The sequence below is a fragment of the Dama dama genome, chromosome 18 (assembly GCF_033118175.1).
Source record: "Dama dama isolate Ldn47 chromosome 18, ASM3311817v1, whole genome shotgun sequence".
Taxonomy (NCBI): domain Eukaryota; kingdom Metazoa; phylum Chordata; class Mammalia; order Artiodactyla; family Cervidae; genus Dama; species Dama dama.
In genome coordinates this window covers 19,157,291-19,218,238 of record NC_083698.1, presented here as the reverse complement: position 1 = coordinate 19,218,238, position 60,948 = coordinate 19,157,291, and the positions used below count along the sequence as shown (strand labels likewise).

General features: G+C 36.6%; 1 protein-coding gene across 1 annotated transcript; it reads right to left on the bottom strand.

The window, feature by feature from the left end:
* Positions 1–1,404: 1,404 nt before the first annotated feature.
* Positions 1,405–27,134, bottom strand: TMEM106B (transmembrane protein 106B). The gene is made up of 8 exons (XM_061164990.1): positions 26,977–27,134; positions 24,470–24,691; positions 21,293–21,356; positions 16,916–17,075; positions 9,591–9,731; positions 9,298–9,347; positions 8,175–8,228; positions 1,405–7,461 (listed from the first exon to the last, which is right to left on the bottom strand). Exons 2-8 carry the CDS (start codon positions 24,687–24,689, stop codon positions 7,323–7,325), a joined length of 828 nt encoding a protein of 275 aa, XP_061020973.1. The 5' UTR covers positions 24,690–24,691; positions 26,977–27,134; the 3' UTR covers positions 1,405–7,322.
* Positions 27,135–60,948: the final 33,814 nt, after the last annotated feature.

Genomic DNA, 60,948 nt, shown 5'->3' with positions numbered 1-60,948 from the left:
TTTTATTCTGAAGTTATTGACAAATTATGAAGACAAAAAGGTCAGTTTTATTTAGAGAGTGTACCATTTAATATTTAAGAATTAAATATCTGAAACAGATTTGGTATTAGAATTCTGGGTAGTTCTAATCTCTTTGTGGAAATTAAAAAAAATGTTATTATAAAATATTCTGTTAGGATCTGAAACTCATTAAATGAAAATAAACGTTCAACTGTTCATTACAAAATCACTTTAAGATACATTTCCCAAACTTTTAAAAAGTTTCCTTTGAAGACTAACCATTTGAAATATATTTTCCCTTGTCATTTTCAAAGCTATTTTTAAAATATAAACATAAATTTAAGGTTTTACTTGCCCAGTTATGAAATATATTTCAGTCATTAGCCAGAGCAGCTTTAAACTGCACTGTTATCATTAAAGAAGTGACTGGACATCACACTCTAGACCAATGGTTTCAGGGTCCATTGTGGAAGATGGATAGTGATGGATTGTGGGTTTTCCCCCAATAACATCAAAGTGGCTGTGTTTTGCCACTTATTGGGGTTCTACATAAGACTTTGTATAAAAAAATAGGTTTTGTAACTTAAAAAAAATTCTGAAAGTCACTGAACAAAAAACAGACATCTATCAGGGGTAAAAAAAAAAAAAAAAAAGAAAAACACCTCATGAATTTGTTCTTCTTTCTTGAGAAATTGGCTAGGAAATGCACATGCACATAATAAATCTTTTTTTCACCAAGATACTACAGATCACATTTCATCTAACTTCAGATCATGCGACTTGATAAAAGATTTTTAAAACCTTTAAAAACACTACTTCTAAGCTAGCAAAATGCATTTGAATAATGATTAAAAGTTTAAAACAAGTTTTAAGTTCAGTTCAAAACAAACAGAGTTCAAAAACAAAATAAAAAATATTCTTTGTGATTAAATTCTTTTAAAAGTACACAAGTGGAAAAATGTCACCAAATATTTCATTAAGTTCCGATGAAAAGAAGGAGAGGAGGGTAGGACATCTGAGCAGGGTGTTGGAAAAGAAGTTTGGGAGACTAAAGAAATGGTTAAATAATGTTCTAGAAAAAAAGAATGAGCAAAGTGTGGACAAAGGAAAGGAATGTTTCCAAGGAATGGGAAACATCTCAGTTTTCCATTGCCTAGGACATAAGGGAGGGGCAATGACAGGAAATAAAGACTGTGAATTGTAGGTTGTGGCCAGATTCTGAAGAAAGATTCCCAACATCACAGTTGGGACTAGGGCTTTATTCAGTAAAAAAAATTAGGGACTAATAGCAACAGAGATTTCAACTACAAGACAGATTTCAGAGATATTAGTAGACTAGACAGTATTAGGCAACAAATTAGAAGCGAAGCAGATGAAAAAAATCAATTTCAAAAGCATAGCCAAGACACTTGACTGATACAAATTTTATTTTTCATGCTAAAATTTTTACAAATTTGATTTTGTCATACACAATTACAAGAGGAACAGTTACAAGTGAATTAAAAAATGGTATTTGGGGGCACTTCTATTCATTTTACTGTCTAAGTATGTTTTGTTACAGGTACAGCAACAATAGTTAAAACTACAGAACTGCTCAACTTGGAAATTTAGTATGTTATAATGGAGGCTAATACCTAATATAAACAAATAGTAAGTGCCCAAACATAGTCTCACACTCTATTATTATTTATTGCACAATTAAAATCACTGGTTAGAACCTACCCACCAATGCCAACAATTTCTGACCAAGCATGTCAAGTCAGAAAGCATTTTAAAATCATTTCCCAAAATCTTACTTAATTTAGTTCTATGAGGAAATATAAGACAAAACACACAAGACAAGCTTGCTGATATTATATGCCTAAATCATTATACAATGAAATTATGCATCTTGTGCAATGTGGCATTTCCCCCATCTCACACAGTAACAAAAGATGAATACAGCTTACAGCATTCAGTCAACCGCCGACAGCTGACATAGCATCTCCCAGACTTCTAGGTTCTAAAATTCTGGGGGGAGTGGGACAATTTGAACTGTAACAGTCTACAAGGTAGAAACATTACCTCTTGGCCATTGGCCCAATACTAACCCCTTTTGTTTTTTAGTATACAAAATATGCTGAAAACATTTCTCTTAAACACATTTCAATTAATGTAATTAAATAGAAGGCAATAACTTCCTTCTAGAAGAATTAGATTCAGCTATGAAAAACTTGCCATATATTTGTTTAATTCATGGAATACTTTTTGGGTCAATACAGACCACAGTGTATTTTTTAACTTAAAAGTCTATGCTAAACATGAGTAAAAGGAACTAAAAACATAATCACACTGGTAGTTTTTTAAAAGTGAAAATTACCATTTTTATCCCTATAGTATATAAATATATCACTTGCTTTCATCCTAATTAAAGGTCAATTTCAAGAAAAAAAAAAAATCCACTGTGAAATTTAAATTCTGACTAAGCACAAAAATATACAAATATTGGTTCTAATCAGAAATTTCAGCTGACAAGTGAACATTTTTACTTTGAAATATGTAGATCTGGGATACAGTAGTGAATTTTTTGATTGAACACATCACAAATATATCTAGTTTTCATGTAAAAATAATTTTTTTAAAGAAATAATGTTTAATAGTCTTTTTATCCCACCTCAAACATATTTTTTCCTTAAAATAGTTCAACATCTTATTTAAAATCTGATATTACAAAAAAAGAGAAAGAAATAAAATTAATTCTTAGATGTATCTGAGCCAAGTAGTTACTGTTTTCAGATATTATGAGCTAAAAAATCATAAAATGGTGAGTAACCTTTGGTTTACAATCTCACTAATGCCAACTGGGAAGCCCAATCAAGGAAGACATATGTACCTGTAAATTTAAAATTTTATCTCTTTTAGAAAGAAACCCTAACAGATAAGCATTACTAATTAAAGATAAACATTTTATACTGAAGATTTAGAAAATAATAAAGTATCTTAATGGTATTCTTAAAAATACTATCAAAAGCCTCAGTCCTACATATTAAGTGCAATATCCAATACATTTTTATGAATAAAACATTTTTAGAGGCTAGAAAGAAAATATGCTTACTGTAAGAACAATGATGCTTGAGTAAAACAGACCTGTTGTGAATCTCTAATCTGCCACTTTAAAACTTATATATATTTCTCAATCTTTCTAAAACCCAAATTTCCTCAGAGATAAAATGGGGGAGGGGTAATGACAGTAACTACCTTAAAGGACTCTTCTGATGGATAATAAGAAAAGTTAGTACAGTACAGTACGTGACACAGAAAGTAATCAATAAACATTAGCTATACTGAAAAGTGACTTACTCTGGGGTCGAGTATCTAACAAATCATTTTCTTAAATAAGACATAGCAATATACAAAACATTATTTTAAAACTCAAAAAAAAAGTCAGATGGCATGAGAGAAAGTTGGGGACACGTACTCCAATTAAGCATCCAGAATTATATTGCAATAATGATAAGACTAAGAACCACAAAGATTCATCAGGCTGACGTCTGAAGTCTTTAAGTTACTTTCATTTTATTTTGGCGATCACTTCCTATCTATTTGAACACCACACTGTGTTGTTCCCAAACTATGATTCAGAAGATCTAAAGTGAATTTTATTTTCTTGTCATGAATTCTTCGAGAAAATAATTATGTCATTTGCCTAAACAAACAAAAAAGCATGGAAAAAATGCACACAAATAAAACCATGGTCATTTACATGTTACATGGTACAGTAAAGATGGCTATTTAGAAACTGCAAGCAGTTTACCTGGGTCTAATATTTTCAAACTTATTTCAAATCTTAAATCCATTAATCTCTTCTTTATAATTAGTCTCTCTATTATCTTTACTGGAATAATCACAGATTTAACAGAAAATTAAGCTACTTAAAAAATTAAGTTCTAGATTATGCTCCAAAATATCTTACAACTGTTCATTTCCCATTGAAAATATTTAAGGTACTAATTTCAAGATATCCAAAATCTTAGTTCATTAGTATTAATTGGACTGTCACTATGTTACCTATGTACCTATTTTCTCTGATTTTTACTTATACTAACCTGAGTCAACAGGGCTTTCCAATGGGTGATTTAATTGACCAAGCACAGATATGGCAGACAGAAAAATTCGGTCTGGCATCAGTTAAAGTATTTATTAAATATTCAGCAAGTCCCTCAACTTCTCCATGCCTCTTTTTCCTTTTCTAAAAGATGGGGCTCCTACCACCCTCCTTTTCTGACTCACAATCTGGCAAATGATATGACAAAACAAGAGTTCTGCAAAAGGCATGGTGCTATATAAATGTAATATCGAAACATGTAGGCTTGGTTAGAATGACCAGTCTATTAAAGGTGCAAGGAAGTTATTCTTGGAAGTATCAGAAGAAAAAAAAAAATTAACATTTTTACCATGTTTGTTGAATAAGGTCTGAGAATAGTTTTTAAAAAATCTTATTACCATGTAAGAGACTGAATTGGACAATGACCTAAGAAATGACCTCATCTGTTCTTTTCAGATTTTTTTTTAATGGCTATAAGTCTGCATTACTAGAATGTGCTTTTGTAATTGTATTAATTGACAGCCTACTTTGCTCTAGGGTTCTCTGGCAGTTACTTAACCCTCTGTGAAAATAGTCACAAGTGATCTTTATTTCTCTATTTTTTTTTAACTTATTTTAAATTTCAGTTTCTTTCTGATTTGAATGCCAGAGAAAGCAGGAATAAAGAATTTTTAATTCAAAGAAGGAATAAATATTTAGAACTAAGTCAGTAAAAGCAAATGTTCTCTAACTTTCCTGACTTTTCAGCAGATGCTCTGCATCCACTCTACAAGTATATTAGTGCTACATTATCAAAACAAAAGTCCACTAGTTTACACTATATAGTTTTCCAAGGTTAAAAGATACAAAGTAGCAAAATAATTTAGGACTGATTTTTGAAGAAGACATACCTGAAAGGATGATTTTGAACAAATGAGACAAAACAAAATATGGTTTTTTGTTTTTTTTAACATTTTTTGCTTTTACACAGTCACTGAAATACTATTTTCTCTAAAAGCTGTCAGTCATTCAGTCGTGTCCAACTCTTTACCACCCCATGGACTACAGCCCGCCAGGTTCCTCTGTGCATGGAATTTTCCAGGCAAAAATACTGGAGTGTGTTGCCATTCCCTTCTCCAGGGGATCCTCCCAACACAGGGATCAAACCTGGGTCTCCTGCACTGCAGGCAGCTTCTTTAATATCTGAGCTACTGGGGAAGTCTAACTCATTAGCTAAATGAGAAACTAGATAGGTTACTGGTCAGGGATGTAGAAACGGATCTGGATGTACTAACGGAGGTGATTGTTTAAGACACAGAAGTAGAAATTTTGAGGCAGAAGAGGGTCTGGATACCACTTATAATAACATCAGAAGATAGGAGAGTGAGAAAAATGAAATGAGAACAATAAGAAAAACACAAATAGAACCCATACGGGAGTGAAGTGTGCAATTTCAAGGAGACAGGGGTGGTCAAAAAACATGGCAGAAAAAATATTAAAGATTGGGTTGGACCACAAAATCCATAATTAATTTAAAGGGGTGATTTTAGTTTAATAGTAAAAAGGATGGATGAGTTAGCAATGGATTAAGGGGAGACTAAGTAGTTAAAAACAAAAAAAGAAGTTAGTACATTTCATCCATTAAAATGGTTCATTGAGGAAAACTTAGAAAAAAGGATATGAAAGCTAAGGGGAAACCTGAGTAGGTTTAAAGGCAGAAAGGAGGGCTTCATTAGCTCTAATTACTTATAATTAAATAAAGCTCATGTTTTATAGTTGAGAGAGTCAGACTTATAAATAAGAATGTTTCAGACCTAAGTTAGGCACTTTTCGGGTAGAGACAGGGGTAACCTGATTTGTCACTAAGGAACTGAAGGAAATTAATCTCAAGCCAACAACTGTTTTTGGTATCAATAGTTAGCCCCTATGCTCAGTAGGATGTATTTAAAAGGTACTCTGAACTTGGCAAGTGAAAAGGCCAAAAGCCCAAATGCAAAATGGTAGTAAAAATATAAAATAGTAAAGTAAGTCAATAATTTACACTTGAGAACAACTTTAAACAAAATCTAAACCAAAAGTAGAAAACTTAAAAAATGTAACTCCTAGAGGTCTGATATCCATGATGTGCAAAGTAATTAAATTTTAAAAAGCAGAGTGTAGGTTTTATTTTGCTATAGCCACCATAATTTGTAACAGGATTTCCTGGATAATTTTACCAAAATAATAATTTCACCTCTAAAACATTCACAAAATTGATGATCTGAGTACCTAACAGCTGTGAAAAGTGTCTTCATAATTCTTTAGTATGAAAAGCAACATTAAAAAAAAGTGGATCACCAAAATATTTTATTTCAAATCTATGTTATACCTGATCAAATATGTATTTGGAAACATATTCACATTCTAGAGGTTTCTGAATTTCATTTTCCTGTTTTTTTTTTTTTAATTTTTATGAGCAACTTACTAGATTTTAAATCTGTACCACTTTAACATTTATTACAACTATTTAGAATCCATGCATAATTTATTTACAATACTGTACATAAAATGGTTATACTTGTATATTACACAAAAGTTTCACACAACTATAACATGGAAAGACATGTGAAACACATTATATAAGGGTTTTTAAAATTTTTCAGGTACAGAAATTTTGCAAAAATTATTTTGGTTTATAAGTGTTATGCAAACACTACCTTGAAATAACACTGACAAAACCATGCAAATGAGTGGGATTTCAAAATGAAAAAGTAAAAATATTTAGCTAAAAGCTAAAATAGCACATAGTTTAAATACTACCAAGTAGCAATGGGAGTTTATAAAACAGGAAAAAAGAAAAGGTATTCTTTAAATGTCTTCATCAGTAATAGGCCCTCTGTAATTTTCCATAAAAACATTCAGAAATAAAGTTTCTCAAATTATATTCATCACCAAAATTATGTTTTCAGTAGTGATTAGAGCTGTGAATTTTAAATAGTATCTATTATCCTGAAGGAGAAGTCTTAGTTTTCCCCTTTGGGAAAGGAGCGAAGAACATCAATCAGTAAATTTAGGTTCAAATAAAGGATGCTGGTACAAATATCACAAACACAGAGTGGAGAGTTGTAATAAACTACAAGTCCACATATTCTTAGATGTACTCTTAAAACAGAAGTGTAAACTTTAGGTTGTTCAATTTAAGGTCACGAAGTACCTCATCCTTCAGAGTTTGGAAAATATCAATAGGTATTTTTTTTTCTCCAGGTGCATCTCTGAGTCTTCACTGTTGTGGCTGAAGTACATTTAGATATTCAGATTGCCCCAAATGATACGTGGTGTTTCTTCCACAATCAACATACTGGTACCTTTCCTGGGATATCTGTTCTGAATGTCCAAAGTAAGTTGTTGTTACAGTAACTCTAAAAATAAAATAAATGGAGAGAAGCACTGAATAGTTATATATAAAAAAATCTTTCTAAAGTGGGAATACTTTATATATCAAAATTCTTTTCAGGGAGAGGTCATTTGATTAATGATAACTTAATGTTGCAGACATGGGTCTCTTAGGGAGTACTTCCCCAGTAGACAACAGGAATGCTGACTGAGCAAGCCCTATCCAAATAATTATATACAAAAAAATGTAATTTTTTTCAAAACACCTATCTTTGGCTAAAAATATATTTAGTTCATTGCACTCTTAAAAAAATTCACACAGTTCTCTCATCAGAGGAAAAGGGTTAATCAGGTGTTAGCTAACAGCCTAAAGACCCAATCTATAACTTACAATGTTTTCATGGCTTAGGAAAACACCCAACTTGCAAACCAATAACTACTGTTAGTGAAGGAATTGGCTGTTGAGCTCATCCTTCTCTCTGTATCAATTTCTAGCATTTTCCCGAGTTCTTGGAAGGTCCAGATTCACTCCTTAGCAGCCATGTGGTTCTTCACTACTTCTCTGAGCTCCCATTTCCTCATGTGTAAAGTGGGAAACTGTTTACTTCACCTCACTGCACTCATGTAAGGCTTAAAATACAAATGAGACAGCATTTATAAAGATGTGTATACTCTAAGCTAACGTTATACATCTGAAGTTGAAACAAAGAAATTCTTTCCAAAAACAATTCACACTTACTGCATCATGAGCACTATGTTATGTACTTTGATGGTTGCCAGTGTACAGAAATCACTGTTAAAGAAAAAAGCAATGTAAATACACACAAACTATGACATTATAAATTTATTAATAAACTAGTTAATTACAATTCCTCTCCCTATGTTAAAGCCAGTAGAAATACTATTAAGGTATAATAAATAGCCATTAAATGGTTAAGCATTTTCTGTATTGCAAATGATTAATATTTTCATGGCTTCTTATTCTACGCTTTCATACTACAGCAGATGTAGAGTTGTCTACTAACTACTTCTATTTTTTTTTACCTTTTGAAATTTTAGTAACCAGATTATTACCTACTCAGAAATTCTGTATCAGGCTGATATCAAAAGAGGATAAAAAAATTATCACAATTTTTTACTTAACAAGAGTTAATAATCATTTAGACCTAATTTAAAAGTTTCACAACTTCAAACCAGAATAGACTATTAAACATCATTAGCATTTGTAGTCCTCCTATACAAAAACAAAAAAATTACAGAATATGAGAATATGATTTTTATAACATAGTAAATAAAAAGTGACATGATATGCATGATCCTAATTGTGAAAAAAACTATGTTTACAGGTATATGTACATTAATGTTACACATTTTGAAAAGAGAGAACAGAGATGATCAAAGGCCAGAAGGAATATTCTAAAAATGTGGTCTTGTCTCTGCTAAAATGATGGAAAATTAAACACACATTTTCATTAAATATATATATTCACACATATATGTCAGACTCTTTGTGACCCCATGACCCCATGGACTGCATATGGAATTCTCAAGGCCAGAAACTGGAGTGGGTAGCCTTTCCCTTCTGCGGGGGATCTTCCCAACCCAAGGATTGAACCCAGGTCTCCCGCACTGCAGGCAGATTTTTTACCAGCTGTGTCACAAGGAAAGCCCAAGAATACTGGCGTGGGTAGCCTATCCCTTCTTCAGTGAATCTTCTCAACCCAGGAATTGAATTGGGGCCTTCTGCATTGCGGGCGGATTCTTTACCAACTGAGCTATCAGGAAAGCCCTATATACTCACACATACACACACTTATTCTTTATAATTTAATGAGAGAAAATAATTAAAAATCAGAACTTACAACATATAACTCATTTCCTCTGCTATGATAGTAGGTACCGTATAATCAATCTGAAAGGCAAAAAATGAAAATAAACCAACAGAGAATAGTATCAAAATATCAAATATTTCAGACACATTTGAGAGTTTGGAAATCTCTCTTTTTATGGGTTTGGTTCTATGACTTTTACATATGTATGGGATACATTTCAAAGTCTAATTTTTTAGGAAAACCCCCATCTCCTGAAAGTTAATATTATATACAAAGTTGAGATGCATTTAACTCCTCCAAAGTATTTTCTGAATGAAGCTTACTTGTTTCATATCCAGTGGACCAATACTGGTTATGTTGTTTAAGCGTGCCTTTCCAATAACTGTTTTTGAAAACTGAACTTGTGCAGTGATGTTTTCAACTTCAACAGAATAATAGTTATTGTTCGTTATATTTAGTGTATTCTGAAAAAGAAAGGAGGTAGAAAATGTGCAAGTTGTCTGAGAATAGGCATAATAAAGAAGTATTCAAAATTAATAGAGAAATGACTCCAGCTGTGGCTATGCTTCATTTACCAGGAGGAAGTAAACTGTCCCCCAAAACATCAAAGAACATTCAATGAACCAATTATTTGGATTTTGCATGAGTGCTATGTATATAAAATGCCTACAATGAACATACACTTTTAAAGAGTAGGCCCAGGAAATGTATAGTACCAGAACATAGAAAAATCAACGTTATAAAATGTATTTGTGGCCTTAGCAAAAATTCAATAAAAGTTGTTGTTCAGTCGCTAAGTTCTGTCCAACTCTTTGCAACCCCATAGACTGCAGCACGCCAGGTTTCCCTGTCCTTCACTATCTTCTAGAGTTTGCTCAAACTCATGTCTATTGAGTCAGTGATGCCATTTACCATCTCATCCTCTGTGGCCCTTTCTCCTCTCGCCATCAACCTTTGCCAGAATCAGGGTCTTTTCCAATGAGTCAGCTCTTGGCATCAGGTGACCAAAGTATTGGAGCTTCAGCATCACTCCTTTCAATGAATATTCTCAGTTGATTCCCTTTAGGATTGATTGGTTTGATCTCTTTGCTGTTCAAGGGACTCTCAACAGTCTTCTATAGCACCACAACTTGAAAGCATTAATTCTTCAGCACTCAGCCTTCTTTATGGTCCAACCTTCACATCCATACATGACTACTGGAAAAACCATAGCTTTGAGTCTACGGACTTTTGTTGGCAAAGTGATGTGCCTGCTTTTTAATATGCTATCTAGGTCTGTCATAGCTTTTCTTCCAAGGAAAAAGTGTCTTTTAATTTCACGGCTGCAGTCACTGTCTGCAGTGATTTTGGAGCCCAGGAAAATAAAATCTGCCATCTTTTCCATTTATTCTCCCATCTATTTGCCAGGAAGTGATGGGACCAGATGCCATGATCTTAGTTTTCTGAATGTTGAGTTTTAAGTGAGCTTTTTCACTCTCCTCTTTCACCTTTATCAAGAAGTTCTTTAAGTCCTCTGCTTTCTGCCATAAGTCTGGTAACATCTGAGGTTTTTCATATTTCTCTGGGCAACCTTGATTCCAGCTTAGAATTCATTCAGCTCAGCATTTCATATGCTGTACTCTATATGTAAGTTAAATAAGCAGGGTGACAATATACAGCCTTGAGGTACTCCTTCCCCCATTTTGAACCAGTCCATTGTTCCATGTCCAGTTCTAACTGTTGCTTCTTCACCTTCATACAGGTTTCTCAGCAGGCAGGTAAAGTGGTCTGGTATTCCCGTTTCTTTAAGAATTCCCCACAGTCTGTTGTGATCCACACAAAGGCTTTCGAGTGGTCAATAAAGCAGAGTAGATGTTTTTCTGGAATACCCTCACTTTTTCTATGATCCAACTGATGTCTGCAATTTGACCTCTGGTTCCTCTGCCTTTTCTAAATCCAGATTGTACATTTGGATAACCACAACATATTGGTTATCCAGTTTATTAAGAACTTTTTGTAGAGTTCTTCTATGTATTCTTCTACCTCTTAATCTCTTCTGCCATTTCTGTCCTTTATTGTGCCCATATTTGTATGAAATGTTTCCTTGGTATCTTCAATTTTCTTGAAGAAATCTCTAGTCTTTCCATGTTTTATTCTATTTCTTTGCATTGTTCACTCAAGAAGGTTTTCTTATCTCTCCGTGCTATTCTCTGGAACTCAGTCTTCAGTTGGGCATATCCTTCCCTTTCTCCTTTGCCTCCTGCTTCTCTTGTTGTCTCACCTATTTGTAAGACCCCCTCAGACAGCCATTTTGCCTTCTTTCATCTTTTTGGGGAATAGTTTTGGTCACTGCCTCCTATACAGTGTTATGAACCTCTGTTCATAGTTCTTCAGGTACTCTATCAGATCTAATCCCTTGAATCTATTTGTAACTTTCACTGTATAAACGTAAGGAATTTGATTTAGGTCATATCTAAATGGCCTAGTGGTTTTCCCTCCTTTCCTGAGTCTGAATTTTACAATAAGGAGCTCATGATCCCAGCTACAGTCACTTCCAGGTCTTGTTTTTGCTGATGGAATAGAGCTTCCCCATCTTTGGCTGCAAAGAATATAATCAATCTGATTTTCATACTGACCATCTGGTGATGCCCATGTGGAGTCATCTCTTGCATTGTTGGAAGAGGTATTTGCTATGACCAGTGCATTCTCTTGGCAAAACTCGGTTAGCTTTTGCCCTGCTTCATTTTGTACTCCAAGGCCAAACTTGCCTGTTATTCCAGGTATCTCTTGACTTTCTACTTTTGCATTCCAATCCCCTATGATGAAAAGGACATCTGGTTTTGGTGTGTGTTCTAGGTCTTATAGGTCTTAACAGAACCGTTCAACTTCAGCTTCTTCGGCATTAGTGTTTGGGGACACAGACTTGAATTACTATGATTCTGAATGGTTGGCCTTGGAAACCAACAGAGACCATTCTGTGGTTTTTGAGACTGCACCCAAGTATGGCATTTCAGACTCTTTTGTTGACTATGATGGCTACTCCATTTCTCCTAAGGGATTCTTGTCCACAGTAGTAGATATAATGGTCATCTGAATTAAATTTGCCCATTTCCATTTTTGTTCACTGATTCCTAAAATATCGATGTTCACTCTCGCCATCTACTGCCTGACCACTTCCAATTTACCTTGATTTATGGACCTAACATTGCAGGTTCCTGTGCAATACTGATCTTTACAGCACTGGACTTTACTTTCACCAGCAGACACATCCACAACTGGGTATTATTTCTGCTTTGGCTCAGCCTCCTCATTCTTTCTGGAACTATTTCTCTACTCTTCCCCAGTAGCATACTGGACACATCAACCTGGGAAGCTCATCTTCTGGTGTCATATCTTTTTGTCTTTTCATACTCTTCATGGGTTCTCAAGGCAAGAATACTGAAGTGGTTTGCCATTCCCTTCTCCAGTGGACCACATTTTATCAGAGCTTTCCACCATGACCCATTCACCTTGGGTGGCCCTGCATGGCACAGCTCATAGCTTCACTGATTTACACAACAGTATGATCCATGTGATCATTTTGGTTAGTTTTCTGTGATTCTGGTTTTCTTTCTGGAGGCCATGGGGCTGTAGTTCTTGCTGCTTCTTTCTGCTCTCTGATGGATGAGAATAAGAGCATTGTGCAAGCATCCTGATGGGAAGGACTGGCTATGGGCAAAGCTAGGTCTTGCTCAGGTGGGCAGGGCTCACTAAATATTTAATCTAATTTTCTGCTGATGGGTGGGGCTGTGTTCCCTCCCTGTTAGCTGTTTGATCTGAGCAGGCCAGTTCTGGAGTCTGCAGGCTCTGTGGTAGGGCTGGTGGCTCAGATGGTAAAGAATCTGCCTGCAATGCAGGAGACCCAAATTTAATCCCAGAGTGGGGAAGAACCCCTGGTGAAGGGACTGGCAACCCACTCCAGTATTCTTGCCTGGGAAATCCCATGAACAGAGAAGCCTGGTAGTCTACAGTCCGTGGGGTCACAAAGAGTCAGACACAACTGACTGACTACACGCACAGGCTCTATGGTGGGGCTAATAGCTACCTCCTCCAAGAGGACTTACGCCAACACGCTGTATGTCCCCGAGGAAAATTACTTTTTTATTTTTCAATAAAAGTAATTCTTAAGTTCCATCCAAATTTTTCTAAATGTTAATATGTACATGTCTTCACAGGCTAAGTTATTTCTGATTCTACTGAATACAAAGACAACATTTTAAAATGTTAAGCAAAACTTTGAATAAACTATTTAAAAAAAACTATTTTAAAAAAACTAAATAAAAAATTTTTAACTTATACATGAGTAGAGGTTTCCAACAGGTCACTTTTAAGAGGAACTGGGACAGATTCAAGACTTGATAAAAAGAAATACAGTTGCATCATTTCCACACTTAATTAACAGCTGGGCCAAACTTCTGCAATGCTAACTTAAACAACTGTTTGAAATTACTTTAGAAACAGTCAATGAAAAGAAAAATTGTTAAATCAGGAGATAACCAAACATCTAAAATAGTGCTAACAAAAGAAATAATAAACAAAATCACGAAACATTAAATAATAAATCTTGAAGAAGTATTTGGAAGAGATAGTAATGGTTATCACCTATACTATGAGGCCTTACAAACTGGAAAAGACATAAAGACTCCTATTAAAAAAAAATAAGAGCAAAGGATATGAGTAAAGAAATCAGAAGAGTACAAATATAAATGGCCAAGAAACACTATTTGTCAAATTAATTTACGGTCAGAGAAAAGTTGATTTAAATAAAAGTCGAATATTGTTTTATATCCATTAAACTAAAAGTTATAGAAAATGACGGATTCTATTTCTGGCAGGGATATGGGCAAAAGGGTGTATTTTTGCATTCCTGGAAAATATATGAAGGATTACAGCAATATTCATTGAAATTTAAATTATGTATTATCCTTTGACCTAGCAATTCTACTTCTGAGCAATTATTCCACAGAAATAAAAACATTAGGATATTAATGACAATGTTATTTGTAGTGGCAAAAAAACAAAAAACACAAATCTTGAAAATAAAGTGAATGTTCAACATAAAGTAGAATGCTTGAAAAATAATATTATGTCATTACATGCAATAATATGCAGCCATTAAAAAGAATGAATGAACAGAAAATAAGCAGAAAATCAGGAGTGATTCCTGCAAAGTATTAACAACTGAGAAAACCAAGATGCATAAAAGTATATACAAAATATTATTTTTAAAACTAAATAATGATTTAAGAAAAGCTGAACATGTGAGTTTGTAAATTAATATGAATATGGAGAAAGATATGGAATGAGGCAACATGGGATAAGTGAAAAGAAGATAGAAAATGGTCTTAGTATAAAAATGATTTAAAAAAAAATGTGCTAGCAACCAGCAATTTTATGATCACATTTATGCATTCATTTTGCTAAATGTAGAGAAATGTTTTAAAATTCCATAAAATAGTAGAAATAACCTGTCTCTAAATATATGAACATTTTCACCTACTTGGCTCTTAATACCAGTATCATTTTATTTCTAGCTGCTGCTGCTGCTAAGTCGCCTCAGTCGTGTCCGACTCTGTGCGACCCCATAGACGGCAGCCCACCAGGCTCCTCTGTCCCTTGGATTCTCCAGGCAAGAATACTGGAGTGGGTTGCCATGTCCTTCTCCATTTATTTCTAGACACTACAGTAAAAAATTGCAAATTTAAGGTCAATGGACCCTCTGATAAAGACCAAGGAATAGGATCCAGGAAAATTTTAGAGTCCTATTTAATACTGGTACACATTTTTTCTGATGAGGTATCCATACTTTTCATTAGAATATTAAAGGGGTCAAAGATGCAAAACAGGCTGGAAACAGAAATACTTGTAAGAATTACAGAAAGATAAATTGGTAGTTAAAAAGATAACACAAAGATAAACATCAAGAGAGACAACAAAAAATAAGACAGGACAAAAAAGTTTAGTACAAAAAATAAAAAATTTTACTGCTGAAAACAGTGAGAATCCATTTAATTTATAAGGCAAGGAACTGCAGTCATAGGCTTTTAAATAATGATGATTTATTATCAAAGGCCTTAAACTATCTATGATCTTTAACTGCAAATTTACTTTCAGGAATTTATCCTTAAAAAATAACCTGAAATGGAAGCACAAAGTTTAATCACAAAGATGTTTTTGGAATAAATATTTGTAATATCAAAACTAAGCAACTATTAAGAAGGTTGAGTAAAAATTGTAATATGGCCATGTAAAACGCTACATGCAATCACATAATATGGGAAAATGCAGTGAGATAAATTAAGTGAAAACGTGCATGTATATACACTCACATATATGTGTGTACCCTTTATATATAATTCCATTTTAAAATGTGTAAATATATGCATGGAAATGCTTATATACAGAGTTAGCACATGTATGTTTAGTCATCTCTTGGTATCCATGGGGGATTGGTTTCAGGACCAACTATCCCATATACTCAAGCTTCCATCATACCAAAACCTGCAGATGCTCAAGTCCCTGATATAAAATGGTGTATATTTGCATATAACCTACGCACATCCTCCACATAACATCTCTAAATTACTTCTAACATCTAATACAGTGTAAATGCTACATACATAGCTGTGAATACAACGTAAATGGTATGGAAATAGTTGACAGAGTATAGCTAATTCAAGTTTCTTCTTTAAAAAGAAGGATAAATGAATCCATGTGAATTCTTTTTTTCCAGTAATTAAGTAGTAATTCTACCCAACACACATTTCCCTTTCAGTCCCTATCTCTCTCAACCCCCCTCCTCCCAACCAGCACCACAGGCACATCTACCTCAACCTCTAGCACAACAAACAACTCTTCAAGGAAAACTAATGAAGTCCAATATCACCCTTCCAAACAAATCACTGCCACACACATGTACCTTAAAGCCAGAAGCAATGTATCTTCCTTATTAATAATACAGAGATTTGCAAACCATGCTTACATAAATGTAGAACAGGAACAAGACCTTCTCTGAGGTTTTTGTTTGCTTGTTTTCAGGTGTGGGAAGGCTGCAGAATCCTAAAAACTACTGTCCTGAGAAACAAAGATTTTTCACACATACTAATTTACAAGAGAAGTCAATCACTTGTTCACTACCTTTGAAAACAAACAAATGGTCTTGACAGCAAAAATTGTGTTTCACAACACACAGGACATGAAAATGTCACATGTGTAACGTCTATTCAATCAACTATATTAACATCTTGCTAGGAGCAACTGAGAGTCTAATGTTGAAAAGTACACAGATTGTAAAAATTTTTCTCCCAGTTAATTATTTTATTTTACCCTCCCAAAGGCATCTTCAAATGCTAAGGATTCTGAATACACAGAATCTGCCATTTTCAGCAGAATCAAAGATGATAGAAAAGGTCAATACATCAGACATAAAGAAAGAAAACTAAGTATTAATGTGTTACCTTTCATGTTCTCTCAATAAGGACAAAGATGTTGCTTAACATGATAAAGGAATGACGTCTTCATGTTGATGTATGGCAGAAACAAGCACAATACTCTAAAGCAAATACCTCGCAATAAAAAATTTTTAAAAATAAAGGAATGAAGTCAAATATTAATATAAACATGTTCTTACCGTGATATTTAAATATATTGTGCGTTTTTGAACATCGTAACTAACATATGCTGATTTGACGCCAATGTATTTCACGTCAATAGAACGAGGGAAAAGGAAAAACACAGCCAGTCCAGAAAGGAGCAGACAGACAAACACAGAAGCCATCACATACAGTTTTCTGGAAAAAAAAAAGGAAAGTGAAATATTTAAACATACATGCATCAAAAATTACATAATGAAACATTCAGAGAAGACATTTTCATTTTCAATTTTTCCTCTATTACACCAGCAGGAAAAGATGTATAATTTTTTTTTTACCATCTTTTTACATTATAAAAGTATTGAACAGAGTAGGTTTGAATCTATTAAGCATTAAAATGTTCTTCTTAAAAGACATATTTATCTTTTTGGAGACTAAAATTTCAGGCTTATTATAGATAGAACAATTACTGTGGTAATTCCCAAAGCAGGCTGCTCATTAGAATCAAGCTGCGGAGTTTTATAAAAGTATAGATTTCAAGACTCCCTGATGAATCTACTGAAATGGAATTTTCACTTGTGTGTGAAAATCTGTGGTTATTTTATCAACTGGATATACAGTTAGAATCAATTGTTTCAGTTTGTTTCAATTTTTAGGAACTGCTTTTTTTTACTTTTGATACAATCTTTTAAGTGATATTAAAAAAAGGACATGATCTAAAGTCTAAACAACAGAAATATATACATGTACACACAGATATCTAAATTGCTTACCTGCTTCCTCTTCAAAGTTCTGTCCCAAACTCTGAAGGTAATCAATTTTGTTAGTCTATAGTTTATCATTCTATTGTCTCTCTCTCCGTGTGCATGCCTGTGTGTGTTTTCAAAAAAAATGTTCTTTGGATATCATGCTATAATAAAATACAGTTCTTCCTCATTCCATTTTATCATATAGATCTAGTGTAACTTCTTCTACTAGTCCCTTACTAGTAGCCATTTACATTATTTATAGTTTTTGGTAAAATAAATACTGCCACAGTGAATAACGTGTGCAAATGCTATTCACTGTATTTGACAGTAATCCTTAGAATAAATTTTTCAAAGTACCATTCCTGAGCCAAAAGGTAAACGTGTATAACTTTGACAGATAAGGCCAAATTTCGCCTTCAGCAGTAAGGCACAAGTGTGCTTGTTTTCACACAGTATTGCCAACAAAATAACACTGTCAAAATTTGGGACTTCTGCTCATCTAATACACAAGAAATGGTACCTCAGTACTGTTCTAATTTGCATTTCTCCTATGAGTGAGATTCACCATCTTTTCATGTTTAAAAGATACCTGCTTTTCTTCCTTGTGAACTGGCTGTTCACAGATCTTACTTTTTGTATGGTTAGCCTTTTTCTTCTCAAACTGTGAAACTCTAGAGTAAGGATATTGGACTTCTACTAATAATTTGCAAATACCACTTCTTAGTTTGCTATTTGTATCCCGACTTGATCTGCATCTGGTTTTTGCTTTCATCTTTTAAGAGTTAACCTACACTTTTATTAACTTTTTTTATTTTATCCAAATTTATTAATCTATTCTTCTATTGCTGGATTCTAAACCACAGTTGGGAAAGCAGCTCCACTCTGAGGTTATTAAGAAATTAACTCTAAATTTCTTGGACATTCTTAATTATCTGCAAATTATATAATAAAGGGTCAGACTGACTGTGTATAAATCCTAGTTGCATTTTTCTTTCCATGAAGACTTGGTGTGCTGTTTTACTGCTTATGTGTTTAAAGCATTGTGGTCAAGAAGGAACATGCCAATCTGATTTTCTATCCCTTTTTTAAATTAATCAGTCCTTTGCTTGGGCATTCAAAGGGGCTATTCAGTTTTTTGTTGTTACCTTTGAAGTCCAGCAATTTCACTCAGATGGGTTATTTCCAAAATTATGGTATGTCTTTGCAGTGTGTAGATTCATGTCTTGTTTCATTTCAAGGAAGCGATCTTGAGTTAAACGTTTTCTCTTTCTTCAGCTTGCCTCCTTTGATTTTCTTCAAGGGCTCCAGTTACATCTACGCTTGATCTCCTTGGCTTGTGTTCTGCACCACTTTCTCTCAAGTACTTTTCATTAATTTTTGTTCGTGTGTGTGCACGCACGGGTGAATGTTTTGACTTCGTCCTTTGTATCCACTCTGTCTTCTAAGCGCACTTTCCAAGGTATCTCTTTGTACTGTGTTCTTTCTGTTTGTCTTCATCTCCAAAATTATTTTTCTCTAAATCTTTCCAGGGCCCTGCAGACTCTCTTTTCATATCCTTCTATGGTTTAGTCACTGTATTTCTGAGTTCCTCAATTTTTGACTTTTTTGTTTTACTGTCATAGCCTCCATAGTTTCCTTAATCTCTTTCAGAACACGGAAGCATTAAGTTAAAGTTCTCATCTGCTTTTCTGATAATGCTTTATCATCTGTTAGTATTGTGATCAGTTCTTCTTTTATAAGTTTTACTACCTGTATGCAGGTCAGGAAACAACAGTTAGAACTGGACATGGAACAACAGACTGATTCCAAATAGGAAAAGGAGTACATCAAGGCTGTATACTGTCAACCTGCTTATGTAACTTATATTCAGAGTACATCATGAGAAACTCAGGGCTGGAAGAAGCACAAGCTGGAATCAAGATTGTCGGGAGAAATATCAATAACCTCAGATATGGAGATGACACCACCCTTATGGCAGAAAGTGAAGAACTAAAGAGCCTCTTGATGAAAGTGAAAGAGGAGAGTGAAAAAGTTGGCTTAAAGCTCAACATTCAGAAAACTAAGATCATAGGCTCCGGTCCCATCACTTCATGGCAAATAGATGGGGAAACAGTGGCTGACTTTATTTTTTTGGGCTCCAAAATCACTGCAGATAGTGATTGCAGTCATGAAATTAAAAGATGCTTACTCCTTGGAAGGAAAATTCTGATCAACCTAGACAGCATATTAAAAAGCAGAGACATTATTTCGTCAACAAGGGTCTGTCTAGTCAAGGCTATGGTTTTTCCAGTGGTCATGTATGGATGTGAGAGTTGGACTATAAAGAGGGGTGAGTGCAGAAGAATTGATGCTTTTGAACTGTGGTGTTGAGGACTCTTGAGAGTCTCTCGGACTGCAAGGAGATCCAACCAGTCCATCCTAAGGGAAATCGGTCCTGGGTGTTCATTGGAAGGACTGATGTTGAAGCTGAAACTCCAGTATTTTGGCCACCTGATGCGAAGAGCTGACTCGTTTGAAAAGACCCTGATGCTGGGAGGGATTGGGGGGTGTGAGGAGAAGGGGATGACAGAGGATGAGGTGGTGGATGGCATAACCGACTCGATGGACGTGGGTCTGGGTAAATTCTGGGAGTTGGTGATGGACAGGGAGGCCTGGCGTGCTGCAGTTCATGGGGTCGCAAAGAGTCAGACACGACTGAGTGACTGAACTGAACTTCTGTATGATGTTTGATTGTGATTTTCTTTTTTTAATGCTCATATTTAAATTAGATACATTTTTGTACTTTTAAGAGAAGTTGCCATTTTGTGTGGTGAGGATGGGCCAGGATTGCTTTCATAGCTTCACTGTTCAAGGACTCCATGCTCTGTTGTTACACAAAGTATTAGATGGTCTCTACATATATCCACTTCTATAGTTTTAGGACTAACTGTATAGTTTCTGAACCTCTTCTCTCTTTTATCCCTACTCTTGTTCTATACAACCTGGATTCTACTGTCAGTAATTTTTTCCCTTAGGTTGTATCTTCCTTTTTGTAGGAATTTCTGTTGAGTTTCCTTAAGGTCTTTGAGGACTTAGGATGGCCCAGTTCCTTTAGATTTTCTCAAGGCCCCTCTGTGTATCTCTGTGGACTTTTGTGCACTCTCTCCAAGTTAAAGAATTTTTTAGATTTTCTATGTTAACAGGATATTCTCAGAGGAAATTCACTGGAAGTCTTCTGAGTGGGGGCCTCTTCTTTGGGATAAAGTATTTACTTTTTCCAAGAGCTCTTAGGAACTCTCCTTTTGCGTTTCATCACAACTTCCACAAAGCTGCCAAGCACTTTTGGGTCCTTCTGTCATCATGGTATGAATAACAATATTTATTCTGAAGTTAGTGGGAATACCTTAACACCTATTTTTGATGAAAATGTTGTCTCTGTGTAACTGAGACCTAATTGCTCTTTTAGGTCTATCTGTTTTAACAGATTTAAGATTTAGATACTACACTGCTTTCAAGAACTTATACAATCAGGAATCTTTTTTATTTTCTAATGACATAATGGATATGATGGCATAACTTAACCTGATTCTATTTTTCCTTTTAATAGTTTTAACTAAAATACTTATTTATACATACTTGAAAAGCAAATTTTTTTTAAAAAATTGCCATTTTCTAATGATTACTTACGTTCTTCTTGGCCTTAATCTCTGATCACTGTATGGAATCAATGCCACCAGTTGGTTTTCTTGTCCTAAAAGAATTAGATTTAGAAATGTATTAACATGATTAATTTAAAGTATAATGGCTCCTCATCAATGTCTGGTTTGGAAAGAACAGAAAACCATCTGGCTTTCATCTCATTCCTTTATTAAATTCTCTCAAGATCTTCAAAAATTATCCAGTAGCAGCTGAGCTCCAAAGCAGACACTGTTTTTTCATACCTGTATTTATAGCTAATCAAAATAGTATGAAGAACGAAAAGAGTTATTCTTTTTTCCAGTGGGGAAAAAAAAAGTCACAAAGTCCAGGCTTTCAGATCTGAATTTGCCAGGCCTTCCTTCACCCAATTTTCCATCAAGATTTCAACTGGGTTATCTGAATGAGCGCAGAAGCAGTATATTGTTACTGCTGTGTCTGAAAGCCCTGTAACTACAGAGGTTCTTAAACTATTCCCCCTGAAAACCAAAACTGACATGTATTAACTCTCAGGCTTCAAGAACCCAAACGTACACATAGCCTTCCCGGGGCTCTTTCAGTACTCTTTCAGGACAACTCTCTCTATATTAAGTTACTTCAAAATTCAATATTTCTTTCTTGGGTTGAGCATTATCCATTATCCACTCACTGGTGGACCAGACGATAAAGAATGTGCCTGCAATGCAGGAGACCTGGGTTCAATCCCTGATTTGGGATGATCCCCTGGAGAAGGGAATGGCTACCCACTCCAATATGCTTTCCTGGAGAATTCCATGAACAGAGGAGTCTGGCAGGCTACAGTCCATGGGGTCACCAAAGTGTCAAACACGACTGAGAGGCTAGCACTTTCACTTAATGAATAAATGGACCTCTAAATGCCAATTTTCCAATCTTATGAAAACTTGATTCTTCATATTAACTATCAAAGGCCCACAGTCAAATTCTCTTTTAAAGCTTTCCATCATACTTTTGTTATACCTCCCTGCCCCCTCCACAAGTCTCCGCTCATTCATACTTCCCCTACCGTATTCACATATAAATGTGTATCTATGTATGTGTGTGTGTGCATATCCTATCTGGTGCTATTCATCTGTTTAAATGGCTACTGATTAAAACTAACCCTTTAGCTACTATGCCTGTATCTACACAGCTAAAAGTAGATAGAGGAAAAACAGTCTCATTTTAGATCACTAATCTCAAGTGGCCTTTAATAATGCCAACACTTACACTATATTTCCCGAGGTCATACTCTCAACCTGACTCTCCCCAACTACAATTTCATAACTTCAACTTTCTCTTCAAACCTCCAATGTCTTCTCCCCTGTCCTTAGGCTCAGTTCACGACGCGGCAAAGACAGAAGATTTCCCACCAAGCTGCTACCAACACCACATCCACCCGCCCACCTGCTTGTGCACCGATGTCCTCTTCCGCCCCTCCTCTTGCTAGGAGTAAACTGGCCATGGGCCTCTGGAGGAGGAGCCCGTTGTGCCCGCGCACTGTAATACTCCGTCACCTGCCTTAGCAGTGTTCTCTCTATGGCTCAGTCTCATCAGCAGACAAACAGGTTATCCATTCCATCTTCAAAGAATTCTCCTGACCTCACAGTCCCCTCTAGCCATCACCTGTTTCCTCTCCTCTCTTGCACAGCAAAACTAAAAAAACAAAGCTCTTTTCTGACGATATAACTTTGCGCCTCCTATGCACTCCTGATCCCACTCTACACACGTTTATGCATTACTTTGCTGCCAAAACTGCTCTTTTAAAAGGTCTCTGGCCTCTAAATTACCAAATCCCCAGATCAGTGCTAAGTCCTCACATTATCTGATCAGGGGTATCTAACAGAGTTGACCAACTTCTCCCCTACCAAGGAGTACATTTTTTTCATTTATTGTCAAGGATACCGCAGACAAAGGGATTTCCTGTTTCTGCTCGAGCTGCTCTTTTTAGAGTCCTTATGCTAATTCTTTCTCAGGTCACCGACCTCAAAATGTTGCAATGCTCCGAGGTTCAGTGCTAAAGTCTCTTCTGTTTTCTATTCACACTGACAACCTTGGTGCTCTCATTCAATTCAGCTTTAGGTATCATCTCTACACCAACAGGACCCCAGCCTAGGCCTTGTATTTGAATTCCAGGCCGTTAGTATAACTAACTTCCTACTGAACAAATCTACTCAGATGTCAAAAGTGCATCTCCAGTTTTATATATCTAAAACTGAACTCCTGCTCTCTCCCCTGATACATATACTCAAACCTTTTCTCTATTTTTATAAGTGGCTACTCCATTCCTCCAGCTGCTCAGACAAACATATCTTCAAGATCATCCTTCACCTTACTATCCACAACGCACATCCAGGCAACCAAAAATGCCTACTGGCTATACTTCAAAAATATATCTAGATTGCAAAACTGAGACTCCAGCCCTCCCCAGGCCCCCAGTCTGGTGTGTTAATCCTTTAACTACAATAATCCTTTAATTCTCAAATAGCTACTACCTCTGCAAAGGTATTGTCATTCTGGCCTCCCCTCAGCATCTCTCCAGGGTCAAATACTGACTTCAGTCAAGCAGTAAATGAGAACAGTACAAGGTTTTTAAATTATTTCTCCTTACTTCCATTGCTACTAAAGTAACCTACAAACAGCACATGGGGATTACTCCCTACTGACTCCTCCTATGACAAGGCACAAACTGATTTTTTTCCTATATGGCTCATCTTCATGTATCATCCCTCTTCACGTAGTTCCTTTAAAAAAGAACTAATTAGCGCGTGACCAGCTTATTATTATTCTTTAAACAACAAATTAAAAATATTTGGTCACCACATTACTTATCCTAACACCCACTATAGCAAAGCAACTGTGACCTGATCTCTGTTGAAACCAAACGGGACTAAAACTTTACAGTCAAGACACGCTGCATATCTGCTATAATTTCAGGTGGGTAAGAAAAAAATATTGGAGGTAGAAGGGTGGTTTTCATTATTGCTTTAGGATCCCTAATTAAAATCTTTATGTTTGTGTCCTTTTGACAAAAGCTAACTGATAGGAAGTTTTAACTTTAATTCTGTCTTTTAAAACATAAACGGTTGTGCTTAGACCCATCAGTTTTAAAGTAATTGTGAAAATTCCTGGAATTATTCTTTAATGGAGAAACAGCGCAATAACACATACCCCTAGGAATTCTTCCTGTTCCTTGACAAGTGGGGCAAGTGACACTATCTCTTCCTGTAAATTCCACATATGGAAACTGAGAGACATCTCCACTTCTTCCATCTTCATTATGGACTTCACCATTAACCAATCCATTCCTCATATTTTCAGTCGATGTAATGCCATCATAACCATCTTCTTTATTTGAATGTAAAGGCAAATGAGAAAAAGACTTTCCCATGTCTAAGAAAAAGAAAAAATCTTACAGTAAACTTCAGTTTAAAAAGAAGTATACTTAAAAACATTACAGGATATTTATACTCATCAAATTAATTAAAATAATCTTTAAGGGAGTATTCAAACTACCATTTGGGTTGGAATTATATTCAATCAAAATAATGTCTGAAATAAAGGAGCCATTTACTAGAGTCCAAAAGTGCTTTTCTAACAAAATATTATGAAATGATATCATATCAAACTTGTGATGACAAAGGGCTTTCAAATAGCATTAAAATTTGACAGAAGCCTACACTTTCTTAAGAGTTCTCTGAAAAGAAACACATGGGCTTCACTTTTCTTAGAATAAAACAAAAACATGTTCTACCTTTAAAACAGCAGCAAAACAAAAGTTGCTTTGGGCAGATTAAAGCTAGGTATCACCAGGTAATGTCAAAGTAGTATTTTTCACCTTTTAAAATTCATGCCCTTATGTGATAGACAAATCCACAATCTTTCTCACACTCACATTTCTAGCTTTAAACATTTGCAACAACAAAAAAATACAAAAAAAAAAACCTTCAGATTTTTTCTTTCATTCAACAGTTAATGAAATTAATTAAGAAATTAATATTCCAAAATATTGACTATAATTCACCAATACAAAGCAGCAAAATTTTGAATATTAATTTCAAATTTTTAGGATAACAGTATCAAAAATGCAGGTGGGAAATTAAATATAAATTTAAAGACAAATAAAAATAGGAAGTGCTAGTGCCTATATCAAAAGAACATCCACAGGTAAGTAATGCAGTAAAACTGCCGCTGAAGTCACACAAGTTTTAGGATTAAAAAAAATTTTTTTTAAGCCATATATTTTAATCTGTTGATATTCTGGGCACAAATTAACAAAGGGCAAAAGCAGAATTTAAAAACAATCCACTTCTGTTTCTAAACGTGACCATAAATTTTTTATCACTTCCTAAAACAGATTACTAAAGGCATTCATATAAAAAGATGTGTCTTTAAAAATGCTCATTGCTTTGAATAAGAAAAAACTGACCCTCAAAATAATTCAACTTATCTTATTCTATGAAGAAAAGTCTACTTTTTAAAACTTGTATGTGATCCATGTGTTGGGGTCACTCAAACACAGGGTAAACAGCAGGATAAAAAATTATATAACTAGTAGACGAACTTAAAATTTCAGAGTGATGAATAAAATGCTTGTTTTCAGTATTAAAAAAAATCTAGGTACACACTGCCCATTAAGTTCAAAAACATAAATAACTTATGACTTCTAAAAATGCATATATTTCTCTGGATTTTGTCCAAAGACATTTAATGCAAGCCAAACCAATACTTGCCAGTCACAGGTAGTTCAGGGGTGAATTAACATCACTGACCGCACACACTTTGACCTTGGGCTTATGTGGAATACTAGATGACCTGGGATCAGGGCGCCAAACGCACCCTTTTAGGATCTGTTAACACACCAGAGGTACAGGGTGCCTCCCACTGTAATGACTTAAAGGGAAAAGACACAGAAGGCAAAAACAACAACAAGAGGCTCTGAGTCGGAGTCTGTTTTCTATCCTTATGTAACAGCTGCCTTAGAGTCGGCGTGGGACTGGTGTTTGTTTCATCAAGGTTAATGGACAAGTGCCAGGCTTTGTCAGGCACTGCCCATTCCTGCCCTCCCTACTGGATTTTCCTCAAAGCGCTGCTAAGTTTAACCACTTTTATTCCTGGAGACTTATAAAGAGGTACTAGGCCCCTGTGCTCAATATTTGTTTTTTGTTTTTTTTTAATCAAAATCCCTTCATTTACTTAAGAGCAACACGAATCTTAGGCTTATTATGGAAGGCGGGGGGGCGGGGGGGGGCGAAGTACAGGACTCCATCCAATTTAAATAGGTCGTGAGCTTCTAAACGAAAGAAGTCGGCGCCTTTCGTAAGCTACATCAAACCCAGGATGCAGCCTGCCGACTCTGGAAAGGTGAAAGATGAAACACAGGCAGTCGGACAAGAACACTGAAAAAGAGCAGAACTAAGGGCTACCGGCCGCTCAAGGCGTGGGGGCCTGGTATCTTCCCCGTGCGCCGGGCTTGCACCGCAGCGCGGAGCCCCCCTGGCAGAAGGCTGGGCCGGGGGAAGAGGAGCTGACACACCTCCATCGCCCGGCCCGCAGCGCCTCCCTGCCCCGCAGCCTCCCCTCCGCCACCTCCTACTCCGGCTCGGCTCTTCCCGGGGCGCCCGCTCGGCCCCCGCCGGTGAAGGGGACCTGGGGGCTGCGCGTCCCGGGTCGCTCACCGGCACGCGGGGTGCTGCGCAGTCCCGAGCTGCTCCGGCTCGGACAGGCCCGAGGGCAGGGTCACGGAGTCCGCAGTCCCGGGCGCTGGGGCGGGAGCGACGGGTCTGCAGCGCTGGGTCGCCGCGGGGTCGGGGTGGGGGTGGGGCACCACCACGGCATCAGCCGAGGCCCGGCGCGGTCGCTGCAACCTGCGCCCGCGCCTGCGCAGAGCGCTCCCGGTGGGGCCGCGGTGGGGGAGGGGCAGTGTGTGTGCGCCGGGGCCCGGAAGCGTGCGCCACGCCTGCGTCCTTCCTCCGCCTTCTTAAAGCTCTGAAGGGCTGCTGCGGTTCTTGTCTGCGGTCTCCGGGTTTCATTTCCTTGGTGTTCCAAGAACTAGCGGTAAAATGTGACCGCTCTGGCCCTGGAAGATTTGAAAATAATAGTAGTCCCTCCGTTTTCCCCGGTCAGGCTGTTTCCCTTTGCAAAGGGGAAAGACTCGCTGAGCTGAGCAGCCTCTCGTCCAAGCTCTTCAAGAGCTCCCTGACACTCGCCACGCTGGGAGTGACAGAAACTGGTTGGTAGACGCGTGTCTGGTAGCTGAGAAGTCACATCTGTTTTAATTTAGAACCTCTTAATTATAGAAAGGAATAGTAAGTGGGTGGGAACTGGATTTGGTTTTGTTGTTTTTGCACGTTTTGTCTCCCTCCTCCCCATAAGTGCTTAGTTACAAGAGGGTGAGATTCCCGCCCAAATACCCGTTTTTCAACTTATCCCTGTGACTTGGGGCTGTTCTCCCCAATATCTCAAAGGGTAGATTATCTCATGTGAAAAATGAGAATAACCATACAGAGTTGTTTTGAGAGTTAAATGAGGTATTGGCAATGCCTATCAACCACGGACTGGACTCATTGCCTGCAGAGAACTTCACGTTTAATGAATGAAAGCTACTTTTATAATCACGGTCACAAGGTACCTCATAACCAAGGAAGTAAGTGATAGTAATTTATTGTATTTTTGTGTCCTGACAGGCCAATAGAATATGAAGATATGTAAAAGTAAGAAATGCAAATAAAAAACATACAATTTAATATCTTAAATTCCTATTTACACGTGTAAGATAATGAGTCTGCTCACACAGTGTTGGTAAAGATATAAACTCATAAATATCCTGGCAAGCAGTTAGACAATATGTAGCAAGAGTATTAAAACTAAATTTTCACATCCTTTAGCCCCACAGACCCACCTTTTGGAATTTATCCTAAACCTAAGGGCTTCCTTTGTGGCTCAGCTGGTAAAGAATCCGCCTGCAATGCAGGAGACCTGGATTCGATCGCTGGGTTAGGAAGATCCCTGGAGAAGGAACAGCTACCCACTCCAGTATTCTGTCCTCAGTCCATGGGGTCGCAAAGAATCGGAAACGCCTGAGCAACTTTCACTTTCAAGGTGAACTCTAATAAGATTTCAGTACAAAGTGCATGGATGCTAAGTCGATTCAGTCCCGTCGGGCTTTTTGTGACCCCATGAACTGTAGTCTTCCAGGCTCCTCTGCCCATGGGATTCTCCAGGCAAAAATACTGGAGTGGGTTGCCATTTCCTTCTCCAGGGGCTCTTTCTAACCCAGTAATCGAACCCAGGTCTCCTGCATTGCAGGCAGATTCTTTACCGACTGTACTAGGAGGGAAGCCCTCAAAGTGGTAATTGTTCAGTTGTGTCCGATTCTGTGACTCTATGGACTATGCAATATGGAATTCTCCAGGCCGGTATACTGGAGTGGGTAGCCTTTCCCTTCCCCAGGGGATCTTCCCAACCCAGTGATAAAACCCAGGTTTCCCTCATTGCCAGCAGATTTTTTACCAGCTGAACTAGTAGGGAAGACCAAGAATGCTGGAGTGGGTTGTTATTCCCTTCTCCAGGGGATCTTAGCCACCCAGAGATCCAACCTAGTATTGGCAGATGGGTTCTTTACCACTAGCACCACCTGGGAAGCCCTCACTTAACCTAAATGTCCAACAATGTGAGGTTAGTTAAATCATTCCTCACCTCCCCTTTTAGCCCATATCTTCCCTTGGAAGCATTGATTAAATTGTTTAAGCCCTCATATTTAGCCCAGGCCTTCCAAAGGTGAGGAGAAGGGTGAGCATCTTTCACTAACATTGTTTGAAATTTCAAAATAAATATTATGGCTAAAAGAAATCAGAATCATGAAGGAAAAAAAATAACTTGCAAATCTATTGTAATGGCCTACCTGTATGACCCCATACTTATAGAATTAAAGGGTTACCTAAATATAGAATAGCCATGCAATTAGATCTTATAAAATTTGTAAAAATTATGTTGTAAATGTTTTATTACATGTGAAGTGATGATAATATACCACTATATAAAAGCAATATGCAATAGATAGTGTATGAAATATTATAAAGGCTGTAAAGTCTGTTCACGTTTAGAACATATGGGTATAAATGGAAGGAACTATACAAAGTAAGCAATCATTTGTAGTTTGAGGCTATGCTTTTTTTTTTAATTTTGGGAAGTGAGGCATCTGTTTATTTATTTTAATTTGATTGGCTGCATTGCATGGCCCATGGGATCTTAGTTTCCTGACCAGGGATCGAATGGACCCCTCTTGCATTGGAAGCAGAGTCTTAACCACTGGACCACCAGGGAATTCCCTCATTTTTGAATTAGCAAATGTTTCTTTAATTTAACATATACTGCTTTTCAGTTAAAAGGTATTATTTTTTTAATTCTCAAGGCAATACTTAGTCATTATTCTATCAACTGTTCATGGGAGTGTAACTTAGTTCAGCCACTGTGAAAAACATTATGGAGGTTCCTTCAAAAGTTAAAACTAGAATTACCATATGACCCAGCAATCGCACTTCCATAGTATATATCTGAAGGAGATGAACATAAGGTCTTGGGATATCTGCACTTCCATGTTCATTGTAGCATGGTTCACAGTAGCCAAAATGTTGAAACAAAGTAAGAGTCAGTTCAGTTCAGTTGCTCAGTCATGTCCGAGTCTTTGCGACCCCATGAACCACAGCACACCAGGCCTTCCTGTCCATCACCATCTCCCGGAGTCCACCCAAACCCATGTCCATCAAGTCAATGATGCCATCCAACCATCTCATCTTCTGTTGTCCCCTTCTCCTCCTGCTCTCAATCTTTCCCAGCATCAGGGTCTTTTCAAATGAGCCAGCTCTTTGCATCAGGTGGCCAAAGTATTGGAGCTTCAGCTTCAACATCAGTCCTTCCAATGAACACCCAGCACTGATCTCCTTTAGGATGAACTGGTTGGATCTCCTTGCAGTCCAGGGGATTCTCAAGAGTCTTCTCCAGCACCACAGTCAGTAGATGAATCAATAAACAAAATGTGCATATATATTGATATATATATGTATATATACATATATACATATGTATATACAGACACACATACACAAACACATAGGAATATTATTTGCCAGTGTGAAAGAAGGACATCCAGTTATTTGTGGCAACATAGATAGAATCTGAGGGCATTGTACTAAGTGAAGAAAGCCAAGCAGAGAAAGAAATACCATATGATACAGTTTATACATGGAATTTTACAAAGCTGACCTCATAAAAACAGAAGCTAGGATTGTGGTTATAAAAGGAGTGGGAGAAAAAGGAAATGTTGTACAAACTTCCAGTTACAAGATTAATAAGTTCTGGGGACTCTAATGTACAGCATAGAGACTATAACTAACAATACAGTATCATACACTTGCAAAACTAGATGGTAAATGTTCTAACTGCAAAAAGAAATGGTAATTATGTGACATGATGCAGGTCTTAGATAATGAATGCTATGGTGGCATCATTTTGCAATATATGAGTATCAAATCAACATGTTGTACTCCTTAAGCTTACACAATGTTATACGTCAATTATATGTCAGTAAAGCTGGAAAACAGTAAAAATAATGAAAACTAGTTTGTGACTTGAATTATCTGAAATTTTTTACAGGATCTTAATAATTTCTAATGAGAATAATTCTAAGAGTTTGAGAAAGCTGTGCTGAATGAATGAATTTATTGTACCAGGCATTCTTTATATCACCTCATTTAAATGTAATAGGTTCTGTTATTATCCCACATCTTTTTTTTTAAAATAGAAGAAGTAGAGAATTTGAGGTATTATGACTTATTCATAGCCACAGAACTAGCAAATAGCAGAACTGGAACTCAAATATTCTGGTTTCAAAGGCTAAAGTATTATCCGCCATAGCAGAGGTGTCTGTATTTAATTTTAAAGATGAATTTTTGCCTGAAAAAAAAAGGTTAAAATATTTGAAGACTGAAAAATATATGCTAATATAAAAAGTAATTCTTAAACTTCATAGCAGAGACTGTGAAGGGAATGAAACTGCTCTGGGTTTTCGTGGAAGAGAATGCTGAAAGCAGCAACAAGAATAATTTTTTTTTTTAGATTTGTTGGACTATAAAGAAAGCTGAGTGCTGAAGAATTGATGCTTTTGAGCTATGGTATTGGAGAAGACTCTTCAGAGGCCCTTGCACTGCAAGGAGATCCAACCAGTCCATCCTAAAGGAAATCAGTCCTGAATAGTCATTGGAAGGACTGATGTTGAAGCTAAAACTAAGTATTGGAGTTTCAGCTTCAACAATACTTTGGCCACCTGATGCAAAGAACTGACTCATTGGAAAAGACCCTGATGCTGGGAAAGATTGAAGGTGGAAGAAGAAGGGGACGACAGAGGATGAGATAGTTGGATGGCATCACTGACTCAATGGAAAGGAGTTTGAATAAACTCTGAGGGTTGTGATGGACAGGGAGGCCTTGCATGCTGCAGTTCATGGGGTCACAAAGAGTTGGACACGACTGAGCGACTTTACTGAACTGATAGAGGTAGGATCTTAAATATGCTTTTAAATTTTTTTCAGATATTCTTCCCCAATAGAGTTTTACTACTCTTTGCTACTCTTTGTGTTTTCAAATTTAGTCTAATACTTACATATGAGATGATAATTTTCTTCTGTTTTTGTTTCTTTGTTTGTTTTTGCCACACGTACAGCTTGTAAGATCTTAGTTTCCTGACCATGGATCGAACCAAGGGCCTCATGAAAATGCCAAGTGCTAATCACAATCCCCACAATAGGTTTTCTTTAAGAGATAACAGGATTCATCAAATCAAAGTTTATTTATTTATTTGACTTGCTGTGTCTTAGTTGTGGCACACAAGATCTTTGATCTTTGTTCCAGCATGTGGGATCATTTCATTGTGGCATGTGGGATCTAGTTCCCTGACCCGGGATTGAACCTGGGCCCCCTGCATTGGGAGTGTGGATTCTTAGTCACTGGACCACCAGGGAAATCACCTAGAGTTCACTTAAAAGACATTCCAAATCAGTACTTGTTAAATTATTTTCATAAATCTATTTAGTAATCTTAAATATGATATGAAACTACTCTCCCAAGGTGGGAGAAAAGAAACAAAAACATTTTGTGTACATTCTCAAGGGAGTCTCAGATTTCTCTGATGTCTGGCCATGTGGGCCAGATTAAAAACCGTTGCTGTAAAATCATTAAGGATTAATGTGGCAAGAAAATGGATTATAAAACCCAGTTAGATAAAGATGGCTCTATTTAGACCTCAGTCATTACAACAATGGTGCTATATTTGCTAGCCATTATTTGTTCTAATTTTCAAAAGGGGCTTTGGGAAATAATAATTATGAATTAGATACAGAGACAGGATTCCACCGTGGCATATCAGCACTAGGTGACCCCACATTTCTTTTCAAAATACCCTGAAAAGATTCATCTTTCTTCTTCTTTTTTTTCTTTACAGTTTTTCTACTTTCAGTATTGCCATACTTTAAATTGCAGTTTAACCTTAAAAAGGGGTAAGTTTTAGTTTTTATTTATAAGTGGGACATAGCTTGGACACCCTGGATTCTGGCTATGTGTTCTTCAAATTTGCCTTAGTGATCACTGTGGTGCTAATATCTAAGTAGACTCATTGTTTTATGGATTGTCATTTTAAAATAGCCTGGTCATATGGAAATGTTACATGTTCTGTGAATACCCTGATCATAGAAATACTATTCAAAAATATAATAAATTTAAATTAAGAGTGAATTAGTAAGAATCAAATTAATTAAAACTTTAAAGTCTTAAGGGAGCTTCTAAATATTAAGATCTTACCACTTTGACACCTAGTATCCCCCAAGCTCAAAGTGATGTTTAAAAAATCTAGTTAGAGCTTGTAATTAAATGAATTGTTCTTTCTCATTAAATATTAAATCTAAAATAGGAAGTGAAAGTAGATGAGAAACTGGAAATAACTGAATAGAGATTTCATATGTATAAACTATTCATTGTGTCTTCCTAGTTCTTCAGTCTTCCAGAGTCACCCTTTCCATTAGTAGGCAAATAAAACTCCATGAACCCTCTGTCCTAGAGGCATGTGTTGTTGTTGTAGTGTGTTGTTGTTGTTGTATTTGACTCTTTGCAACCCCATGGACTGCAGTACGTCAGGCTTCCCTGTCCTTCACCATCTCCTGGGGTTTACTCAAGCTCATGTCCATTGAGTCAGTGATGTCATCCAGCCATCTCGTCCTCTGGCCCCTTCTCCTCCTGCCTGGGGCATGTACTCCCCAGTTTTTCTAAAAATATCTGCGAAGGAAGGCTTAAAGCGTTTTGCTGAAAGTTGACTGTCTTTATTTTCCATGCTCTGCTCCTGGCTGGAGTCTTGATCACTTTATGGTGTCTTATCACTACTTCTGGATTCTTCATTGCACTCTCTGCATCCTTTTGCCGTGCATTTAAACATGGTTCCTTTCTGTCAGACCACAAGTCATCATGAACAGAAAGCTGTATGTATAACAGCTAAAGTGGTTTAAGCATACAAAAAGCAAACAACTTAAAACTGTATCAACACTGATTTTTATTAAAGTTCAAAGTTCATTTTCTGCCACGTGTCATATTGTACTGATCCTCCATGCGCCTGAGCCCAGTCCATCAGTTACCCAGGAGCCCATTCCGATTCTCCAGCAAGATTTTTCCCAAATGCTTTCCTGTCAGTCCGGGGGCCCAGACTCTCCTTTTCTCAAGATACTACAGTGAAAATAGAAAATTACTCTTATACACTTTGGCTGTACCTTTACCTTAATGTCTGTTTTAAGACTAGCCTTGAGACGTCTGTTCTTTTCTTATGACCAAAATGCCCCCTTATGTTTGTTTTCAAACACAGCAGTGTCCTCCCAGCTTCTTTAGAATGTAGTGACATTTATATTAAAATTTTGAAATCCTTTCTTCTTTTGTTCCTTTATTGAAATAGAATGACTACAATGTAAAAGGACTAACCTGTAGGTATGAAAATTCTTCCTCTGAAATGCCAGTTATCAGTTCAGGTGTTGGATGAAAGTGTTTATTCTCTATTAACAGTTCTGTTCAACAAAAGTACAATTGAGCAACAAATGCGAACCATGTATGTAATTTAAAATTTTCTAGTAGTCGTATTAGAAAAAGTAAAAAGAAATGGGTGAAATTAATCTTAATGATCAGTCAGTATGTCTAAGTCATTATTATTTCAACATAAATATAAAGTATAAAGATAAAAAATTAATGAGATATTTTAAATACTGTTTTTCATATGAAGTTAAAAATTTATGCATTTCAATTCAGAGTAGCCACATTTCAGGTGCTCAATAGCTATATGAGGCTATTAGTTTATTTATTTTATAAGTTTATAAATAAATTTATATTTATGTACATAATATATTTTATCTATTTGTAAGTAAATAAGCATGTTCTTTTATTTATTTCTTTATTTTTGGCTTTGCTGGGTCTTTGTTGTTGTGTGTGGGCTTCACTAGCTGCCGTGAGCAGCGCTTGTGGTGCTCGGGCTACTCATTGCAGTGGCTTCTCTTGTCGTGGAGCACGGGCTGTCAGGGCGCAGGCTCAGTCCTTGTGCCACGTGGGCCTAGTTGCTACAAGGCATGGGGATGAAGCATGTGGGGTCTTCCCGGACCAAGGATCAAATTCATGTCCCCTGCATTGGCAGGAAGATTCTTAACCACTGGACCACCAGGGAAGTCCAGGATGTATTCTTTTAGTAACAGAATTCCATGCAGTAACACAACATAACCAACAGAGTTCTTAGTTTTTGCTTTTATTTATTATTATATAACTAGAAAATTTTAGTTTAAGGGAGAGAAGAATACCACTTACCGCTCATCTCTTTTTTCTTTTTAAGTTAATTTTTGTTGGAGTGTAGTTGCTTTACATTGTTACGGTAGTTTCTGTTGTACAGCAGAGTAAACCAGCCGTAATATACAGGTATCCCCTCCCTTTTGGATGTCCTTCCCACTCGGGTCTCCACAGGGCATTAAGTAGAGTTCCCTGTGCTATACAGCATGTTTTCATTAGATATCTATTTTATATATAGTATCAATAGTATATATTTGTCTATCCCAATCTCCCAATTCATCCCACCCCCATTTACTTCTCATCTTATTGCCTGTTTAGACTTTTGTGCTAACCCCAAACTTTCCTTTAATTTTCATTATATTTGTTCTCTCTTCCTGTTGACTAGAAAATATATTCACAACCTAAAAGTTTAGAGTTAAGTTTTATTTAGCAGGAATTTTGAGGACTTCAAGCTCAGGAGTCAGCATCTCAAGTAACCCTGAGAGGATTGCTCCCAAGAGGTAGGCAGAGAGAGGCCAAGATACATAGGAGTTTTGTAACAAAGGGCAGGTAGCCTGAACTTCAAAAGATCATTGTTACTTAAAGAAAACTAGATATGTGAAGTTTAGACATTTAGTGCGTTTCTATGTATGGGAAGACACAAGAGTCTGGGCTCATTGAAATCATTCCTTTGACATGCACCTTAGCTATTTGGGGCCAGTATCCTGTGTTTTCATATTCAGGTGTTCTTTCTCTCCTGAGTTCCCTCAGAGCTCATCAGCTCACCACAGACTGTGGTGCAATCGTTGATGACTGTGACAATCTTTCTTTACTGATATGACAGGAAATATTCCACTTCTCATTCCTAAACACTGTTTGGCTTTCAAAAGTTCTTCCATACTCCAACTCCTAAATTATGGCAGTTGGATACAGCCTAGCCTATTAGCATTATTATCTTTTATGTTTCCCAACATGTAACCCCTAATGAAGTTTCCCCTGAGTGACAGATATGCATAGGAATATCAGGTAGTTTTATATTTAAAACAGAAGAGCCAAATGGAAGCTGGCATATCTGCATGGTGTGTGTTAAAGTATATGTATTAAACCTGATTTCAGCTTTTCAAAATTATTAAGTATCACTGTGAAGATGTTCAGTTCTTCTCAGATTAGTCTTCAAATTTCAGTCATTAATAATTTATAATGATGGTTTTTGACAACAAATATTAGTATATAGGCATAGACCTTTGGCATATGGACAAAAATTGTTGCCTGCCATTTTGGTAAACAGAATGTTGCCCCACCATCAAGCCATTAACCACTGTAGCTGCCTCTGAGGGGCATTCAGGATGGAGAAAAGCAGGGTATTGGCCCTAGGTAGTTAAGATGCATATCTAGGAAATAATTGCAGTGAGCCCAGACTCTTGGATCTTCTCATACAAGGGGAAGCACAAAAATCATTAACTTGAGATGTCTGTGTTTAGCAGACAATCAGATTGTCAGTAATCTTTATTAGCTAATCTAAGATTAGCAGTAATCTTTTGATGTATGACTACATTTTTTTTTTTTTCAGCAAAACTTCTGTATATCCTGGCTCCTGTTTTACCTCCTTGGAGCAGTTCCTCACAACTATCTTAATAGCTCAGAGCTATTTCTCAGAGCTATGGCTGTCTCCCAGGCAATAGGCCTCGGTAAGATCCCCAAGTAAAGCATAACTTGCAACTGTTAGGTTGTGCATTTTTCTTCGGTCAACAGGTATCAGTAGAGGGCAATGTCCATTCAAGTCACTATTCTACTTTGAACAGAACCAATGTGCATTTTCAGAGAGGGTGTGTCTTATCTCTAAGAAATCACTCTCAGAAATAATATCCCCCTTTATATTGCTTAAAATCTAGTGAAGTAGAAAGGTAAATCAAGGAAAACAATGAGATATGATAAGGTATATGAATGATAGAAGTAGGCATAAAAGAATGCTATCTACTAGTATCTGGAAATAAAGATTGAAGATGATTCCTTGGAGAATTGAGGAATGTGTAGATTTTTTTTTAATTTCATTAAAATTTTCCTGTGGTATAATTGGCATACCATTAGCTATACATGTTTAAAGTACACAATTTGAGAAATTTGGACATATGAATATACTCGTAAAACCAAAACTGTGATAGAAATAATGGACATATTCACACCCGCAAAAATTGCTTTGTGTCCCTTTGTAACCTCATTCTTGCTACTCTTCTGCTGATATACTTTGTCATTATAGATTAACTTGCATCTTCTAGAATTTTACATTAATGAAATCAAACATTATGTACTGTTCTTTGTCTGGCATTTTTCATTCAGTCTAGTTGATTCATCCATCTTGTAAGTATTCATAGTCCATCCCTTTTTACTGTTGAGGAGTTTTCTCATAAGGAAAGACCATATGGATGTGGGTCATGGTCCTGTAGCACAATCTATATTGTCTGTATGGTTTTACACCTAATCCTGAATATATAAATGGAACCACATGGGGGAAAAAACTTGATATGGTCATTCTTTTTAATTTTAGTCATTAAATAGATGAGTAGTGGCTTCCTCCTGTGGTTTTAATCAGCATCTCCCTAATAGTTACTGATGTTGAACGTTTATTCAAATCCGTATTTGCCATTCTCATAGACTATTTGGTGAAGTGTCTCTTTAAGATTTTGCCTAGTTTTTCTTATTATTTTGTTTTCTTTTTATTGAGTTTTGGGAGAGTTTTAAAAATATATTCTGGATACAAGCATTTATCAGATATATATGATGTGAAGAATTTTTTCTCTTTAATCTCATTCTTTTAACTTTGTCTTATGAAGAGCAGAAGTTCTTAATTTTGATAAATTTGAATTTATCAACATTACCTAAAGCCAAGTAGGTAAGAGAGTTAAGTAAATCAACAATTACAATATAATGTGATAAGTCATATGATAAGGATTTGCACAGGATGCATGAAGAGATGGTGTTTGACTCATACTTAAGATTAATAAAGACTTTGTGAAGGAGGAGATACCTGATGAGAAGCTAGTTGAGTAAAGCTGGAAATGGAGTTGCAGGCAAGATAAAAACGTGGGCACAGTCTGTGAAAGAGAATGATATTTTTAACTATGAAATCTGTATAAGTAGAGCATAGTATACGTATGAGGGCAAAATAGAAAATGAAATTAGGCTGAAAACTGAGAAAATAGTCATGAAGGATTCTGTGCATTAAGGGGTTATGACTTTATGCTAATAATTATGGTCATGAGTGCATTTTTAAACGATCTTTCAGTAGTTGTTGCCGAAAATGCACGGGGAATGGATGGGATGAATATTGGGGGCTGAGAGACCAAATAAGAAGTGTGAGAAGGACCCAGGACAAAAGTAATGATGCCTGGGGGACAGAGAAGCTTCAGTTCAGTCGTTCAGTCATGTCCAACTCTTTGTGAACCCATGGACTGCAGCACACCAGGCCTCCCTGTACATCACCAATTCCCGGAGTTTACTCAAACTCATGTCCATTGAGTCAGTGATGCCATCCAGCCATCTCATCCTCTGTTATCTCTTTCTCCTCCTGCCTTCAATCTTTCCCAGCATCAGGGTCTTTTCAAAAGAGTCAGTTCTTTGCATCAAGTGGCCAAAGTATTGGAGATTCAGTTTTAGCATCAGTCCTTCCATTGACTATTCAGGACTGAACTCCTTTAGGATGGACTGGTTGGATCTCCTTGCAGTCCAAGGGACTCTCAAGAGTCTTCTCTAACACCACAGTTCAGGAGCATCAATTCTTTGGTGCTCAGCTTTCTTCACAGTCCAGCTCTCACATCCATACATGACTACTGGAAAAACCACAGCTTTGACTAGACAAATCCTTGTTGGCAAAGGAATGTCTTTGCTTTTTAATATGCTGTCTAGGTTGGTCATAACTTTTCTTCCAAGGAGCAAGTGTCTTTTAATTTCCTGGCTAGAGTTACCATCTGTAGTGATTTTGGAGCCCCCCAAAATGAAGTGTGTCACTGTTTCCACTGTTTCCCCATCTATTTGCCGTGAAGTGATGGGACCAGATGCTGTGATCTTAGTTTTCTGAATGTTGAGTTTTAAGCCAGAGAAGATGGACAACTATAAATAATTGGAAAATAGACTAAGAAAGATTTGACCATCACTGAATATTTCCTGTGAGACTGTGGAAGGAGTTAAATGTGAAATATGGAAAGAACATTTTTAAGCATAAATGACCTAAATGGTGTAGCCAAGAAACGGAGATGCATAATTTGAAATTTCATTATTTGTTTTATATATTTTGTTCTCTGAGGAACTAGCGGAATGGGATTGATGAGATGCCTGGTAGATCAACATGGTCATTAGATTAGTAATGGACACTAGTAGTCAAGGAATAGGAGAAGGCAATGGCACCCCACTCCAGTGTTCTTGCCTTGAGAATCCCAGGGATGGGGGAGCCTGGTGGGCTGCCATCTATGGGGTCGCTAAGAGTCGGACATTACTGAAACGACTTACAGCAACAGCAGTCAAGGAATAGGTGGAGCTACATACTCAAGGGCTTCCCTGGTGACTCAGAGATATAAGGAATCTGCCTGTAGTGCAGTAGCCTCAGAAGACATGGGTTCAATCCCTGGGTGGGGAACATCCCCTGGAGGAAGGCATGGCAACCCACTCCAGTATTCTTGCCTGGAGAATCCCATGGACAGAGGAGACTGGCAGGCTTCAATCTGTAGGGTTGCAAAGAGTTGGACATGGCTGAAGCGACTTAGCACGCACATACTATACTCAAAATACATCCCCATATGTTTTGCAAATTGAAGATTATTTGGGATTCAAATCTTTATTGGAGAATAATCAAATCTTTCCAGGGGAATAATATATCATAATTAATACCTCCTGTGTTTGTATTTTAAGATTAATTATTAAATAATCAGAGCAATCTTAGGTGAGACAACAAATTTGCTAAGTGACTTGGGAGACAAACTATTCAGGTTGGAGTTCAAGTGAACAACAGGAAGTGAAACTGATGGATTTTTTTTTTTTTTTTTTCTGTTCAGAGTTTGTAACTATAGAGATCAGTGAAGTCAGAGAATGATAGGCAAGTTTTATGTGTTTAGTTGGGCAACTGATCAAATCCAAAAGGTCAGCCCAGCTTGGAAGTAGTACTTTCCCTTACCAGGCTAAGACAAGTTGGTTAGTATTAAAGAAATAAGAGCTTTCAGGATAAGGCTATTCTCATACAGTGTGAGAACCCTGAGCAAAGAGCCAACCAATGCAAATTAATGATTCAGGCAAAATATCTGAGCAGTGATACATCTGTGGTGGAAACCAAGCTAAGAATATAGCTTAATAGTAAACTAAGGTCTGTGGCTTCCCTGGTGACTCAGTGATAAAGGATCAGCCTGCCAGTTCTGATCCAGGAAGATCCCACATGCCGTGGAACAACTAAGCCTGAGAGCCGCAACTATTGAGTCTGTGCTTTAGAGCCCAGGAGCACAACTACTGAGCCCAAATGCCTCAACTACTGAAGCCCACACTCCCTGGAGCCCATGCTCCGCAACAGAAGAAGCCACTACAATGAGAAGCCCGCACACTGCAATGAAGAATAACCCCCTGTTGCTGCAACTAGAGAAAAGCCCACACAGCAATGAAGACCCAGCACAGTCAAAAATAAAAAAATAAAACCCTAGAAAACCAAGATCTGAATTGTTCTCAACGTACTGGAAGGTCCAACAATGCACAGGTAGAGAAGGAAATATGACCGGAGTCAGAGACTCAGGGAATGAGAAACATGGTCAGATAACAGTCATAGGGGATCAAGTACTTTTTAACTACATGAACAAGTACAGTTAAGTGGTTAGGAAAGAAAGAAGGAAGTATTTCACTTTTACTAGTGATCATCACTCCTGCTGAAAAGAGAACTCTTGAGGCAGTGTTTTGAAAGTGTTGTAAAATAGAAATACAGAATCCAATCAAGTTACAAAGTGGTTGAGAATCTGCCTGCAAATGCAGGGTACACAGATTTAAACCCCAGTTCAGGAGGATCCCACATGCCTTGGGGCAACTGAGCCCATGTGCCACAACTCCCAACTTGTGCTCTGGAGCCCACGAGCTGCAACTACCAAGCCCACATGCTGCAATTACTCGAGTCCAAGCTCCTGGAGTCCATGCTTCACAACAAGAGAAGCCACCACGGTACATCTGAGCACTGCATTGAAGAGTAGCCGCTTCTCACTAAAGCTAGAGAAAAGCCTATGCAGCAGCAAAGACATAGTGCAGCCAGAAATAAAGGCCAGTGTATTAGAAAAAAAATATGAAGAACTAAAAGATTTATTCCACTTCACAAAAATTCAGTTGTATACCGTAAACTTATGCTTCCCCCCAAAAAGCACAAGCCAGAGAAAATTAAAAACAAACAAAAAAGTTTAAAAAAAATAAAAAACAACTTAGAGAGCTGAGGACACAGGTAAACCTTAATAAACTTAAATCCAAAAGGTAATGACCTCATGAGAGAGAATGACAACTGCTTTCATTTCTTACAGAACAGTTAATGGTGTTTATGTGCCTCAAGTATCTTTTTACTACATGAGTGCACTAAAACAGGAGTAAAGGGAGACCAGCCAAATGTTTAATGGCTGTGTGTGGGCTGCAATGATATAATAGATTATAATCTCATGGCACTTCAATCATCAGGGGAGTCTGTGCCCAGCCTCTAACTCATTCCCAAGGCCTGAACTAAGTACTCAAAAGTAATATGTGAAAGGCCTTGAGTAAGGCAGGATTACTGGAAAAAATCCCTTTAAGCATGCCAGGCTGTCTTCAAATGCAAGACTAGCGGCAGGCAGCAGGATGGAGGGAGTTCTGCTCAGGCACCAAAAGGCAGGCAAGACTGGGTAATAAAGAGAACAGCCCACAGACATACTGGAAGCTAAGCTTCTGATCCAAGAGAATTAGCAATTCAGTGGATCGACTGTCAGGTACAAAGTCATCTCTAGAGCTTCGCCAGTGCTTAACACCCAAGCACTTTTAAAGGACATGGTGAGCTGAATCTAATTAATTTCAAGAAAACCCAGACTCAGCAAATTTAAAGATTCAGTTTATGCAGGCTTCCGAATAAGAAGCCCAGTAAAAAAAAAGTGTGGTAAGATACTTTTTAGGGTAAATGTTACTTATTGTTCTGTTTTACATAATATCTAGCACATAATAATTGTGAAATATGTGAAGGCACAAGAAAATGTGAGCCATGGTCAAAAGAGAAAATAGTTGAGAGGCAAACACAGAAATGGCCCACATATTATAATTATCTGAAAGGGAAAGGGACTTTAAAATCACCGTATTTATTTAAAAAAATAAATGTTATAGAATCTATAGGAAAAGTGAGCAACATGAATGGACAGGATATTATGATGAAATGAAGGGAACTTTAAAAAAGCAAAGAAAATGATAGAAATAAAATAGATAAAATATCAGGCATAAAAAGTCCATTTGGTAGGATTATGAGGTAGGGTACAGCAGAAGAAAGAATTTATAAATTTGAGACAGTTCAATAGAAATACAAAACAAACATTTATATTTATATGTTTATATAAATATAAATTTATATTATAAAATGGGGTGGAGGGGGACAGATGGAAGTGTCTGACATTTGCAGGATAGTATCAAATGGTCTAGCATACATGTACTTAGAATTCAAGGAGAAGAAAAAAGAGGACAGAAGTAGTATATGAAGAGAGAAAAACTAAGACATCTTCAAAACAACTGAAGATATCAATCCAGAAAGCTCAGTGAATCCTAAAAAGCATAAAATTGAAAGAAAGGCAAACTTACGAGATGATAGCAAAAAAAATTTAAAACAGAAAAATGATACACAATACATGCAGGGGAAAATGTTTTTAAAAATATTAGTGATTTTTTATGTCAAAAACAACAAATGCCATAGAAAATGGAATGGAATTTTTGAAGTGTCTTAATACTATAAAAAACATATATCAATTTAAACTTTATGTCTAGCTAAAAAAGACCAAGTATTTCAGCCAAAATAAAGGTATTTTTAGACAGACAAAAGCTGAGCAAATTCATCTCCAGAACATTTCCAGCAGAAATTCCAGAAGTTCTTTAGGCTAATGTGAAATGATATCAGATGAAAGCTTTGATATATAAATAAATATATAGAGAAATTTTCTTTTTCTAAAGCTATACATACCTTTAAAAGATTATTGACTAATACTAGAACACTTTCTAACACCATACACAAAAATAAATTCAAAATGGATTAAAGATCTAAATGTAAGACCAGAAACTATAAAACTCCTAGAGGAGAACATAGGCAAAACACTCTCCGACATAAATCTCAGCAGGATCCTCTATGACCCACCTCCCAGAATATTGGAAATAAAAGCAAAAATAAACAACTGGGACCTAATGAAACTTAAAAGCTTTTGCACAACAAAGGAAACTATAAGCAAGGTGAAAAGACAGCCCTCAGATTGGGAGAAAATAATAGCAAATGAAGCAACAAAGGATTAATCAAAAATATACAAGCAACTCCTGCAGCTCAATTCCAGAAAAATAAATGGCCCAATCAAAAAGTGGGCCAAAGATCTAAACAGACATTTCTCCAAAGAAGACATACAGATGGCTAACAAACACATGAAAAGATGCTCAACATCACTCATTATCAGAGAAATGCAAATCAAAACCTCAATGAGATACCATTACACGCCAGTCAGGATGGCTGCTATCCAAAAGTCTACAAGCAATAAATGCTGGAGAGGGTGTGGAGAAAAGGGAACCCTCTTACACTGTTGGTGGGAATGCAAACTAGTACAGCCACTATGGAGAACAGTGTGGAGATTTCTTAAAAAACTGGAAATAGAACTGCCATATGACCCAGCAATCCCACTTCTGGGCATACACACTGAGGAAACCAGATCTGAAAGAGACACATGTACCCCAATGTTCATCACAGCACTGTTTATAATAGCCAGGACATGGAAGCAACCTAGATGCCCATCAGCAGACGAATGGATAAGAAAGCTGTGGTACATATACACCATGGAATATTACTCAGCCATTAAAAGAATCCATTTGAATCAGTTCTAATGAGATGGATGAAACTGGAGCCCATTATACAGAGTGAAGTAAACCAGAGAAAGATAAACACCAATACATTATACAATATACTAACGCATATATATGGAATTTAGAAAGATGGTAACAATAACCCTATATGCAAGACAGAAAAAGAGACACAGATGTGCAGAACAGACTTTTGGACTCTATGTGAGAAGGCGAGGGTGGGATGATCTGAGAGAACAGCATCGAAGCATGTATATTATCAAGTGTGAAACAGATCCCCAGCCCAGGTTGGATGCATGAGACAAGTGCTCAGGGCTAGTGCACTGGGATGACCCAGAGGGATGGGATGGGGAGGGAGGTGGGAGGGGGCTTCAGGATGGGGAATACATGTAAATCCATGGCTGATTCATGTCAATGTATGGCAAAAACCACTACAATATTGTAATTAGCCTCCAACTAATAAAAATAATTGGGGGAAAATAAATAAAGTTAATACAAAATAATGGCTATAAAACAAAACAACAACAACAAAAAACTTTTGGGATGCAACAAAAGCAGTCCTAAGAGGGAAAAGAAAGAAAAATGAAGTCGCTCAGTCGTGTCAGACTCTTTGCGACCCCATGGACTGCATGGTCTACCAGGTTTCTCTGTCCATGGGATTTTCCAGGCAAGAATACTGGGATGGGTTGCCATTTCCTTCTCCAGTTTAATACCATCCTACCTCAAGAAATAAGAAAAACATTGAATACACAACCTAACTTTTCACCTAAAGCAACTGGAAAAAGAAGAACAAAAAACCCTCAAAATTAGTAGAAGGAAAGAAATCATAAAGATCCAAGCAGAAATAAATGAAAAAGAAATTAAAGAAACAATAGTAAAGATAAATAAAACTAAAAGCTAGTTCTTTGAAAAGATAAGCAATATTGAAAAGCCTTTAGCCAGACTCATCAAGAAAAAAAGAGAGAAGAATCAAATCAACAAAATTAGAAATCAAAAAGGAGAGGTTACAACAGTGCAAAAATTCAAAGATTATGAGACTATTATGAACAACTATATGGCAATAAAATGGATAACCTGGAAGAAATGGACGGATTCTTAGAAAAATTCAATCTTCAAAGTCCACCAGGCTCCTCTCTCCATGGGATTTTCCAGGCAAGAATACTGGAGTGGCTTGCCATTTTCTCCTCCAGGGGATCTTCCCAACCCAGGGATCGAACCTGGATCTCCTGCATTGCAGGCAGATTCTTTACCATCTGAGCCATTATGGAAGTTCCACCTGCCCCCCCCCACCCCCCAGAAAAGGAAAAGGTAGTGAAAATTTAGTCATTTGGTAATGCAAATCAAAACTGTTTCCCATCCATTTGAAGGGCTGAAATGTAAAACAAAAGCAAAAAACCCTAAGAATATGAAATGTATCAATATTAGTTCATTAATGGTAACAAGTTTACCTTACTCATATCAGTTCAGTTCAGTCATTTAGTCGTGTCTGACTCTTTGCGACCCTATGAATCGCAGCACGCCAGGCCTCCCTGTCCATCACAAACTCCCGGAGTTTACTCAAACTCATGTCCATTGAGTCAGTGATGCCATCCAGCCATCTCATCCTCTGTTGTCCCCTTCTCCTCCTGCCCCCAATCTCTCCCAGCATCAGGGTCTTTTCCAATGAGTCAGCTCTTGGCATCAGGTGGCCAAAGTATTGGAGTTTCAGCTTCAACATCAGTCCTTCCAATGAACACCCAGGACTGATCTCCTTTAGGATGGACTGGTTGGATCTCCTTGCAGTCCAAGGGACTCGCAAGAGTCTTCTCCAACACCACAGTTCAAAAGCATCAATTCTTCGGCACTCAGCTTTCTTCAGAGTCCAGCTCCAAAACCATACATGACCACTGGAAAAACCATAGCGTTGACCAGGTGGACCTTTGTACCTTACTCATATAAGCTGTTGCTATTGTGTAAACTGTTGTACATAGGACTCTGTCTTATGGTGAACATGTTAAACAACTAAAATGCTCGTAAATTGCTAATAGGAATTCAAAAGTAAATTCTTTGGAGAACTATCTGGCAGTTTCTTATTAAGTTAAACATACATCCATCCTATGACCCAGGTACCTAAAGGAATATCAAACATGCCCATAAAAAGACTTATACAGGAATATTCATGACAGTCTTATTCTTCCTACATCAAAACTTGAAGAAAAACCCCAACAAATATCCATCAACAGGGTCAAGCAAATGATATACATTTGTACATTCATTTAATAGATTACTACTCATTAATTTTTTAAAAAGAACAAGTTACTGATACAAACAGCATAGAAGAATCCCAAGAATATTTTGATGTGCAAAATAATCTAGATTTTTTTTTTTTTGAACCTGTCATAAATGGCTTTTATTAGGTTGAGGAGGGTCTCCTCTACACTGACTCTGATGAAAGGTTCTATCATAAATAGATGTTGAATTTTGCCAAAAGTTATTCTTTTGTCCTCTTAACTTGTGATTTATTATTTTTAGTGTTATATTTGGAATTTCTTTTTTTTTATTTATTTATTTTTTAATTGAAGGATAACTGCTTTACTGAACTTTGTTGTTTTCTGTCAAACCTCAGCATGAATCAGCCATCAGTATATATATATATATCCCCTCCCTTTTGAACCTCCCTCCCATCTCCCTCCGCATCCCACCCCTCTCGGTTGATACAGAGCCCCTGTTTGAGTTTCCTGAGCCATATGGCAAATTCCCATTGGCTACCTATCTTAGATATGGTAGTGCAAATTTTCATGTTACTGTTTCCATACATCTCACCCTCTCCTCCCCTCTGCCCATATCCATAAACTTGTTCTCTATATCTGTTTCTCAATTGCTGCCCTTTAAATAAATTCTTTGGCACCATTTTTCTAGATTCCATATATGTGTGTTAGAATATGACATTTATCTTTCTCTTTCTGACTTACTTCACTCTGTATAATAGGTTCTAGGTTCATCCACCTCATTAGAACTGACTCAGATCCATTCCTTTTTATGGCTTAGTAATATTCCATTGAGTATATGTACCACAACTTCTTTAGCCAATCATCTGTTGTGAACATCTAAGTTGCTTCCATGTTCTAGCTATTGAAAATAGTGCAGCAATTAACAATGGGATACATGTGTCTTTTTCAATTTTGGTTTCCTCAGGGTATATGCTTAGGAGTGGGATTGCTGGGTCACATGGTGGTTTTATTCCTAGCTTTTTTCAAGGAATCTCCATACCATCTTCCATAGTGGCTGTATCAATTTACATTCCCACCAACAGTGCAAGAGCATTCCCTGTTCTCCACACCCTCTCCAGCGTGTATTGTTTGTAGAGTTTTTGATGATGGCCATTCTGACCCATGTGAGGTGATATCTCATTGTAGTTTTAACTTGCATTTCTCTAACAGTGAGCAGTGTTGAGCATCTTTTCATGTGTTTGTTCATCATCTATACGTCTTCTTTAGATAAATGTCTGTTTAGGTCGTTTCCCACTTTTTGATTGGGTTGTTTGTTTTTCTGGCATTGAGTTGTATGAGCTGCTTGTATATTTTGGAAATTAATCCTTTGTCAGTTGTTTCATTTGCTATTATTTTCTCCCATTCTGAAGGTTGTCTTATCACATTGCTTATGGTGTCCTTTGCTGTGCAAAAGCTTTTAAGTTTAATCAGGTCCCACTTGTTTCCTTTTGTTTTTATTTCCATTACTCTAGGAGGTGGGTCATAGAGGATCTTGCTTTGATTTACGTCATCGAGTGTTCTGCCTAAGTTTTCCTCTAAGAGTCTTATAGTTTCTGGTCTTACATTTAGGTCTTTAATCCATTTTGAGTTTATCTTTGTGTATGGTGTCAGGAAGTGTTCTAATTTCATTCTTTTACATGTAGCTGTTCAGCTTGCCCAGCATCATTTATTAAAAAGGCTGTCTTTGCCCCCAGTGTATATTTGTCTCCTTTGTAAAATAAGGTACACTTAGGTGCATAGGTTTATTTCTGGGCTTTCTATCTTGTTCCATTGGTCTATATTTCTGTTTTTCTGCCAGTACCATACTGTCTTGATGACTGTAACTCTGTAGCATAATCTGAAGTCGGGAAGGTTGATTCCTCCAGCTCCATTCTTCTTACTCAAGACTGCTTTGGCTATTCGGGGTCTTTTGTGTTTCCAAATGAGTTGTGAAATTTTTTGTTTTAGTTCTGTGAAAAATGCCGTTGGTAATTTAATAGGGATTGCATTGAATCTGTAGATTGTGTTTGGTAGTATAGTCATTTTCACAATATTGATTCTTCCTACCCAGGGACATGGACTATCTCTTCATCTGTTTATGTCATCTTTGCTTTTTTTCATCAGTGTCTTATAATTTTCTGTGTACAGTTCTTTTGTCTCCTTAGGTAAGTTAATTCCTAGATATTTAATTCTTTTTCTTGCAATGGTGAATGGGATTGATTCCTTAATTCCTGTTTCTGATTTTTCAGTTAGTGTGTAGAAATGCATGTGATTTCTGTGTATTGATTTGTATTCTGTATTCTGCAACTTTGCTAAATTCACTGATTAGCTCTAGTAATTTTCTGATACTCTCTTTAGGGTTCTCTATCTACAGTTTCATGTCATCTGCAAACAGTGAGCACTTTACTTATTTTCTGATCTGGATGCCTTTTATTTCTTTTTCTTCTCTGATTGCTATAGCTAGGACTTCCAGAAGTATGTTGAATAATAGTGGTGAAAGTGGACACCCTTGTCTTGTTCCTGATCTTAGGGGGAAGGCTTTCAGTTTTTCACCATGGAGAATAATGTTTGTTGTAGTCTTATCATATATGGCTATTACTATGTTGAGGTAGGTTCCTTCTATGACCACTTTCTGAAGAGTTTTAATCATAAATGGGTGCTGAATTTTGTCAAAGTCTTTTTCTGCATCTATTGAGATGATCATATGGTTTTTATCTTTCAGTTTGTTAATATGTTGTATCACATTGATTGATTTGCATATATTGAAGAATCCTTTCATTCCTGGAATAAGTCCAACTTGATCATGGTGTATGAGCTTTTTGATGTGTTGCTGAATTCTGTTTGCTAAAATTTTGTTGAGGATTTTTGCATCTGTGTTCATCAGTGACATTGGCCTGTAGTTTTCTTTTATTGTGTTGTCTTTGTCTAGTTTTGGTATCAGGGTGATGGTGGTCTTGTAGAATGAGTTTGGAAGTGTTCCTTCCTCTGCAATTTTTTGAAGGAGTTTTAGAAGGATAGGCATTAGCTATTCTCTAAATGTTTGATAGAATTCTCCCGTGAAGCCATCTGGTCCTGGGCTTTTGTTTTTTGGGAGCTTTTTGACCACAGCTTCAATTTCAGTGCTTGTAATTGGGTTGTTCATTTCTATTCTTCCTGCTTCAGACTTGGCAGATTGAATTTTTCTGAGAATCTGTGCATTTCTTTCAGGTTATCCATTTTATTGCCATATAGTTGTTCATCATAGTCTCTTATAATCCTTTGTATTTCTGCATTGTCTGTTGTAACCTCTCCTTTTTTTGATTTCTAATTTTGTTGATTTGATTCTTCTCTTTTTTCTTGATGAGTCTGGCTAAAGGCTTGTCAATATTGTTTATCTTTTCAAAGAACTAGTTTTTAGTTTTATTTATTGTTACTATTGTTTCTTTAATTTCTTTTTCATTTATTTCTGCTCGGATCTTTATGATTTCTTTCCTTCTACTAATTTTGGTGGTTTTTTGTTCTTCTTTTTCCAGTTGTTTTAGGTGTAAAGTTAGGTTGTCTATTCGATGTTTTTCGTATTTCTTGTGGTAGGATTGTATTACTATAAACTTCCCTCTTAGAATTGCTTTTGCTGTATCACATAGGTTTTGAGTTGTGTGTTTTCATTGTCATGTGTTTCTAGAAATTTTTTGATTTACCTTTTTATTTCTTCAGTAAGCTGTTAGTTATTTTGAAACATGTTGTTTAATCTCTATGTCCTTGCGTTTCTTACAGTTTTTTTTTTTTCTTCTTGTTATTGATATCTAGTCTCATAGTGTTGTGGTCGCAGAAGATGCTTGGTGTGATTTCAGTTTTCTTAAATTTACTGAGGTTTGATTTGTGACCCAAGATGTGGTCTATCCTGGACAATGTTCCATGTGCACTTGAGAAGAAGGTGTATTCTGCATTTATATGGAATGTCCTGATGATATCAATGAAATCCATCTCATCTAATGTATCATTTAAGACTTGTGTTTCCTTATTCATTTTCTGTTTTGATGATCTGCCCATTAGTGTGAGTGGGGTGTTATCGGCTTCTACTATTATTGTGTTACTGTCAGTTTCTCCTTTTATGTCTGTTAGTGTTTGTCTTATGTGTTGAGGTGCTCCTATGTTGGGTGCATAGATACTTACAATTGTTATATCTTCCTCTTGGATTGATCCCTTTATCATTATGTAGTGTCCTTCCTTATCTCTTGTAATCTTCTTTATTTTCAGGTCTCTTTTGTTTGATATGAGGATTGCTACTCCAGATTTCTTTTGCTTCCTATTTGCATGGAATATATTTTTCCATCCTCTCACTTTCAGCCTATATGTGTTTTTAGGTCTAAAGTGGGTTTTTTTGTAGACAGCATATATATGGATCTTGGTTTTGTATCCATTCAGCCAGTCTGTGTCTTTTGGTTGGATCATTTAATCCATGTACATTTAAAGTAATTATTGATATATATGTTCCTATTGCCATTTTCTTAGTTGTTTGCGGTTGATTTTTCCTAGTTGTTTGGGGGTAGATCTTTTTCTTCTCTTGTATTTCTTGACTATGTAAGTCCCTATAACATTTGCTGTAAAGCTGATTTGATGGTTCTGAGTTGCCTTAACTTTTGCTTGTCTGAAAAGCTTTTTATTTCTCCATCAATTTTGAATGAGATCCTTGCCGGGTACTGTAGTCTTAGTTGCAGATTTTTTCCTTTCAATACTTTAAGTATATCCTGCCATTCCCTTCTGGCCTGCAGAGTTTCTGCTGAAAGATCAGCTGTTAAGCATATGGGGTTTCCCTTGTATATTACCTGTTGCTTCTCCCATGCTGCTTTTAGTATTCTTTTTTGTGTTCAGTCTTTGTTAGTGTGATTAGTATGTGTCTTGCCGTGTTTCTCCTTTGGTTTACCCTGTATTGGATGGACTCTTTGTGCCTCTGAACTTGATTGACTTTTTTCCTTTTCCATGTTGGAGAAATTTTCAACTATGATCTCTTCAAAAATTTTCTCATACCCTTTCTTTTTCTCTTCTTCTGGGACCTCTATAATTCGAGTGTTTGTGCCTTTAATATTGTCCCAGTAGTCTCTGAGACTGTCCTCAGTTCTTTTCATTCTTTTTATTTTATTCTACTCTTCAGATGTCATTTCCCTCATTTTTTCTTCTAGCTCATTGTTTCATTCTTCTGCTTCAGATATTCTGCTATTGATTCCTTCTACAGTATTTTTTAATTTCAGTAATTGTGTTGTTTGTCTCTGTATGTTTATTCCTTAATTCTTCTAGGTCTTTGTTAATTGATTCTTGCATTTTCTCCATTTTATTTTCAAGGGTTTTAATCATCTTTACTATCATTATTCTGAATTCTTCTTCAGGTAGTTTTCCTATTTCCTCTTCATTTATTTGGACATCTGTGTTTCTAGTTTGTTCCTTCATTTGTATGGTATTTCTCTGCCTTTTGATTATTTTTTTTTTTTTAACTCATTGTGTTTGAGGTCTCCTTTTCCCAGTCTTCAAGGTTGAATTCTTTCTTCGTTTTGGTTTCTGCCCTCCACTCCAGTGTTCTTGCCTGGAGAATCCCAGGGACAGAGGAGCCTAGTGGGCTGCCGTCTATGGGGTCGCACAGAGTCGGACACGACTGAAGCGACTTAGCAGCAGCAGCAGCAAGGTTGGTCCAGTGGTTTGCTTACCCTTCGTATAGGGTGAGATTTGTGCTGAGTTTTTGTTTGTTTGTTTGTTTTTCCTCTGATGGGCAAGGCTGAGTGAGGTGGTAATTCTGTCTGTTGATAATTGGGTTTGTATTTTTGTTTTTCGTTTAGATGAGGCTTCCTGCACGGGGTACTACTGGTGGTTGGGTGATGCCAGGTCTTGTATTCAGTAAGCTTCCTCTGTGTGAGTTCTCACTTTCTGATACTCCCTAGGGTTAGTTCTCCGGCAGTCTAGGGTCTTGAGGTCAGTGCTCCCACTCCAAAGGTTCAGAACTTGATCTCTGCACCACCGTGCACCAGCCCGGCTCCCAGATCCCAGTCCCGGCCAAAATAATATAGATTTTAAAAAATGTATACAATGTAATTCTGTTTACATGAATTTCAAGAAAAGGAAAAGCTAATATATGATTATAGAGGTCAGAAAGTGATTGTGTCAGGTAGAGGTAGAAATGGTTAAAAGCGGCATAAGGAAACTTTCTGGGATTATATAAATGTTCTTTTATTTTAGTTTTGACAAAAAAGTGTTGCATGCAATTGCCCAAACTCTTTGAACTGAACATTGTAGATTTTTCTTATATGTAAATTAGACTTCAATAAAAAATTTTAAATTTATACCTTAGAAAAGTTAAAGTATTAGATGTACTTTTCTTTCTCTTTATCTCACTTCATCTTCTGTCCTGGAGGTTTCTGTTTGTCTTGACCTTTCATTGCAGAGGCTTAATATTCCATACTTTTTTCCCATGAGACAATAAGGTCATATTCAACTAATTAGTTTGGAGCTCTATTTGATGTTTATATCTTGTTACTCTCATTAATATTTAGTTGGGCTCTAAATTCCTGTTGTATAGAGCATGTGCCTTTGTCTGACCTGTGTTGCCCAGTCTTTTTGCTGCTTTATTTCCTTACCTGTTTTCCTGGATTTTGAACTTATTGCCTCTTCTGACCTTCAGTACTTGTATAAACTTTAAAGTTCCTTCTTGTGTCTATGTTTCTTTTTCATTCATTGCACTATCTCTATAATGCTGTTCCATGAATTGGAGGAATAATATACTGGTTTTGAAATAAATGTTTGCATTGCATACAGTACATTTGAAAGAAGTTACTTTTTTTTTCCATTTATTTTTATTAGTTGGAGGCTAATTACTTTACGATATTGTAGTGGTTTTTGCCATACAGTGACATGAATCAGCCATCGATTTACACGTATTCCCCATCCCGATCCCCCCTCCCGCCTCCCTCCCCATCCCATCCCTCTGGGTCTTCCCAGTGCACCAGCCCTGAGCACTTGTCTCATGCATCCAACCTGGGCTGGTGATCTATTTCACCCTTGATAGTATACTTGTTTCAATGCTGTTCTCTCAGAACATTCCACCCTCACCTTCTCCCACAGAGTCTAAAAGTCTGTTCTGTACATCTGTGTCTCTGTTTTGCATATAAGGTTATCATTACCATCTTTTTAAATTCCATATATATGTGTTAGTATACTGTATTGGTATTTATCTTTCTGGCTTACTTCACTCTGTATAAGGGGCTCCAGTTTCATCCATCTCATTAGAACTGATTCAAATGAATTCTTTTTAACGGCTGAGTAATATTCCATGGTGTATATGTACCTCAGCTTCCTTATCCATTCATCTGCTGATGGGCATCTAGGTTGCTTCCATGTCCTGGCTATTATAAACAGTGCTGCGATGAACATTGGGGTGCATGTGTCTCTTTCAGATCTGGTTTCCTCAGTGTGTATGCCCAGGAGTGGGATTGCTGGGTCATATGGCAGTAAGAAATTACTTTTTAAAAAAGTAAATTAAAATAATGAAACTGAGTAACAAATGAGTTGATGCTGTGACTGTATTTGAATAGATGTATTTCTTCTGTATATCTAGCCTGATTTGATCTTAAGTAATTTGGATGAAATTGTAAAATTCAATACATGTATTGTGTCATGGAAATCATTGTGTATTATATGTCTTAAATTATTTTTTAATATTTGCTATTAAATAATTGTTTTGTGCTTTATTTTTAAGGTTTTTCTGGTCAAAGACTAGGAAGAGAGTGAAGATAGGCATAATTAATTATATATAGTGATTATTAATAATAAATCATGTTAAATAATTAAAATTAAATAATAAATATTATTCAGAATTTTGAAATGGACAATAGATACAGATTTAATACTCTAAACCAAAGAGGCAAAGCTGATAGTAGCTTTGAAGAGCTGTTATCAGATAATAATAGTGAAATGCCATTTGCACTTTAATCTAGAGAAGGTGTTAGGGAAGGTTGTCAGTTACTGGAAAAAAGAAATGAGAATTGTATCCTGCAGAATTGGCTCATTAATTCCACTCAAATGTGCCCTTTTGTTCATCTAGTCACATTTGAGCAGTTTAGCCCCTCCCTGTCTGACCCCAGACATGTGGGCTTGAGTATTTGATAGGATGGCTATTTAACAGGATACTGATGCTTTCTGCAAGGGAATTCAAGTGTAAACACTGCCAGGAGTCTGCAGTCAGTCCATGGTCTTCTGCCTTTCCTGTCATGTTCTTCCTGTCACTTTGATTTCATTCCTGCTCTGCTTCTAATGTACTCATCACCTTGCAATCGAAGTTTTATATGTTTTTACTACTTAATCATTGTTTCCTAGCTAGTGTTAAACACTTAGTATATCATCAGTGCCTTACTTTAATTATTCTCATTATATTAAGAATTAATGATGTACATGGAAGTATTTCCCCCTGCACCAACTCCCTGACAGATGTATTTGACCTTTTCCCCTAATATAATCATTCCTATGACATTTGCCAACCTATTTTCATTGAATTATTTTGGAGAGTTCATAGAATACTTGGCGGCAATACTTTGAGTGACAAATACAAAACTAAACATCAAACAGGGAACATTTGAACAGGCTTTGGCACCAGCTAAATAAACCAGTTGGAAGACACAATCTGCTGCTTGAATCTAGTACCTGACGACTAATGGAAAATTACAGAGCCTCACTTCTAACCTTGACATTGTTATAGGATGTGTTTCACAAGAAATCAGGCATGTATATGCAGTAAGTAGAACACCCGAAGATAAGCTCTGTTAAAGACAGCATCTATGAGAACATTCTACTTATTTTGCTTTTCCTATCCTGGCATTAGAACTTGACTAGAATAATTACGGAGAGGTCATTGTTACAAATATGCCTGCAGTAATTCTTTTATTAGGACTCTAAGTTATTATGTGCTTGTCTAGAATCACTGAACTCACTATGGAATGAGAACTATATGAACTTTACTATTCAGTCTACTGGGAACATAATTATGTGTAACAGACAGTGGATTTCCATATTCCTTTTTCACTGAGAAATTGCCATAAAATTTGTCCTGATGTATGAAAAGACATCACCTTCTTTTAAATCGAGCTTTGGTTCATTTCTTTTGTTCTCTAATTATGGTGGGTATGCTGTTGTGTCTCTATGCTTATGTTTCCTGTTTGTTTTGGAAATTTTTCTAATTCTTATTCCAAGTCTTCAAAGTTTGTCTTTAATAGTTATATTTTTTAAAGGTTGACATCTTTATCTTTTTCATAAAATACATGATGCCAGTTTTATATTTCCAGATCCAGTGTGTTTTTCTTTTTAGAGAGGATGTGAGAATGTGTTGCACCTCTTTTTTTTTTTTTAGGAACATATCCATGTTCTTTGGGTAGCTGACTAAGTGGTTTCTTCAAAAGAGAGGAGTGGGTAGAGTACAGAATTCTGATTTTGAAGAGAGGAATCCACGTTGGAAAGAGCAGAAATATACATATGATTTTGTGTAATGCCAAAGAATACCTTCTTAAACATTCACTGTAAATGATTTTATACTGATAATGTAGATTTTATACAAGTAATTTTAAGCATAGTAATACAGATTGTTGAACCTCAACAATTTTTGTCTGCAGTGTCTGAAAACAGGGGGCTTAACAGTGGTCTTAAAAAACAAACCAAAACTGCTAAGGGATTTCTTCGTAACCATTAAGACCCATGTGCCAACAGATGATATGGTTTATAATAATTGTTGGCATACTTAATTACATATATAATTTTTACAGTGAAAATGACCTTTTCGTCCTGACACAAATCATTGTAAACTTCCACTGATTCTTTTTCCACATGGGAACCTCACATAGAACATTATAATACATTCACAACAACTTCCCAATTGATATCTTTTTCACAAAAAAGTAAAAATTAATTTCATTTTCACGAGTTACCTCAGGAAAGAATTTTTGATCACTGTGGTGATTATCAGTTCAGTTGCTCACTTGTGTTCAACCCTTTGCGGCCCCATGAACCTCAGCACGCCAGGCCTCCCTGTCCATCACTAACTCCCGGAGTTTACTCAAACTCATGTCCATTGAGTCGGTGATGCCATCCAATCATCTCATCCTCTGTCGTCCCCTTCTCCTCCTGCCCTCAATCTCTCCCAGCATCAGGGTCTTTTCAAATGAGTCAGCTCTCCGCAACAGGTGGCCAAAGTATTGGAGTTTCAGCTTCAACATCAGTCCTTCCAATGAACACCCAGGACTGATCTCCTTTAGGATGGACTGGTTGGATCTCCTTGAAGTACAAGGGACTCTCAAGAGTCTTCTCCAACACCACAGTTCAAAAGCAACAATTCTTTGGCACTCAGCTTTTTTATAGTCCAACTCTCACATCTATACATGACTACTGGAAAAACCATAACCTTGACTAGACAATCTTTGTTGACAAAGTAATGTCTCTGCTTTTTAATATGCTGTCTAGGTTGGTCATAACTTTCCTTCCAAGTAGTAAGCGTCTTTTAATTTCACGGTTGCAATCACCATCTGCAGTGATTTTGGAGTCCCCCAAAATAAAGTCAGCCACTGTTTCCCCATCTATTTGCCATGAAGTGATTTATAGACCCGTGAAATTGCTAACAACAACATAGCCTAGACCTCTCTTGGGTGTGGCAAATGGGTAGACAGACAGTGTGTTTTTCCAAAGTGAAAAATGTAACCTTGTAAGAATAAATCTGTCTGTTTTCAAAATTAATGTTTTAATTAAGATTTTATTCATGTATTTGTGAGGGATATGGATGTTCTTCGTTTGTTAGAGTTGTCAACTTAAAAAAAATGCACAATGTGAGCGTTTTGAGTTAAGTTTTATTTGGGGTAAAATGAGGACTGCAGCTTGTAAGACAGCACCTCAGATGGGTCTGAGAGACTGCACCAAAGAGGTAGGGGTGGGAGAAAGGTCAATATATATGTGATTTTGGTGTAGAGGGAGGTCAGGCAATCAAGCATTTATCTTTGCCAAGATTTTCTGCTAGTCACAAGGAGCTGATGTTACCATGAAGGGATTCAGTACTTTTCTAGATATGAGGAGATTCAAGGATTGGGTTAATAAAATCAGTTCCCGAAAACATCTAGCTCTCTGAACACCTGTTCTGCCAGTTTTCCCAGAGCATGGAGTGCCTCCCTCTTGATACTCACCGTGCACTCTCTTCTCGGGGAGGTGAAGGTCAGCTGCTGCAGCAGCATTTGTAATTGGCACAGTGTTTTATTCACCTTTTAAAAGTTTTTCACAAGTTGAAGTCAGAAGGTACTTATCTTGTATAAGTCCAAAAGGCAAGGGACCTAAAATTCATTTTTATCAGGATGTTTAAAAAAATAATTTTATTTCACACACCATTGCCAGAAATATCACAAGTAAACAGTAAATAGTTGTTGAGTGCATAAAGGAATATCAAGGGAGGAATAATACTTTACTATAATTTGAACCCTATATATTTTATCCAGTTAAATGGTGCTAAAGCCTGAGATACAAAAAACAAGCCAGCTTCATTCATCATTCTTATTTAGCCCTTCATTATTACTAGTTATCCCCATTTGTACTGGTTCCTGTATTGTGTACTCCCTCCCCACCAGTATCAATTCTTTGCTGCCCACAAAACATTTTACTGCCCTGAGCTCTGGTAAGCATTTGAACTTCTTCTTAAGACTTGAAAGATACTCTGAAAAAAATGAAGGAACTAAGGAACCAATTATAAACTATAGAATGATAATAAGACATTATATAGTAACATGCTAATTAATAGCCACTCAGGAGGACTCATTAAAGTGGACCACATGGTCTGACTGTAGCACTTTATTGATAGCATCTGTACTATAGAGGCAGGAAAACAAGTATTGTACTATTTTCCCTTCCTTATTTGGAACACCCAACATCTGGCAAACATTTTCCTCCTCTGTTTCCTCCACCTCCCAGAGGAAAAGGGACTATTTATTTCAGAGATTGATTTTAAGGTTAAAAACTCATGTGATTGCAATTTAAATTTCTTACTATTCCACTGCTCTCCTCCTCTGTGTCCTGCTGCCCCACAAGCTTCTTCTTTCTAAAGCCTCATCTTCTTGTTCTAAAGCTCACTGACTATAAATCTATCTCTATCTATGAGGATTGACCTAAAATACTCTCTCAAAACATATAAATTTACATTCACAAGTTTATTTACATCAAAAAATTAAAAAGTTGCACTAACAAAACTCAGACTATTTTGGTGCAGTTAGAAGTGCACTCACCTTGAAATTTACAAACACTATGTTCAGTACTGATGATAGTATAGCAAGATAACATTTCCTTACTCATATTAACATCAGTGTGAAGTAAAATTTATATCAGTGGTAGACAAAAAGTATATAAAGTCAGAGATAAATAATGTTTTCAGGACAATGCAAAGTAGTATAAACATGAAACATCATGGCATATTTTTTTTTAAATTTATTTTTAGAGTATAGTTGCTTACACTGTTTCTATGTTTCAATTTTGAGGATAGAAATGTAAAAATACCACAGTCTTTTAACATGACATTGTGTACCTGAAACATTGCACACTTTCCACGTTTGTCACACAGTATAGGTATTCTAGTGTGAACAAGTGTAGGTTCATTGATGACAGTTCTAGAAAGAAATCTCTTTTAACAGGATCATAATTTTGCTGAGAAGCCCTATTCATGTTGTTTCACTGTTCTGTCTGAGCTTCCCCTATGGATTTAATTCACCTATCATATTTGGTTTTCTAAACATCTCCAGAAGGGAAGAGAGTATTTTGTTTTACTATAGCTGTTGTATTGCTTAGGTGTATGATACTTTTGTAATATAACACAATAATGTATTACAGTTCAATGAGTGTTGTTTTTTTGAGTTAGGAGATCACATGTAATTGAACCACACTGAATTGAATAGGTTGGTTTAATTCCTGGAATCAGTACTGCTAGATCTGCTGGGAAGGCCCACCAAAATTATTTTATCAATTATAGAATTGCACATGATATAATGGAGACCATAATAGACTCCAGATTCAGAGGATCTTATAACTTAATGACCAAGCAATACAGTTAAATGTCATATTCAAATAAATAATACTATTGATCCAATGTCAGCAGCGTATGTACTTATAGCTGCTCTTCCTGATATCCAGATCATTTACAATAATCAGTATCCCCTCTCTCTCTCTCACTCTGTCTGTCTCTCACATACAGACACACACACAGTCTTCAGTCTTAGCATTTAAGAGGTATGAAAGATTCTGAAATTAACTGATGTTATAAAGGAACCAAAGTCTCATTAGCACCCTGCTCTTATCAACTAGTTAGTCATCACTTATACTCTAAAATCTTTCCTACAATTATTTAAAAGCCTAGATAATTATGTTATTATGTTTCATGTTCTAAGTGTCATCCATATTTTATATGGATATTAAGTAGTTTATGTATTTAAAGTAAATGGTAAATATATTTTCATTGTAACATTCAGATTTAAAATGTCATGCAGAAAGAGTTTCTTCATCACTTATTAGCGAGTACATCAGCCTACAAGTGTTGTCACTCTAGGTTTACTTCAGAATATTGTGGGTTTTCTTACAATGACATATTTGCAGACAGGTACAGACTATAACTTGGTCATTTCATTAATAAGAGGATTTTAAATAATTATTGCCTCTTAGGTGTAGTATATAATAGTTTGAAAACAAGAAAAATCAAGAGTGGTTATTTTCATCCTTTAGTCATTCCACATCCGGAGAAAAGAGAGTGGCTGGAAAACACAGGGCTGAAGATTCAGACTAATAAAGAGTCTGAATCCAGATCTGTGGATATATGTATGTGTGTGTGCAGGGATATATTAGCATTAGCGTAAACATTGTAATATTTTACTTTTTAAAAAATACTGTTTTTGTGGTCTTTTTTTTTTAAGTTTTTAATTGTTTTTGGCTGTGCTGGGTCTTAGTCGGCTTGTGGGCTTTTCTCTCAATTGTGGCGAGGGGGTTGCTACTCTCTAGTTTCCGTGTGCGGCCTCTCGTTGCGGGGGGTTTTACTGTTGCAGAGCATGGGCTCTGGAGTGTTCGGGTTCCAGTAGTTGTGTCTCCCAGGCTCTAGAGCGCAGGCTCAAAAGTTGTGAGTCATGGGCTTAGTTGATCCATAGCATGTGGAATCTTCCCAGACCAGGGATCAAACAACATCTCCCGCATTGGCAGGCAGATTCTTTATCACTGAGCCACCAGGGAAACCCTAATTCCCATTTTAAATTTAATTTTTATCCTGTTAATGAAAATTTGTTTTGTCAAATAATAATGTTATGTGGTTTACTGATGATTAGAAGGTTTGGGTCAGCACACTGACCAAAGAAACATAGAAATCATTTCAAGAGTGTCATGGCATTCCTAGAAAAATGGATAGTTTCTTTCTGAAAAGAGAAATTAGAACCTAGAGGCATAGTTTATAGATTTGTTCTCAGTACAGTGGCCAGTGAAGAATTTTTTACCATGTTGGAGTAGTCT

Excerpts from the sequence above, each read along its gene's own strand:
- TMEM106B (XM_061164990.1), bottom strand. The coding sequence starts at position 24,689 with ATGGGAAAGTCTTTTTCTCATTTGCCTTTACATTCAAATAAAGAAGAT. Across the intron at positions 8,229-9,297 it reads GAGGAAATGAGTTATATGTT|TGATTTCTGTACACTGGCAA; the intron begins GTAAGTTCTGAT and ends TTTCTTTAACAG. Across the intron at positions 7,462-8,174 it reads AACATAGTGCTCATGATGCA|AGTTACTGTAACAACAACTT; the intron begins GTAAGTGTGAAT and ends TTTTATTTTTAG.